The sequence below is a fragment of the Nicotiana tabacum genome, chromosome 14 (assembly GCF_000715075.1).
Source record: "Nicotiana tabacum cultivar K326 chromosome 14, ASM71507v2, whole genome shotgun sequence".
Lineage (NCBI taxonomy): Eukaryota > Viridiplantae > Streptophyta > Magnoliopsida > Solanales > Solanaceae > Nicotiana > Nicotiana tabacum.
Genome location: NC_134093.1, coordinates 80,107,675 through 80,179,763, shown reverse-complemented (window position 1 = coordinate 80,179,763; position 72,089 = coordinate 80,107,675). Strand labels below are relative to the sequence as shown.

Here is a 72,089-nt window from a genome sequence, read left to right as displayed (position 1 = left end):
ATCGATGGGCGTGTGTTGGATCCTTCAAAAATAGTGTATTTTTGGAAGATCCGACACGGATGCGGCAGCTATTTTGGAGAGTCTGCGCAACATAGTTTCTTCATGCATTTTAAAGAATGTTGATAGCTGTGTCTCCCACTTTCCCTAATCCTTACCACATAATACCAGCTAATTGTTTTAGATAGGATAAATGCTCCTTACCATGCTGTGGAGAATAGATTAGCATAGCTGACGTGCCTTACATCTTTCACTACTGCTATCTTAGAAAAATTGTAGATCTTATGCAGTGGTGCAAGAACCTCACAGATGAAATACATCCTAAGCCCTTCCCAGACTACATGCCAAAAAAGAGTGTGGGGTGATAGTGTGGTACTGTTTAGGGATCTATTTACCATTATAAATCCAATTTGACGACGGTTCTCTTAGCTACTAGTTCTAATTACTATCTATTTACACGCCATTCGGTATATGTTCAATTGTTCATTGTATTATTCAGGTTATGAGGTGGGATAAGTTTATTATTTTTTCTTAAATTTTTTTCCTCGTATAATGAGTTTGGGATATAACCTTTGCTTCATTTGTGGTGGTGGTTCTCTTTTTTCAGCTACCCTGCCTCATTTTTCCAGCTTTGAAGCTCTCCAGCTTGCGACAAGGTGATTCAAGTGTTATTTGACTTTCTGACCTCTCAATCATGCATATCAGCATGGGTTTTGTGTTGTAGCCTAATTAGTCATGAAATAAGAAAAGGTCTAATAGAGCTTCAATATCAAACCTAGGTCCTACTTTCACCCATTTAAGTGTGTTATTTTCTTTTGAGAATATATAGTGTTACTCTCTCCTGAGTCATAACTCATAACCATGTTTTACATTTCAAAGTCATAATAACCCTGTATTTTATTGGCTTTCTTGAGGCGTTCTTTTGTTTGTGAATTTGCTACCACTTGATCCCATGTACCTTTTCCTGATATTTCTTTTAAGGTTCTGGCATTGCACTATTCTAGTATTACACTGAGAATTTAAACTTTTTTGATAAGGTAAAGGTTTTATTAACTAAAAGTACCAAGATGGTAAAAATGAGTACATGAAAACAAATAGATACATTTTTTTTTTTTGATGACCGAGAAATCCGTCTGGGGCCGATCCTTTGGACCAACCGCAGCCTTCGAAACTCGGTGGATAATGGGCCCGCCCCTCTACCTTTCTCCACTTAAATACCAGGCTTTGCTTTGCATGGTGTGGGGGCTGAACCTGTGACCTAAGACACAAATCCACCACCCTTTGCCACTTGAGCTAGGCCCTGGGGGCACAAATAGATACATATGAGCAGCGTATTACATGTTCCGTCCTAACAACTCCAGAATCTCCATATATTGCTCCATATTTTCCAGTATACTACTCTTACACCAAAAGTACAGGTTTATGCAAACATTTGCTTTTTTATTCTAGAGGTGTCGTTCCTTTTGCCTTCAAAAATCTTGTTCCTTTCCCTCCATATGGTCCAAAATATGCACATAGGGATATTACTCCAGAGCTGCTGCTGACTCTCATCTATCCTTTGGCTCTTCCAACTTTCCAATAAGCTTCTAACACTGTTGGGCATCACCCATGAAACACCACAGATATCCAGAAAGAGGCCACACCACTGTTTAAAGTGAGAGTTTTAGCTTATTTTTTGAGACTGGGCGCGAAGTCTGCATTTGGTATGATCAGTCTTTAGGACGCATTTTTTACTGTCGCGCGGAGTCCATTAGTAGTCACTCCACTTTTATAACCACCACCACCACCACCACCAACAATATACCCAGTTTAATCCTTGTGTACGCAGACCTTACCCCTATCTTATGAAGATAGAGAGACTGTTTCAGATTAGACCCTTGGCTCATACCCTCGGCTCATAGAAAAAATGGTCACAACATTTAAAAAAAGAAATACAAAAGTGTAGAAGCCATAGAAAAAAGATGCATAGTAAAACAAGTAGTAATAGAAATCTAAGAATAAGAAAATACGATAATAATACTAATGCTACTGGTCTGGAAAAGATATGATCGACTACCTACTAGCTTTTTACTCTAATTCTCGACTACCTACTATCACGGGTGATGTCCTCGACAAGCTGAAGATGTGTCATGTTCTTCCTAATCACCTCTCCCCAATACTTCTTCGGCCTACCTCTACCTCTCATTATACCTACCATCGCCAACCTCTCACACCTGCTCACTGGGGTATCTGTGCATCTCCTTTTCACATGCCCGAACCATCTCAGCCTCGTCTCCCACATCTTATCCACCACGGATGCCACTCCAACCTTATCCCGTATATCTTCATTCCTAATCATATCTCTTCTAATATGCCTACACATCCATCTCAGCATCCCCATTTTCGCTACTTTTATCTTCTGGGCATGAGAGTTCTTGACCAGCCATCAATCCGTCCTATACAACACAGTCGATCTAACAACCACTCTGTAGAACTTGCCTTTTCTTGGTGGCACATTCTTATCACACAAGATACTGGATGCAGGCCTCCATTTTAGCCACCCGCTCCAATACGATGTGTGGCATCCTCGTCGATCTTCCCATTACCTTGAATTATCGACCCAAGTTACTTGATATTTTCTCTCTTGAGGATGACTTGTGTAACAAGCCTCACTTCCACGTCAGTCTCATAAGTCTCGTCATTGAACTTGCACTCCAAGTATTCGGTCTTAGCCCTACTTAACCTGAAATCTTTAGACTCCAAGGTTTGTCTCCAAACCTCCAGCCTATAGTTGACTCTGCTTCGCTACTCGTCAATCAATACTATGTCGTCCGCAAATAACATGCACCATGACATTTTCCCCCTAGATGTGTAGTGTTAGTTCATCCATCACCCAGGCAAATCACTTTCATAACCACCATGATTTTTTTTCTAACAAATTTATTAACATTTGGTTGTCTATTGTCATAAGATTATGCAATATAGCTGGCTCAACGACAATGCTATCAAAGGCGAAAAACGCAAGAAATCTCTAAGGTTCGTGGGGGCTTTAAGCAAAAAGCGCAAATAAAGCGTGGACTTTAATGAAAAAAGGGGCAAATGGAGAAAAAATACAAATATGTGTGTAGTCAAGACTAATAATTATAAGCATGAATAACAAACATATGGACAAAGAAATTGAAAAAACAAAATTTGTAACAAAGTGAAATATCAATTGTTTAGTGTCGCCTCCTCGGGATTACACTCATTAGCAAGGAAAATCATGCCTTAGTGACTTGATGACAACATTGAAGCGACCGCTAAGCGAGGCGAAGTGCTCAACATGTTATGCGCCTCGCTTCAGGGTTTAAGCGCGCCTTTGATTACACTGGTCAACTGTTAGGATTGCACCCACTGACTTCTCTCTATATTGAGCCGTCAAAGTGGTGTTAAAAGACATTTTACTTCTATTAATTGTGTTCTCCACTTACCTTTTCAATAGGTCCCTTCCAACAGATTTTGTTAGGTTGGATCAGGACATTTTATCACCTCTTGCTGGAAAGAAGAAACTGTACACATATGAGACCATGGACTTCTGGGAACAGATCAAGACTCCAGCGTATGGTTGTCGTTATCATTACTGGTTACTTTTCTTATGTGCGGAAATGTTGAACACCTTGACGATGTGTGTGTTTAACTTTTCAGGATGTCTTTAAAATGTTCTGCTTTGTATCTCGCGCAATTCCAGTATACCACTGCCCATCTACTTGCTAGCAGAGATGGCACCAAGAATGCCACAATTGTTGGGGATGTTTACATTCATCCATCAGCCAAAGTACACTCAACTGCAAAGGTAGTTCCATCTTCTGTTTTAAGGTCATTCTTGCACTAGGGCCTTTTCAGCAAAAAACAGTTTGTCAAAGAGTCAAACTACATTTTTGCCCTACCTTATGTTCAAATGTCACTTTTGTAGTTCAGTACTGGGTCAGAGACTTCAGAAATTTCTGATTCACTAACACTTATATGAGATGTTATGTGCGGAGCTAAGATACAATTTGTTAAAATTTAAGCGCGACATCGCAACATCTTCCCCTTAATCCTTATTTAAGTTAGCACTTCTATCTATACAAAGTAGATGTGTTGATTGACAATTATTTGATAAGAATAATGTATAGCTCTTGTGAATCTTTTACCATGGAGAATATTGAAGAACTATTTAACAAAAAATATTAAAATTCCTTTGCCCCAAGGGCATGGCCTACAACCTAAAGCCAAGATTCGAATTCAAGCAAAGTCGACACTAGGTCAATTCTTCTATCTGCCTTAGCCTTGGCAGGTAGAGCTACCCAATATATGTGCTGGTATGAGTGGGTTTTAGTTGAGATGGGTTTGGGCTGACTCATAACAAATCCTAAGTATTCAGTATGCTTTATGTAGAGGAAGTTTAATGGAGTATCTAGGTTACTAACCCTTGTAATCCCTGGAGTTGTAACCACAAATAATGGATCAGCTTGATCATTCTAGTACTTTCTAAAAAGCTTACGTTTTTGGTGGCTTCAGTTTGAACTCTCCAATATTACATAGCTAGTTGTTACTGCATGTCTGACTTGCTCTTTTCATCTTGGTTTATCTCAAATGAGACTGTTTACTTAAGGAGTTGTGGTTTGGAGATTGTTGAAGCTTGTTGTTTTTCTTTGTTTTCGCTGAATTCGTATGTCCCTGGACAAACAGATTGGTCCGAATGTTTCAATATCAGCAAATGTTCGAGTAGCTGCTGGTGCAAGACTTATCAGCTGCATCATTTTAGATGACGTAGAAATCAAGGTATCATGTAAAAAGAAATTAGCGATGCAGTGAAACAAAAATGTCAGATATAACTGGATATTTTCTTAACTTGCAGGAAAATGCAGTTGTCATGCATGCTATAGTGGGATGGAAATCATCCATTGGGAAATGGTCTCGTGTACAGGTAATTCAGAAAATTGGGGAAGAGTCTAGTATCCAGGTTATATCACTGGAACTAACTCATAGCTTTGACTTGTTCCCAAAGATCATTAGTTAGTTTTCGTCAACAATCTTTTCTCCATTATCTGCTAAGTGGTCCTTAAATACGCCTTTGTCACTTCCACAACATTCTCAATGCAAGACTTGCTGGACTATCAGAAAATCTCTCATTCTTTCTGGCGATCCAATCATTTTGTTGGTCAAATATGCAGATAACTATTTCAATAGGGTCAACCTCCTATTAGTGTATGTTACTATAACCACATGTTCTCTTTGTTTAGTGTCATCTCTTAGTGTGCATTTGTGCTATTGGAATTGCTAGGAAGATGCAGCTTCTTTATATTATTGCCTAAGCTGGCAACTTTTATAAGTCATTCCGGCTGTTGGTGCCCTACCATTGTGTATGATGAAAGAGTAGTAGTGGCTCTCCTATCTGATCCTTTCTGTTAAAGACATAATTACGTAAATAAAAGTATGCTCTATCTAACAAGTTAAGCATTTAGATGAGATGGTCACATACATCAACATGGTATCAAAGCAGCTAGAGGTGTCGTGAGTTAGTGTCTTACTGCCACCCATTATCTTAAAACAAGAAGGAAATTCCACGTGCTTAGCCAATGAAAAAGAATTAGACCCACATGTGGAGAGACATGTTAAAGATATATTTAAGTAAAAGTAAATTCAAAGGGGAAATAGCATTTTTAGTCCCTAAATTATTGCAATATTCTGGTTTTGGTCCCTGTGTTATTTGACTAAGCACATTAAATCTTTAATTAATATAACCGTGTAATTTTAGTCCTTTAGACTGACAGAAAGTTGAAGACTTAACAATAATTGTATTTAAAAATACAAAAAATTCAACATAAGAAAAAGAAGAGCAGATATGTGTTCAAAGTTGTTTTTTCCTTTCTTCAAATATTGAAAACAAGCTTCTACTTTTTGGAATTTTCAATATTGATTCGTTAGGCACATGTGGAGGAAATTAGTTTCTTCAACTTTTCATCTTCTTATGGGGGAGATTTTGAAGGAGCAATGTTTAATTAGTTGGAGGAAAATACTTCTATCACTCTCTATATGCTCTTCTTTTTTAAATTTAATTTTCTGTATTTTTAAATAAAATATTGTTAAGTCTTTAACTTTCTGTTAGTCTAAAGGACTAAAATCACACGGTTATATTAATTAAAAGTTTAATGTGCTTAGTCAAATAACACACGGACCAAAACCAGAATATTGCAATAATTTAGGGACTAAAAATGTTGTTTTCTAAACTTTTAGATGAGATGACCACACACTTAACACTATAAAAAGAAAAATCGGGGGACTTACTAAGACATAGCTGAATCTGTATGTCTGACCGAGTATTTTGTGCTGATTCAGGCTGAAGGAGACTACAATTCTAAACTTGGGATTACAATTCTAGGTACTAATTTGGCTTTAGCTATATTTGTAACACTTTCTCTTCTTGCTTTGCTAATTTGACATTATTTTGTCGTCATCGATGTTGCAGGCGAAGCTGTGACTGTTGAAGATGAAGTCGTCGTGATTAACAGCATCGTCCTTCCAAATAAGACACTTAATTTAAGTGTACAGGAAGAGATAATTCTATAAACTCTCGACATTTTGATTCCAAGAAGCTCTGTACCAGCGAGGATCGTCCAAGACACTTTTAGCTTATTCGTACTAACCTGTAATTTACATCTTGTTAATTGTTATGTCAATTCATGTGACTTAAAATAAACTCCATGAGTGTTTTCTTATTATATTGATTTTAGATTGCAGGCTGATTTTGTTTTCTAAAAGTTTACGTTCTTTTCTATTTTCAGTTATTCCGAGAAATGGCCAGCTCAATCCTACTCCGAGACCATCATTGTTGATTCTCAACTGCATGTGCTCAATGTCATCCATACTGCTCACCATTAGTCAGGCACGCAGCAAAACCATAAATGCTAAGAAAATTAGTTTTGGGCATAATTCTAACTAGTCATGAGGTGAGAAGAATAATACCAATGGCCTAACCAATGTTGGACAAACTTAATACCCCGGTCACACTCACACCTAACCAGATTTGGTACCTAATGCATAACTACTCTTACGGAAATAGATTTTGAATTTTTCTCAATCCTAAAAGTTTGCTCATTAGGTAAGAATTGAACAAGAGCATACAAGGAGGTGCTCGTTTCGGGGACAACTTGCAATAAATATGCTAGAAATAGTGCACATCCTTCTAGCTTGTTTCCTCAACTAACATAGGGCAAACTTAAATTAAACATGTTGGAAATAGTGTATATCGTGCTGTAGATACACATTCCATTATTAACTATGAATCATCTCACTAGTGATAAAATAAAAGTTTGAAATTAAAAGGTATCTAAATACGGGACATTATCATTCTTTCTAGAACAAACTAAAAAGATAAGTATAAGAGGACTAAAATAAGCTGCACTTTCAACATGCTAGGAATTGTATAAACCATTGAAGCTACAACATGATATTGGAGTTTCCCCGTTTTCCTTACAAATTTTTTATTTTATGCCTCACTCAATCAACACTAGTTTTGTGAGAGCTCTTTTTGTCTCACAGGTTAATGGGCCCAAAAGTGTAAGATTTGGGTCCACCAACTTGTGAGAAAAAAGATGCCTCACACACTAGTGTCAATTGTGTGAGGAGTCTGGAACCTAAGTAACTATTTTTTGGACTCAAGAGACCAAAATAGGTGTTTAAAAGAACTGCGTAGCATTTTATATATAGCACATATTTTATGTTAACAACCAGTTACCCCGTGCCCCGTTAACGTATAACGCATATAAAATATGCGCTATACTGCATATAATAATTGCCATGGTAATTAATAGTATAGCGCATGTAATACATGCGCTATATGGGCCTAAGGAATTTATAGTTGCTTACTTAAGGCCGAATATTCATTCTTGAAAAAATCATTCTTGCGTGAATTTGAATAAATTTGCCTTTGTTCTTCAGCATCCTTTATACATCTCTTCATCTTTATCAATATATACAAAGTTCTTTTTGAATCTTTCTACGATGTTTGATGATCGAAAAGTTAGGGTTGCATTATATTGGGGCGGTGAGGTTGTGGTGGAAAATAACTCGATGTACTATAGTTGTTTTCTACGGTGTACTGTTAAGTTGCCACTCACATTGGAGTACCACATATTAGTATCTCTGATTTGTAAAAGAATGAGTGTGAGTAAATGTTTGGTTAATCTTAAGGTAACCGGAAAGTATCCGTATTCGTTTACTCCACAAGGTGTGGCTTATTATGTTGAGTTTAACATCGATGACGATAAAACTTTGCAAGATTGTTTGAGGACTCTGGATTAACACATGGATGTTCCTGTGTTAAGCATGTTGGAAATACACGTAATGTCTGAAGACGTCAACAAGACTGATGTTCTGCAAATTACGACTAACACTCAACCATCTGGTGGTGTTTTGGAGTTGTTTTATCCGAATATGTACCGTGTGAAAGAGTGTGGCATGATCTAAACTTATCTCCACGGGTTAATGAGGAGCGATGACACAACTTCTCGCCAATACAACAGCATTGAGGATCACCAAGTTTACAGAATTCACAGGCCGAGTGGTAAATTACAACTTACCTTGTTGTAATATAACTATTTGTTTTATGTGTAATATATAGTTAACTCTTATTTCTTTCATAGGGGTTACCGGCCAAATATAAATTTTATAATTTATAAACCAACCAACAATGGGAATCTACCTACTTTTGGAGGGATAGATCATGCTGGTCCATCCTCGAGTCATCAACAATTTGATAATGTGTATTATGGGCTATCTATAAATTATAAATGGTATGTTTAAGCGTTGAAGTTGATATATTATGTTGAGATATACAAAATATTAATTATTTGATTGGTTTTGTAGGGAAAATGAGCAATATGACGGTCTTGTCCTAACTCAGTTGGGCGATGATGATGTTTTGAATCAGGATAGGGCAGATGCACATAGTGAGCAAGATGATAGTGACTATGACAATAACGTTGATGAGTCAGGCGATGAAGCACCCTTCTTAGATGAGAGCGATAAAGAGGAACCACATTTCATATATGAGAGTAACAATGAGCAACCAGATTGACGATGGAGCATGATGCCACCATTGAGCATTCTCCGTATATGCAGACTCCACCTACCGTTAGACCAGGAGTGTACGAGTCACGTGTGCCTTTTCATTCAAGGGAGATTCCCTACCTTGATCACTTGCCAAGTATGCCGGATGCGGATATCCTCACAAGGGATCTTGATGAAATTCGTACAATAATGTGGGATGAAAGTAGACTAACAAAGCTCTGCAAAATTATGCTTTTGAATGACAAGACTCGCCTCACTAGGGCGGTGCGAATTTACAGCATACAAAACTTCCGTGAGATCGAGGTTGCTTAGTAATCTAAACTAAAAAAAAAACATATAAGGTGATTTGTCGTAGATGGGATCAAGGTTATAAGTGTTACGACCCGACCGGTCTTTTTGAGTACTAGCCTTAATGTATGGGTTCCGAGACCTCTCATAGCTTCATTTCATGTTTATTGATTTGTGTGCGTGTTCCGTGTCGCTTTTCGGAAAGCTCTTACATAAAATTTTGAAGAAAATGTGAGTTTTGACTTAAAATGAAGTTTGGGTTGACTAGGTCAACATTTTGGTAAACGATTTCGGATCGATATTTTGATAATTCTGGTAGGTTTGTATAATATTTTTGTACTTGTACGCACGTTTGGTTGGGGTCTAGGGTGACCCGAGCATATTTCGGCACATTATGTGAAAAATTGTAAAAAATGAGTTTAAAGTTGAAATTCTTGAGTTTTGATGATCAATTATTTTTAGTTGATGTTATCTTGATGATTTGAGGTAGTGAGCAAGTTGTAGGATGTTATTACACTTGTGTTCATGTTTGGTTTGGATCCCTAGGGGCTCGGTTGAGTTTTAGATGTGTTAGGAAAGAGTTTGGAATAGCTGATGCATTGCTGTTGCTGGTGCTAACTTGCAGATCTCACAATTGCGAGATACTGCTCGCATCTGCAAATGGGGATTGGGAATGGGCACTTCGCAAATGCGAAGTTTTGGTTGCAAATGTAGACTGGGGGAGCTCCGCAAATGCGAAACACCTGTTGAATTTGCGACACTTGGGAAGGATAGTCAGCTTCTCAAATGCGAAGCTTTGATCGTATTTGCGCACGAGGGACAGTTGCAAATGCGAAGCTTTTTTCGCAATTGTAACTTCTGGGATCCTGTTGCACTGGTCTCTTTTGTGTTCAGTGTTTCGCCATTGACATCTGCATCTGGGTAAAATCGGGGAAAATCGAGACTTAACTCATTTTGTACCATTTCTCAACCTTAAGCTCTCTAGGAGGCGATTTTTGAAGAACTTTTTCTTTCCAAACTCATAAGTAGTTTTCAATCAATTTCAATTACTTTTCATGAGTTTTAACATCAAATCTATGAATTTCATGGTAAACATTAGGGGTTTTGAGTAGAATTTAGGAATTTTGCAAAATTGAGATTTAGAACTCAAATTGAGGTCGGATTTCGAAATAAATTACATATTTGGGTTTGGGGGTAAATGGGTAATCGGGTTTTGGTACGAATCTCGAATTTCGACCATGCGGGCTCGGGATTAACTTTTTTTGACCTTTTCAATTTAGTTAAATATTGAACCATTTCACTTGTGGGTACTTTCTAAAGCTTATTTTTGATTGTTTGAATGATATTTGGCTAGATTCGATTGGTTGGAGCCTTGTTCTAATGGAAAAGTTGTGGTTGATTGTTGATTGTGTTCCGGAATAAGGTAAGTGTCTTGCCTAGCTTTGTTGGGAGAATATTTCATACTAATTGATATTATTTGCTACATGCGGGGGTGATGCATATACGAGGTGACGAGCGTATATGCATGTGCCAGGGTTTCCATGCTCGGGAGGGGGAATTATATGTTTCTTTGTGCCTTTGTTAAACTTGATGATCCCTTAACTTATGCTTTATTTAATTCGATGACTAATAAACTCAATTATCCGCATTAGAAATCATGTTAGAATATATGACATCTTTAAAAGGAATTTAATGTGTTGTTTTAGAGATTTGTTTGCATACTTAACTTGATCGTAGTATCGGGAACCAATATCTATACCTGTCATTGTTATGTTACTTGAGCTTCTTTTTACGTAATAAGAAATGATGATTCGCTCCATGCTAAATTCCACTGAGGCAGATTTTGACCTATACAAGCACGATGAGTATTTTCGTGCGATTTGAAATGAGATTGGTTTGTTGTTTATTACCATGTGAAAAGAAAGAAAGTTGAAATTATAGCATGATTACTCGTTCGTTAAACACTTATATGCCCTTTTTCTTTGGTTTCTATAAATGTTTGTTATTTTATAAGATATCTTCCGTTTGAATTCCTTATGTAGTTACCTCTGTGTTTTCCCTTTGTCCTGTTGCTGTTATAGTTATATCTTTACCTTGTCTGTTACTATTACACCTACGCTTTTAATTGATTTACTTCTGCTACATGTCCTATTCGAATTCATGCCTTTACTTGTTATTAGCCATACATATTACATGCCTCTATTTGTCATGTGATTTACTTGTTAGATGCCTTAACCTGCTACATGTCTTCACTCACTACATCCTTTCAATTACTACATGTCTTCACTTACTATATGCTTTTACTTACCATATGCCTTCATTTATTAAATGCTTTTACTTGCTACATGATTTCATATATTGAATGCCTTCATTTGATTACTGTTCTTACTTGACAAACATCTTTACTCGATTCATGTCCTACTCTCTTTTGCTTAACCGGATTGGGTGACGTTTATATTGGTTGTGTGTTATGCTTTGTGGAAGCCTTATCATTATATACGGTGACCTAGGTTTTGATACTGGACTGCTCATCTTACTCTGTTTGAGTTGTATTACCTAGTTGAATACCGCGTGTTCGTTTTCTCCGTGTTACATTGTGAACTTATCTCGTGTTTGGTTGTTGTTGTGGTTCCATATGATATTACTGTATATTGGGATCGAATTGCACGCTCCAATAGTGGTTATTATATATATGGGATCGGGTTGCACGCCGTAACAATGTTTATTGATATTGGGATCGGGTTGCACGCCGCAATAATATTTATTATATATATGGGATCGGGTTGAGCGCCGAAATATAGAAGATGTATTATAGTTATTCTTGTCTTTTGATTTCTGTTATCGTATTGTGTTGCGAGACTGAGAAGTGGTGATATTCTGGGGCCATCTGTCGTTTATATTCTTGTTTCATTTATTACGTGATTATTTGTGTATCTTTCTCATATTGGTTTTTCTGCTTAGCATATGCACAGGTAAAAAAATAATAAGTGAGTATCTTTTAACTTAAAACCTCGCGACTACTTCATCGAGGTTAGCTAATATAGTTACTAAGTACATAGGTCGGTTGTACTCATATTACACTTCTACACCTTGTGTGCAGATCTTGGAGCCGCATAGCTGTGGAAGACGAAGCCTTGTATTGAAGACATACCTGTGATCCAGATTCAAACTACCTCTTGTCCATGGTAGTTTAGGATATCATCTCCGTTTATGTAAACTTTAAACGAATATCGTATTTATTGTTCATATCAGTTTCTAAATCTAAATCACAGTGGCTCGTGACACTAGTCCTTGAGAGGTTGTATACAATTCGGTCATTTTTATTTCTTGTTATTAATAATCTGTCGTTATGTTCCTTGTTCTATGTTTGGCTTACCTAACATTAGGGTCAGGTACCATCACGACTAGGGGTTTAGGGTCGTGACAAGTTGGTATCATAGCACTAGGTTCATATAATTCTACGAGTCATGAGCAAATGTCTAGTAGAGTCTTGCAGATCGGTATGATGACGTCCATACCTATCTTTAAGAGGCTACAGTGCATTTAGGAAACTTTCCTTCTTTCTTTCCTTATCGTGCGACCTTGTTTTAGCTTGAAAATTGCAACTTTGATTCTTCTTATTCGTCCGTATGTGATGTTGAGCACTATGTATCATTATGCGCCGAAGGCCCGTGATGTTGCGGATGGGCTGCGAAGGGTTGTGGATGTTTGATTACCATCGCGATGTGTTGTTGTAACGATCCAGCCGGTTGTTTCGTGTGTTGTATCCTCGTTCCTCTACTTATTGCTTCTTCTATGTTCATTTGTGGTTATGTAACTTGCCGGGGTGGTTGGTTCGGTTTCGGGGAAGTGTTGGTGTAAATTGGGACACTTAGTCCCATGGTTGAAAGCTTAAGTTGAAAGAGATGACCAGTGTTTGACTATTGTGTAAACGACTTCAGAATGGAGTTTTGATGGTTTCAATAGCTTCGTATGGTGATTTTGGATGTAGGCCTATCCGGAATGGAGTTTTGATGGTTTTAATAGTTTCATATGGTGATTTTTGATGTAGGCCTATGTCCGAATATTTATTTGGAGGACCTAAGTTAATTTGAGGCTTTCTGGCAAAAGTTGAAAGTTGAAGGTTTGGAAGGTTGATAGGTTTGACTGAGAGTTAACTTTATTGATGATGGATTCAGATTTTGGTTCCGAGAGTTGGAATAGGTCTGTTGTGTCATTTGGGACTAGTGTGCAAAATTGGAGGTCATTCGGAGTTGATTTGGTATGATTCGACATTAGTTTTAGAAGTTGAAAGTTCATTAGTTTATTAGGCTTAAATTGGGGTGCGATTTATGATTTTAATGTTGTTTGATATGATTTGAGGCTCCGACTAAGTTCATATCATATTTTAGGACCTGGTGGTATGTTCGGATGGGGTCCCCAGAGCCCCGGGTGTGAATCGGATAATTGGCGGAACATGTTTACACTTTGAAGAAATGCTGAAGTTTCAAGTACCGGTGTGATCGCACCTGCGAGATTATGGATGAAGGTGCGAAGTCGCAGAAGCGACGGATATATCGCAGAAGCGGGAAAAGCTAGGCAAGGCTATGGTCGCAGATGCAGAAGGGGAGCCGCATTTGCAGAAGCGCAGATGCGCTAGGTTGTCCGCAGATACAGAAGAGGCTGAGGGCTTCAGAGACCGCAGATGTGGAGGGTGTCCGCAAAAGCAAACTCGCAGATGCGGAATATTGTCCGCAAAAGCGTAAAGGTTGGAGGCTGTAAGGGATCGTAGATGCGACTTTTGGACCGCACCTGCAGAACCGCAGATGCAGTTAAGTGACCGCAGGTGCGACAATTGCTGGGCAGATGTTAAAAATGAGGGTTTGAGCCATTTTTCTTATTTTGGACTTGTGGAGCTCGGCTAAGGGCGAGGGTTTGAGCCATTTTTCTTATTTTGGACTTGCGGAGCTCGGCTAAGGGCGACTTTTGAGAGGGTTTTTGCTACAATTGAAGAGGTAAGTGAAGATTCATCACTTTTATTGATAAATATTAAATACCCATTGATTATTACACCTATTTATGTGAATTTGAATTGGAAATTGGGGATTTTAGACTATCTTGTTGGAGAGTAAGACTTGAGGATTTGGGGGTCGATTTGTGGATGGAATCAGATGAAATTAGTATGGTTGAACTCGTAATTGAATGGGTGTTCGGAATTTGTGAATTTTATCGGGTTTCGGGGTGTGGGCCTAGGGTTGACTTTTGGGTTGAATTTCTCATTTTGATTAAAAACTTTAGATTTATCATATGAGATTGTTTCCTACGGCTATTATTGAATGTATTAAGTTGTTTGTGACTAGATTCGAGTAGTTCAGAGGCCGATTCGCGAGGTAAGGACTTGTTGGAGTATTGAGTTGCGCGCTTGAGGTAAGTAACATTTCTAAACTTGGAATTGAGGGTATTTATCCCCGAAAAACATGTTATTTGTGATGTGTTGGGGCGACATATATGCTAGGTGACGTGCGTGTGGGCGTGCACCTGGTAATCATGTTCCGGTTTGACTATTGGACTATGTTTCTATCATGTCTTGTTTTATCCGTACCTTTCCTACTTGTTAGATTAATTGTGCCATGTTTCATGTTAGAAATCATATTTAGGCTATGTGGTTATTTGATTGAGACATGATGAGGCTATTTTTGTTATTTTGAGTTATTTGATTTAATTGTATTTTTACATTCGGTCATGATTCTTCATTGGCATGTCATATCTCAGTCTCTGTTCATCATTCAATGTTACATCGCGTGTTATCATTGTTGTTCCGTATGTGGAGTTGTTGGGTTGGGTGATACTAGGTTGTAAGGCCTTGAGACTTGAGAGATTGATGACTGAGGTGGGCCTTAAAGCCGTATTGAGATTGTTATTGTGAATCGGGCTGCACACCACAGCAGGCAATATTGGCTTTACTATTATAATTATTATTATGTGGATCGGGCTTCATGCCACAACATGCCTTATTGACTTTTGATTAGCACTTAGGCAGGATCCGCCTCTCTGAAGTCTGACATACTAGCAGTGAGCACAAGCACAATGATATATACACATGCTTTGGTGAGGAGCATTGATGCCAAGCATCCGTACAATGCTGAGTGATTGTGTGTGTGATAAGGTGGGCATTTGAGACAGACAGCTTGGGTATGTTGAGAGTGAGAGTATCTGGGGATACCACCATATAATCATTCATTTGACATGTATACTTGACATGTAGGCATAAAGATGTATTATTCCTCATGCTAGCTGTATATGACATGTTCTTATCAGTGTTGTGCCCTAATTGTTATACTTGAAAGCATATCTAAACTCCTGTAATATGGACGAGCAGATTTTGATAATTATTTTGAGTTAATTATTGCTATTGTCATCATTATATCCGTGTTGTTGTTTACATTGGTTTTGACTGTCTTCTTCTGAGCTGGTCACTATTTTCAGTTCAAGGTTAATTCCGTTACTTATTGAGTACATAGGGTCGGTTGTACTCATACTATACTCTACACTTCGTGTGTAGATTCAGGTACATTTAGCGATTGCTAGATCCTTCCTAGTGTCAGTGTTTGGAGACTTTGAGGTAGCTGCTATGACGTCGCATATCTTGACTCTCTTTCCTTTATTTTTCTTGTTACTGTTCTATTGTTCAGACATTTGTACTACGGATTTGGTTTATATTCTGATATTCAGTAGTGTTTATGTACTCGTTGAAATTAGATTTTGGGGATGATTATAGTAGTTTTGTTATTGTTTTTATCATAGAATTATGATATTTCCGTTATTAAGTTTATCAAACCATGTTTATTCAAATATTTAGCTATTATGAGACTGTTGGCTTGCCTGGCAAGTAGTGTTAGGCACCGTTGTAACTCCGATAGATGTTGGGTCGTGACAGTTGTCCAGGCTTTGATGTTGATATGTTGGTAGATCTACCAGTTGTTCATTTGTGGGATGAAGCAGATTCTTATATCTTGGCGATGGGTGTAGACTCGGGAGGATTAATTGGTTGCCTAGTTGTTGTGACCATGGTGGGGTCATGGGAAGATGTTGGATTTGAGTCTAGCCGGGGGGTTATCTCCTGTATGAAGATTCGAGGTCGTGTGTTTTGTATGAGACTTTTATTTAGTGGAATGCATATCTTATCATTTCGGAGCATTTGAGGAAGTCAATTTGACTGTCACAGGGTGAGTATGTACTTGGCAGGGTCTTTGGAGTATTTTATGACTAGTGTTGCATAAGTTTATGAAGTATACAACTGATTAACAGTGTGGGACCGGTGCAACTATGAAGGAATGGTACTGTGGATTTCTAATGATGTGATCTATAGCTTCGAGCCAAGTAGGGGAGTATGCTATCGATGATCGGATTGCAGGGTCAAGTGTTATATCAGTTTCTGGACTAAGAGACGCTCGTGGATTAGCTATGATTTGAGAAAGGTGTCGTCAAGAACGATTTCGTGTAAGGGATTTGCTGGGAACGTGATGTAATATGCCTTACGGGTATATATAGATCTTGGGGATGATTCAAGTTTGATGCTCATTGTGGATGTAGTATGCAAGGAAAAGGAATTGCTTGGTTACTTCTTTTGGTTATTTATGTGCTGGCGAAGTGCGGGTTATTCGGTGCGTATTGGTTGTGTAATAGAGATTAGAGCAAGGTGGATGACCATCGAAAAGGTTCTAAAAAGTTCAAGATTCATATGTGGCATTTTTGGATTTATGTATGGTTAGAGCTTGAGATCAGTAGTGGATGATGTCTGGATTTGCGGTACTTCTATATCAATAATGACTCGGCATGGCAAAATTAGAGTGATGCAAGAAACGACTTCGGATTCATAGAAGGACCCTTCAAAGCGAGTATTTTGGATTGAGTTACTGTTGGGTTTGGCAGTCTACGTGACTCGGCTGAGTAAGAGGAAATCGGTTCTGATGACTTGATTATGCATTAACTGGTTTTGAAGAATTCGTGATAGTTATGGCCACGACTCGGGGTTGATGTATTCTACGGGTATAGAAGGTGTGTTGCGTGTGGTGATGTCCTCCCGAATTGACTTAAATGGAATGTTCTTGGTTGATGAGGTATCCATCATGCTTGTGATTTAGAGTTGATTATGAGATTGACATAGTTTCACGAGTTAGCATGATAGTTGCGATGCGTCGTGTGGGATCGGAAGTTGCAAGTACAAGGTTGAGGTTTAGTTTCAAAAGGAAGGTATGGGTTCTACATGGTACAGACGATTTCAGATGTTCAAGAGAACGCTGACCCTATTTGGTAGCGCCTGAGGAGGATGTGCATTTTAGGAGACACATTGTGTTTTGACTTGCAGATGCTTGACTAGGTGTTGCGGTAATCGCCTGGTTTTGGGTTGTTGAGGTTCAGGTTTTGCTACGTGGCGCAAAAGATCTATGTGAGTATTTTTCGTAAGATGACAGAGTACGAGTGATGTGTTAGCCATTTGACTAGTGGATTTAGGATAGGATATGGAGATTCTGTTATTCTTGAGGTTTAGAGACTAGATGTTCGCGCAGGCAGACTATTCCTTGGTTACAGACTGTGAAGATATATTAATAATTGGATAGCTGATGGTATGTGTTATGGATAGGTTGCTATGAACTTTTGGAAGGTTATATACCTGTTTGGGGATGATAGGAATTGTCTTGGGGGCTATTTGTAAGTCTAATGAGAATATGTATTTTATATCAAATCGGGTTTGGTTATTCTTACACAATTGCTACTATGGGTATATCATCGGGCATAATGGATGTTATTCGTGTATTGGTCTATGTTATGTGTTTCTCTCTTATGCTACGATATGTTGTGAGGCTATTTGGTGATTAGCATACGTGTTGTAATTCCGTTTAGGCCTTGTGGCGATATATGAGCGAGATGGATCTTGTGATGTTGATTTGCCTATTTGCACCCTAGTTGTTCTTGCCTCTTTTTTGTATGGTGTTATGTCTATTAACTTCCCCACAGTTATATTTGTGCACTCTATTGTGTTTAATGTTGATGCACATGTGCTTAGTGAGCATGAGCACTATGGCTCGATGGGTATCCCTATGTGGATTGATATGTTTGAGATCGGGTTGCGTGCAACAACAGAGTTTGTGGTATGAGTTCATGAAAATTATGCTTTTGTTTTTATCAATTGTACCAATTGGATAGTCCTTTCACCTTGTTTCTTTCCCTTTTTGAATATATCTGAATTATTGCTTGTTTGGTGTACGAACCGCGTTATGTGAGGTTCCATTTGGCTTTTGGTGTGACTTGTTGGTTGGGATGCTTGTATTAGGTGAGACAAGGTTTTTGGACCTGAGTTTTGCACTATCATATTGGGATAAGGAATGTCCGGAAGATTAATACCACATTTTCGCTCAAAATTTGGCAATGGTCCTTGTCGGACAACGAAGCTTCTCAACTTGTTGATTTCATGGATGGTTACGAGTTTTTACATATTTCTTTTATCATTAGCAGCATTATGGGGGGTACTAAACGAGGTTTTATTTGATATGAAGTATGTTACTGGTATCAGGTTTGGTGATGAGCATCTTTTGTGTGGTCGAAAGTTATTGCTATAAGTACATAAGTTATGTGGCACATCGTGGGGTTTGACCTTAGCAGTGTATTGACAGCTTGATGCAGCTTGTTGTGATTGATACATTGTGTACATACAAATATCGGGTCTCATAGGAGATTCCGGTTGTTGGAATTTGGTTCCACGCCCAGTGGAGCTAAGGTCAAAGGAAGAAAATTTAGTCAGGGGAATGGCCATGGACTTAGGTGGACCGAGGTAGCATGGGATCACTCAGGGATATGGGTATGATGAGTTCATTCAGCTAAGTAACGGCTTTGGTACAACTCTTGGCGCGTTCGAGGATTAACACATGTTTAAGTGGGGGAGAATGTAACGACCCGACCGATCGTTTTGAGTACTAGACTTAATGTCTGGGTTCAGAGACCTCTCATAGCTTCATTTTACGTTTAATGATTTACATGCATGGTCCGTTTCGGTTTTCAAAAAGCTCTTACGTGAAATTTTGTAGAAAGAGTGAGTTTTGACTAAAAATGAGGTTTGGGTTGACCACCGTCAACATTTTTAGTGAACGACCTCGGGTCAGTAATTTGATGATTCTGATATGTTCGTATGATATTTTTGGACTTGTACACATGTTTGGTTGGGATCCGAGGTGACCAGAGCAAATTCCGACACATTATGTGAAAGATTGTGAAAATTGGGTTTTAAGTTGAAATTTTTGAGTTTTGATGATCAATTCATGTTATTTGATGTTATTTTGTTGATTTGAGATAGCGATCAAGTTTGTAGGATGTTATTGCACTTATGTGCATGTTCGATTTGGAACCCGAGGGGCTCGGGTGAGTTTCAGAAGTGTTATAGAAGAGTTTATAACAACTGATGCATAACTGTTGTTGATGCCAATTGCGAGTGACTGCTCGCATCTACAAAGGGGGATGGGGAATGGGGACTTCGCAAATGCGAAGTTTTGATAGCAAATGTGGACTGGGGGAGCTCCACAAATGCAAAACACCTGTCGCATTTGCAACTTCTAGGGTCTTGTTGCACTGGTCGCTTTTTCGATCAGTGTTTCGAAATTGCGGACATCGCAATTACGAAGAAGAGTTCGCAATTGCAATATATGCAGCTGAGTAAAAGAGGGAAAAATTGGGACTCACTCATTTTATACCATTTCTCAATCCTAAGCTCTCTAGAGGCGATTTTTGAAGAACCATTTCTTCCCAAACTCATTGGTAAACATCTTTAACTAGTTTTCAATCAATTTCAATTACTTTTCATGAGTTTTAAACATCAAATCTATGAATTTTATGGTAGAAATTAGGGGTGTTGGGGTATAATTTAGGTATTTTGCAAAATTGAGATTTAGATCTCAAATTGAGGTCGGATTTCGAAACGAATTACATATTCAGGCTCATGGGTGAATGGATAATCGTGTTTTGGTCCGAATCTCGGATTTCGACCACAAGGCCCGGGTTGACTTTTGTTGACCTTTTTAATTTAGTTAAAGAATGCACCTTTTCACTTGTGGGTAGTTTCTAAAGATTATTTTGGATTGTTTGAATGATATTTGGCTAGATTCGATTGGTTTGGAGGCTTGTTCTAATGGAAAAGCCATGGTTGATTATTGATTGTGTTTCGGAATAAGGTAAGTATCTTGCCTAGCTTTGTTGGGAAAATTTTTCCTACTAATTGATATTGTTTGCTACATGCGGGGGTGATGCACATACGAGGTGACGAACGTATGTGTATGTGCCAGAGTTTCCATGCTTAGGAGAGGGAATTATATATTTCTTTGCGCCTTTATTGAACTTGATGATCCCTTAACTTATGCTTCATTTAATTCGATGACTAATAAACTCAATTATCTGCGTTAGAAATCATGTTTGAATATATGACATCTTAAAAAGAATTTAATGTGTTGTTTTAGAGATTTGTTTGCATACTTAACTTGATCGTAGTATCGGGAACCAATATCTATACCTGTCATTGTTATGTTACTTGAGCTTCTTTTTACATAATAAGAAATGTTGATTGGGGCCTTAGGGATATGTTTGGCACGATGGGTATTTCTGTGCGGTTGATATAATATTGGCATGGTGAGTATTTTCGTGCGGCATGAAATGAGATTGGTTTGTTGGTTATTACCGTGCAGTAAGAAAGGAAGTTGGATTTTTGTTATGATTATTAATTCATTAAGCACTTACATGCTCTTTACTTTGGTTTCTATTAATGTTTGTTGTTTTCTATGATACATTCCATTTGAGTTCCTTATGTAGTTACCTATGTGTTTTCCCTTTGTCCTGCTACTGTTATAGTTATGTCTTTACCTTGTCTATTACTGTAACACCTACGCTTTTATTTGATTTACTTCTACTACATGTCTTATTTGAATTCATGCCTTTACTTGTTATTAGTCATACCTATTACATGCCTCTACCTGTCACGTGATTTGCTTGTTAGATGTCTTAACCTGCAACATGTCTTCACTCACTACACACTTTCACTTACTACATGTCTTCACTTACTATATGCTTTTACTTACCATATGCCTTTATTTATGAATGCCTTCATTTGATTCCTGTTCTTACTTGACAAACATCTTTACTCGATTCATGTCCTACTCTCTTTTGTTTAACTAGATTGGGTGACTTTTAGATTGGTTGTGTGTTATGCTTTGTGGAAGCCTTATCATTATATACGGTAGACTAGCTTTTGGTACTAGACTACTCATCTTATTTTATTTGAGTTGTATTACCTAGCAGAATACCGTGTGTTCGTTTTCTCCGTGTTATGTTGTTAACTTATCATGTGTTTGGTTGTTATTGTGGTTCCATATGATATTACTGAATATTTCGATTGGTTTTCATGCTACACAGTGGTTATTATATATATGGGATATAGTTGCACGCGGTAATGGTGTTTATTATATATTTAAGATCGGGTTATACGCCACAACAATGTTTATTGATATTGGGATCGAGTTGCACGCCGTAACAGTGTTTATTATATATATGGGATTGGGTTGCGTGCCGCAACGGAGAATATGCATTCTGGTTATTCTTGTCTTTTGATTTCTTTTATTGTATTGTAAGACTGAGAAGTGATGATATTCTGGGGCCCACTATCGTTTTATTCTTGTTTCATTTATTACGTGATTATCTGTTTATCTTTCTCGTATTGCTCTTTCTGCTTATCATCTACACATGAAAAAAAATAATAAGTGAGTATCTTAAAACTTAAAACCTCGTCGCTACTTCACCGAGGTTAGTTAAGATACTTACTAAGTACATGGGGTCGGTTTACTCATACTATACTTCTACACCTTGCGTGCTGATCTTGGAGTTGCATAGCTATGGAAGACGGAGCCTTGTATTTAAGACGTACCTGCGATCCAGATTCAAACTACCTCTTGTTCATGGTAGTTTGGGATTTCATTTCCGTTTATGTAAACTTCAAACATATATAATATTTATTCTTCATATCAATTTGTAAATCTAAATCATAGTGCCTCATGACTTGTACTACAAGTCCTTGGGAGGTTGTATCAAATTTGGTCATTTTTATTTCTTGTTATTAGTAATCTGTCATTTTAGTTACTTTGTTCTTTGTTTGGCTTACCTAGCATTAGGGTTAGGTGCCATCACGACTAGGTGGTTTTTGGGTTGTGACAAGTTGGTATCAGAGCACTAGACTCGTAGATTCTAATATATGGGTGGTAGGGAAATACATTGGCAAGCATACTTGTAACATGAACACATTCAATGAGAATCATTTTTACTTGAATGTTCATTTGATTTCCCCTGTCTTGATTCCATTCATTGAATCATACATAAGGTAAAAAGTGAAGGAGTGCATAACATCAGTTGCGCAGGTATATGGGTGTACCATTACCAAAGAAAATGTATTTCTCGGGCATAAACATGCGTTTGAGATTGTTTATGGCAACTGGGATAAGTCATTTGTGGCTCTACCGAGGTACATGGTTGCTTTATAACACTTTAATCCCGGGACAATTGTTGAATGGAAGCATGATCGGCGTCCTAACATTCCAAAAACATATTCAGATATGTGTTCTGGGCATTTAAATAATTCATTGATGGTTTTGTTCATTGTCGACCGATAATTTCCATAGACGACATACATGTGTATATGAAGTACAATATAAAGACGTTTCTTGCCGTTGGGGTAGATGATAATGGCCTAATATTTTCCCCTGCCTTTGATGTTTGTGCCAGTGAGAGTTAAGAGACTTGGATATAGTTTTCAGACCACTTGAAAGAGCACGTTGTGAGATAACGTTTAGGTATTTGTCTAATATATGACTGACACGCTAGGATTTTAAGTCTTGTTCGTACTTTGGATGAATGGAAGGATTCGCACGGCTACCACCGCTACTATGTTAGGAACTTGAAGGCCAACTTCTAGCGGGCTTATCCGAACAAGAGGTTTCGTGATCTAATATGGATGGCTACAACAGATCATCAAGAGAGGAACTTGATGCGGATGGAATTGATTAGGAAGGAAGACGAATGAGCTTATGTTTGATTGAGGGATCTTGAGATTGACAAATAGACTCTGCATAAGGATGGTGGCAGAAGATGGGGAATTTTAACTACAAATGTCTTAGAGTCTTTTAATGGGTTGTTAAAGTCAGCCCGTGGACTGCCAGTTACTGCCATTGTGCGGATGTCATTCAAGTAGCTGGCAGAGAGATTCGTTGATAGATTCTGCAGTGCATCTTCCTTGGTTGAAATAGGTGTTCAAATTATGCCAAAACTGATGCAATGGTTTGAGCGTTATAGGAAGCGGTCACAGTGGCATACATATTTGCAATATTGCAGTGACCGAACTATTTTTGAAGTTCGAACTAGTTTGCACCAGGGCCGCGGTAATAATACCCACACCATCAATGGGAGCCCGCGGTTATATTCATGTTGTAAATGGACGATTTGTCACATACTATGATCTCATGCCATGAAGTGCTTTCAACATACTCGATTTGCGGCGACATGGTATGTTGATAGAGAATATAGTGTGGCTGCATACGCAAGCACCTACAACGGACACTTTTAACCAGTGGGTTCTGAGTTTTATTGGTCGCCGAAATCATTTACAATGGTTTGTAACAGGTAATTTTTGTATCGCAGTGGAGTGCAAAAAAGAACGCGGATACGAAACCAAATGGATGTTGGGATACCGTATACGCACGTAAATATGGTCTTTGTTCCCAAATACGACATGATCATCGTAAATATTCCACAGTCGATTTGGGGTGAGGTGGCAATTCAGCTCATGGTGGCAGTTCATCCAACATTGACAGTTATCAGGCATATTATTAGTGTTTTTTGCAGTGTGTAGTAGGAACAAGTGTCTGTAATGGTGTGTTTGTAATATCAATGAAATAAAATTGTATTTTCAATAGTGTTAACTCTAATTGATACATTAGCATTAAGAATTCAATAGACTACATAACATATAGAATTAAAAAAATGAAACATTTTCATTCGTCATTATCGTCATTGTTGGGCACAAATTCATCATTATTGTCGTCGAGGTCTTCATTTTCATTTTCTTCGTCTTCTTAGTCAACATCTTATTTGTATTCGTCTGGACCTAGGGCATCATAATCTAGCCCTCAATTATCACATATTTCCCGCATTTCATCATTATCATCAATAAGACCACTTGCTTGGTTTCTACAAAAATATGGATTGCGAAGGCAGGCGGGGAATTAAGCCTTCGCGAATGCGAAGATTACCTCGCGAACGCGAAGGCCAATTGTCCAGTGCATCGTGAAAGCGTCAGGTGCTTCACGAATGCAAAGAACACCTGACGCACATGTATTAAAAGAGTTGAATGTAATGATTGAACCATTTTTCACCATTTTTTGAAGTTAGAGCTCGGCCTAGAGGCGAGTTTGAAGAGTTTTTTCATCCCCACCTCATTGGTTAGTAAATTTTAACTTATTTTCATAATCACCTGATTTTAACCTTTAATCTAGGATTTTTATTTTAGAAATTAGGAATTTGTGTAAAAACTAGGGATTTTGTACAATTGAGATTTAGACCTCAAATTGAGGTCTGATTTTGAAACAAATCACATAACCGAGCTCGGGGATGAATGGGTAATAGGGTTTTGGTCCGAATCTCGGATTTTAATCAAGTGGACACGAGGTTGACTTTTGTTGACTTTTTCCAAATTCATTAAAGGTTGAATCATTTTCACTTGTGGGTAGTTTCTAAAGCCTATTTAAAATTATTTGAACTATATTTGGATAGATTTTATTGGTTTGGAGGCTAATACTAATGGAAAAGCCGCAGTGTAATAATTTAGTTGTGGAGTGAGGTAAGTGTCGTGGTTAACTTTCACTTGATGGATTAATAGCCTGTTTGGCTAAGCTTCTCCCCAAGCCAGAAGTGTTTTTTTTTCAAAAAAAGTGCTTTTTTCCTCAATTTGAGGTGTTTGGCCAAGCTTTCTTTTGGGAAAAAAGTGCTTTTGGCTAGAAGCAGAAGCAGTTTTGGAGAAGCAAAAAAAAGTAGCTTCTCTCCATAAGCAGAAGCAGAAGCAGTTTTGGCTTTTCTTCCTACCAAAAATACCCTTTGTAAAATATTATATATACCAAAATAACCTTACTTAGTTTAAACTATTAAGTAATATAAAATGACTTTTGGGATGAACTTTCATATTTATTGAATGATTTTTTGATATATTTAAATTATCTTGAAAGAATAAAGTACTTTTCAATTTTATTTTTATATTTTACTTAAATAAAATAAAAAACTTAATTATTATCTTTAATAATAAATATTTGTAATTATTTATCTACTTATATAATATTAACTATTAAGCAAATCTCTTCATGTCCTTATTTGTAATTTGACACTTAAAAGCACTTTTCGAAAAGCTTGGCCAAATACAAATTATTGTTCAAAAGTGCTTTTCAAATTGATTAGCCAAACACAAACTGCTTTTCTCCTAAAGTACTTTTTCGAAAAGCACTTTTGAAAAAAGCACCTCTCAAAATAAGCTGATTTTTTCAGCTTGGCCAAACAGGCTATAAGACTTGTTGGTCTATTTTCTACATGAATTATGTGTTGGGACGATGTATATGTAAGGTGACGAGTATATATGTGTTGTCATTGGGTTAAAGCATGCCCCTGGAAATTGTTTTATTGTATTACGTTGTTTCATTGACTATGCTTTGCACGCCTTAATTGATTATTACTTCTTTAATTGTTCGCCTTCATATGTATTGTTTATTCTTGAAGTTGTTGGGATTTTGAAAGTTGAGTTGGGTTAACATAACAGTATGATTGAAGTGAAATTTGCTTTCCATCTTGCGTTGCTATTTTGGATTAGCGTTTTTGCATGCTAAGGAAGAGTGGAAAGCATATACTATTGGATTTTGTGCCTCATTTGCATATACTATTATTGATTTGAGAAATGGTGAGGATTAAAGCACGAAGGGTGATGTCGTGCACTTGACTTCTTATTATCATTTATCATAACATGTGAGGAAGAGAGTAAAAGCACGAAGGGTGATGTCGTGCCATTTTATATATCATATCATTATTATTTGGTGAGGATGAGAGTATAAGCACGAAAGGTGATGCCGTACCATTGTTGATTTCACTACTTTATTTGATTTTTTGATTGGTGATTCAATTGGGTGCATTTGTTGTTTATTTTGGAAGAAGGCTACGTGGTAATTTTGTACTTGTCATTCTTATCGCACTTCCCTTTCTACATATTCCTTGCCAGTTATTATTTTATATGCCCTACTTATTATTTTTGCTTCTTTATGAAAATATTTGTACAGGATTTTAGTGGGTGTCTTGTCATAGCCTCGTCACTACCTCGTCTGGGGTTAGGCTCAATACTTATGGAGTACATTAGATCGGTTGTACTCATGCTATACTTCTGCACTTCTTGTGTAGATACCGGTGTTTGTCCCAGTGGCGTGTAGCGAGACTGCTTGGATTAAGTTTCTTTTGGAGACTTGAGGTATAACTATACGGCATCTGTAGCCCCTGAAGTCCCCATCTTTATTCAGTTTTACTGTTTATTTAGTTTCAAACAGTTGTACTTTATTTCAAACCGTATATGTAGTATTCTAGCTGCTCATGTACTTCTAACTCCAGATTTCTGGGAGTAGTTAGCATCGCGTTATTTATATTAACACTGTGTTCATTTATGAATTATTTTATTGTTAATTATCATCAGCCTGTAATAATTGTTAAAACTGGTTAATTAATTTAATAACGTCGGCTTTCCTAGCATGTAGAGGTTAGGCCCCATCACGGTCCTGATGTTGGAAATTCCAGGCCGTGACAAGTTGGCATCGGAGCACTAGGTTGTATAGGTCTCATGAGTCATGAGCAAGCTTAGTAGAGTCTTGAGGATCGATACAGAAATGTTTGTACTTTTCTTCTAGAGACTATAGAGTTTTAGGAAAATTTTGCTTCTTTCCTTCTCTATCATGCGATTTTATTCTATCACTGAAGTTGACACGATGGTGAGGATGCGGACAGAAAACATGGAGGGTCAGGAGCAGGAGCCCCAGGTTGCTGCCACTACCAGGGGTAGAGGCCGGGGCCGAGTTCGAACTAGAGGCAGAGGTAGAGGCAGAGCTCAGCCTAGAGCACGTGCAACATCACCTATTGCGGAGCCTCAGATCGAGCAGGAGGAGGAGGTTCCTGTTCATACTGTGCCAGTTGGACCAGCTCAGGTCCTAGAGGGGTTTATTGGTACCCCGATACTTCAGGATGCTTTAGTATGCTTAGTGGGCCTTATGGAGAGCGTGGACTAGGACGATGCATTTTTGGTGGCACTAGCTATCTCTCAGGCTAGGGGAGGAGCCCAGACTCCCGCTACTTACACACCAGAGTAGATGGCTCATGGATATCAGACTCCAGTAGCTCCGCTAGTGGGAGTGGCTCAGCCTATTGTTGCCACACAGATATGGGAAAGGCCCACGATGTCTTCTGAGAGGCTGATGAGATTAGACAAGTTCACAAAGTTATTTCCTATTCACTTTGGTGGCACACCTTCTGAGGACCCATAAGACTTCATTGACTGTTGCCATGAGGTGTTGCGCAACATGGGTATTTTGGAGTACAATGGAGTCGACTTTGCAGTGTTTTAGATGACCGGTTCTGCCAAGAGGTGGTGACAGGATTATGAGCGGAGTAGACCAGCAGGTTCACGCCACACGCTTGGGATCAATTTTCACAGCTATTTTTGGAGAAGTTAATTCCTTTTACCCTGATAGAGGAGTATCGTAGGCATTTTGAGCGCCTCTAATAGGGTAGCATGACTGTTACTCAATATGATACAAGATTCATGGATTTAGCTCGCCATGCAATTATTTTGCTTCCTACTGAGAGAGAGGGAGAGAGAGAGAGAGAGAGAGAGAGAGAGAGAGAGAAAGAGAGAGAGTGAGTGTGAGGAGATTCATTAATGGTCTTCCTTTTGGTATTAGGATACAAATGGCCAAGGAGACCATGGATGATATTTCTTTTCAATGTGTAGTAGATATTGCTAGACGGATCGAGATGATTTGTGGTCAGGGTAGAGAGGCGGTATCTGAGAAGAGGCCTTTTCACTTTGGTGGTTTCAGTGGTTCCTATGGGTCTCTTCCTAAGAAGCTAGCCTATAGCGCACCTTCAGCTCCGGTCAGTGCACCTCTGATCCAATGTTATCAGGGTGGTTATTCAAGTTGACATGGTGAGTTCCAGGGTCAACAGTCACAGCAGCCGAGGACTTGTTATACTTGTGGAGATCTAAGGCACATCGCGAGGTTTTTCCCTAGGACATAGGGCAACATGCCACAACAGAGTTCTCGTGTCATGGTTCCGGCACTGGTTGCCCCATCGCTCACCCAGCCAACTAGAGATGGGGGGTCAGACTGCTAAAGGTGGAGGTAAGGCCATTAAAGGTAGAGGTCATCCAGGGAGAGGCCGTCCGAGAGGCGAAGGGCAGAGTGGTGGGGCTGAGCCCCATTTTTATGCATTCCCAGCTAGACTTGAGGTAGAGTCATATGATGTCATCATCATAGGTATTGTTCCGATTTGACATAAAGATGCCTCAGTTTTATTGATCCGGGCTCTACTTATTCATACATGTCATCCTATTTTGCTTTATATCTTGTTTTGCCACGTGATTCTTTGAGTGCTCATGTCTGTGTTTTAATACCTGTGGAAGATTCTATTGTGGTAGATCGTGTTTATCGCTCGTGTGTGGATTCTATTGGGAGCTATAAGACTAGGGCAGATCTTCTACTTCTTGATATGGTGGACTTTGATGTTATCTTGGTAATGGATTGGCTGTCACCTTACCTGTGGAACATTAGCCATGTTGGGGTTGCCTCGATTAGAGTGGAGAAGGACTCATGCCCATTTTACTAGAAGGGCTATTTCTTACACGAAAGCTCGGCGTATGGTCGAGAAGGGGTGTCTAGCATATTTTGCCTATATCTGTGATCCTAGTGCGGAGGTTCCTTCCATGGATTCAGTACTAGTAGTGCGCGAGTTTCCAGAGGTATTTGCTACAGATTTGCTAGGGATGCTACCCGACAGAGATATTGACTTCTGCATTGATCTGGTTCTAGGCACTCAGCTCATTACTACCACACCATACTGTAAGGCCCCAGTTGAGTTGAATAATTGAAGGAGCAGTTGCAAGATTTTCTTGAACATGGGTTCATTAGACCTAGTGTCTCGCCTTGGGGGTGCACCGATGTTGTTTGTGAAGAAGAAAGAAGGAACAATGAGTATGTGTATAAATTATTAGTAGTTAAACAAAGTCACAATCAAGAACATGTATCCTTTGCCGAGAATTGATGACTTATTTTATTAGCTTCAGGGTGCCAAAGTGTTTTCGAATATTGACTTGAGATTTGGCTACCTTTAGTTGAAGATTAGAGCATCGAATGTCCCTAAGATAGCTTTTTGGACTCCGTATGGTCACTATGAGTTCTTAGTGATGTCATTTGGTTTGACTACTGCCCAATAACATTTATGGATTTGATGAACCGGGTGATCAAGCCCTATTTGGATTCTTTTGTGATCATCTTCATTGATGATATTTTGGTTTAGTCCCACAGTCTAGAGGAGCATGAGAAGCATATTCGGGTCGTACTTCAAACCTTAAGGGATAGTCAGTTATATGCCACGTTTTCAAAATGTGAGTTCTAGTTGGACTTGGTTGCCTTTTTGGGCCATGTTGTATCTTTCGAGGGCATTAAAATGGATCCTAAGAAGATTGAGGCAGTTCAAACCTGGCCTAGACCTACTTCAGTACAAAGATTTGGATCTTCTTGGGATTGGTGGGTTATTATCGCTGGTTTGTGGAAGGGTTTTCTTCTATCTCAGCCCCATTGACCAAGTTTCCCCAGAAGGGTGTTCTTTTAAATGGTCTGGTGAATGTGAGTTGAGATTTCAGAAGCTCAAAACTGCTTTGATTACAGCTCCAGTATTGGTATTACATACAGGTTCGGGATCTTACACCATGTATTATGATGCATCGGATATTGGGCTTGGTGCGATATTGATGCAGGATGGTAGGGTGATCGCCTATGCATATCGGTTGTTGAAGGTTTATGAGAAGAATTATCATGTTCATGACTTAGAGTTGACAGACACTATTCGTGCACTGAAGATTTGGAGGCACTGTCTGTATGGCGTTCATTGTGAGGTCTATACCGACCATCGAAATCTCCAACACCTATTCAAGCAGAAAGACCTTAATTTGCGGCAGCAGAAATGGCTAGAGTTGCTTAAAGACTATGATATCACCTTATTATATCATCTGGGAAAGACCAATGTAGTGACCGATGCATTGAGTATGAAGGTGGAGAGTATGGGTAGTTTAGCATATTTACCGGTAGTTGAGAGGCCATTAGCCATAAATGTTTAGGCTTTGGCCAACTAGTTTGTGAGATTGGATATTTCGGAGCCCAGCCATGTTCTTACTTGTGTTGCCCAGTCATCATTGTTGGAGCGTATCAAAGCTCGCTAGTTTGATGATCCTCACTTGTTGTTGTTGAAGGATACGATGCAACGGGGTGGTGCTAAGGAGGTTGTGATCTGGGAGGATGATGTTATGCGGCTTTAGGTCCAGATTTGTATGCCAAATGTTGATGGGTTGAGTGAGTTGATCCTTCAGGAGGCGCATAGTTCACGCTATTCTATTCACCCAGGTGTCACGAAGATGTACCGTGACTTGAAACAACACTATTGGTGGTAGAGAATGAAGAAACATTATTTCTTAAGTATCCCGGTGTTTGAATTATCAAAGGTAAAGTATGAGCATAAAAAACCAGGTGGATTGACTCAGAGATTGGGGATACTATAGTGGAAGTGGGAGCGCATCACTGTGGATTTTGTGGTAGGCTTGCCATGGACCTCAAAGAAATATGACGCATTTTGGGTTATTATGGACCGGATGACAAAGTCCATGCACTTCATTTTGATGGCGACTTCCTATTCTTTAGAGCGGTTGGCTCAGGTTTACATTCAGGAGATTATCCGCCTGCACGGCGTGCCTATTTCCATCATTTCTGATCGAGGCATGTAGTTCACATCGCATTTATGGAGAGTCATGCAACGTGAGTTGGGCACGCGGGATGCACTAAGAACAGCGTTTCATTCTCAGACGGACAGATAGTCCGATCACACTATTTAAATCTTGGAGGACATGTTATGTGCTTGTGTTATGGATTTCAGAGGTTCATGGGACCATTTCTTACCTCTTGCAGAGTTGCCTACAACAACAATTAACAATTGAGAATTTAGATGGCTCCGTATGAGGCTTTATATGTGAGGTGATGTCGTTCGCCGAGTAGTTGGTTTGATACCAGAGAGGCTGGGTTATTGGGCACTAATTTGGTCTGTGATACTATGGAAAAGATTAAGGTGATTCGGGAACGACTTCGTACAACTCAGTCCAGATCGAAGAGTTATGCGGACCGGAAGGTTCAGGATGTAGCTTATATGGTGGGTGAGAAAGTTCTTCTCCAAGTGTCACCTATGAAGGGCGTGATGTTGTTTGGGAAGTAGGGCAAGCTGAGCCCCGGGTTTGGTGGGCTATTTGAGATCTTAGAGAGAGTTTGGTAGGTTGCATATAGGCTTGCACTTCCTCCTAGTCTATCAGGAGTACATTCGGTATTCCTTGTTTCCATACTTCGAAAGTACCATGAGGATATCTCCCATGTTTTGGACTTTAGCACGGTTTAGCTTGATGAGAATTTAGTCTATGAGGAGGAGCCAGTGGCTATTCTAGCCCGACATGTTCGAAAGTTGAGATCTAGGAGTTTTCCATCTATGAAAGTGCAATTGAGAGGTCATCCAATCGAGGAAGCTACATGGGAGCCCGAATCCAATATGCAAAGTAGATACACACACCTTTTTACCCGTCCATGTACTTTTCTATATCCGCTCGAGGAATAATGTTTCATTTAGAGGTGGAGAATGTGATGACCTGATAGGTCATTTTGAGTACTAGCCTTTATTTCTGTGTTTTGGGACCTCTATTAGATTCATTTAATATTTCTTGATTTGCATGCTCAGTCCGTGCTTTTTTCCAGAAAGTTTTTACGTAATAATTTGAAGAAAATATGATTTTTGGCTTTAAAAATAACTTGAGTTGACTTTGGTTAATATTTTATGTAAACTATCCCTAATAGGTATTTTGACAATTTCGGTAGGTCAACATTGTGATTTTGGACTTCGGCGTATGCCCGAAATTGAATTCGGAGATCCTTAGGTTGATTTGACTTATTTTGCCGAAAGTTAGCAATTTGAAAGTTTGGAAACTTCCTAGGTTTGACCATAGGTTGACTTTATGGCTATCGGGTTCGGATTTTGATTTTGAGACTTGGTATAGGTCTGCTTTACTACTTGAAACGTATATGCAAAATTTGGTGCAATTCAGAGTTGGTTTGATAAGATTCGGATGCTTGGTTGTGATTCTAGAGGTTCTTGAGTTTTCTTTTGAATTTCATATGTTTTGATGTCCGATTCGTGGTTCTATATGTTATTTTGGTATTTTGATTGCGTGAATGAGTTCGTATGATGCAATTACACTTGTGTGTATATTTGGTTTGGAGCCTGAGGGGCTCGGGTGAGTTTTAGATAGGTTTTAGATTATTTTGAACTTGTGCAATAGTTGTTTCTGGTGTCTGGTACGTTGTGCTTCGTGATCGCGAAGCTTATCTCACGATCGCGAAGGGGAAACTTGGGGCTGTCTATACTTCACGAACGCGAAGCGTTGAAGGGTTTACGCTTTGCGAACGTGACAAGATTCCCGCGAATGCGATTCATTGGGGTGACGTGGGGGAGGACATGCAGTTACTCTTCGCGAGCGCGGACCTTGGCTCGCGAATGCAAAGGCAGGTGGGTAATTAAGCCTTCGCGAACGCGAAGGTCAATTGTTGAGTGCATCGCGAACGCGTCATGTGCTTCGCGAACGCGAAGAACACCTGACGCCCAGGTATTAAAAGAGTTGAAAGTCGGGATTGAACCATTTTTCACCATTTTTTGAAGTTAGAGCTCGGTCTAGAGACGATTTTGAAGAGGTTTTTCATCCCCATTTTATTAGTTAGTAAATTTTAACTTGTTTTGTTATATTTCCATAATCATCCGCTAATTTTTACCTTTAATCTAGGATTTCTATGGTAGAAATTAGGGATTTGGGAAGAAATTAGGGATTTTATAAAATTGAGATTTAGACCTCAAATTGAAGTCAGATTTTGAAACAAATGACATAACCAAGCTCGGGGGTGAATGGGTAATCGAGTTTTGGTCCGAATCTCGGGTTTTGACCACGCGAGGCCGGGGTTGACATTTTCCAAACTCATTAAAGGTTGAATCATTTTCACTTGTGGGTAGTTTCTAAAGCCTATTTTGAATTGTTTGAACTATATTTGGCTAGATTTGATTGGTTCAGAGGCTAATACTAAAGGAAAAGATGTGGTTGAGAATTGATTTGGTTGTAGAGTGAGGTAAGTGTCATGGTTAACTTTGACTTGAGGGATTAGGACTTGTTGGTCTATTTGCTACGTGAATTATGTGTGGGGATGACGTATATGTAAGGTGACGATTATATATGCGTTGTTATAGGGTTAAAGCATGCAGGTGGAAAGTATTTTATTGTATTACGTTGTTTCATTGACTAAGCTTTCCATGCCTTAATTAGATTATTACTTCTTTAATTGTTCGCCTTTATATGTATCGTTTATTTTTGAAGTTGTTGAGATTTTGAAATTTTAGTTGGGTTAACATAACACTATGATTGAATTGAAATTTTCTTCCCACCTTGCGTTGCTACTTTGGATTAGTGTTGTTGCATAGTGAGGAAGAGTGAAAAGCATGAAGGGTATTGCCATGCCTCATTTGCATATTCTATTATTGATTTGAGAGATGGTGAGTATTAAAGCACGAAGGGTCATCTGGTGCACTTGATTTTTTATTATCATTTATCATACGATGTGAGGAAGAGAGTAAAAGCACGAAAGATAATGTCGTGCTATTTTATATATCATATCATTATTATATGGTGAGGGGTAAATCATTTGACCGCTCCAGATGAGCCAAGAAACGTAGGCTCACAAGGTTCTCCGAGGTATTTGGGAAAATAATGTCGTCAAATATCATCAACAGTAACAACCGAGGTTGTCGTTCAATACCCTCATCCAGTGTCTGATTCGTGATCTACTCGTGTAGCGTCTCAAGGTGCTGGCTCACAGGCAATAACCGTAATCGGCTAACTCCACTGATCGTAGACTCCTCAATCGGATGGAATCCAGTGAGCCTCTCCAGTAGCTGTATATAGTCAAGCCTCCTATACTTCCTAATCGCAGGCGGGTAGTGAACAACAAGATCGTCAACGGGCAGCCCAAATAAAACCTCTACGTCCTGTAACGTGATAATGGCCTCACCGATAGGCAAATGGAATATGTGTATCTCTGGCCTCCATAGCTCGATCAGATTTGTGATCAATGGACAGTTGAACGGTAACCGACCAACCTCGATGACTCGGTAAAAACCTGTTCGAGTGAGGCACGCGATTGTGCACTGATATAGTGGATGATCCCTAATAAGATCCCAAAAATCATCAATGCATCGCAAGTGTATGTTTTGGCTAAGCAACTCTCCATTCCATATACGTAATGACCTATGGGCCGCCTGGAGCGTAAGTAGCTCATGTGACACGAGTCCAGGATGAACAATCGGGTGATCCATAATGATGTATGTACATAGAATAATGTTAATTAAACATATGTTATCTTACTTTTTCATACGAAAGATTTATTTATTATTGCCGTTTGAGATTGTAAGGAGTATTATCTAATTGTATGAAGTATATTTTATCTATTATTTATTTAATTCATACCGATTTATACATTATTGTTTTAGATTAAACAACAAAAATTCCGCAGATTCTCCTTTGTATTGACAATTATTTAAATTTTTATTCGTCAGTCAAAAATACCTACAATATTTTTCTATAATTCTTGGAATATAATAATTTTTTATTAATTAATTTGATACAAATTATTAATTAGTATTTATTTAATTCATAACGATTTAACGTTATTTTTAGATTTAACGATAAAAATGCGGCAGAGTATCCTTTGCATTGACAACTATTCAAATTTTAATTCGTCAGTTATAGAACTCTACATTATTTTAATTATTGAACTTATCGGATATCTTCAAATAGTTAATTAATTAATGTCACGACCTAAAATCCGACTAGCCGTGATGGCACCTAATCTCACCCGCTAGGTAAACCAAATAACAACAATACGATTCAATTAATATTTAACTGACTCTAATACACTCCCCAAGGACTGGTAGTACAAATCATGAGCTTCTAAGATTTGAATTTACAAAGCTGGTGTGAAATAAAATACATTATTTGTTTGAAATATACATGAATAGATTACTAGTTCTAAAGCTACCAAGAACAAGAGGCAGCTGCGATTGGATCGCAGGTACATCTTCAATGCTAGCTTCCACCATGCACAACAATATCAGCATCCAAAATCTACATGTAGGTGCAGAAGTGTAGTATGAGTACAACCGACCCCATGTACTCAATAAGTAACAAACCTAACCTTAGGTTGAAAGTAGTGACGAGCTGGAACAAAGGTCAGGGTCCACACCAATATCCAGTAACATCTCATAACAATAAAATTAAGGCAATACAAAGAATAACTAAATAATAAAATGCTCAGTCGTTCACAGTTTCCGAATAAATAAATATTTTCTTTTCAAGTATAATAGTAAAACTCAATTCTTTTCACTGAAATCACCAAAATATGAGTAAGTCTGAAAACTTTGATTTTTCCCAAAACCTTTCTTTCAATAAATAAGATGTTTCATTTTTCTTTCCAGATAGCCAGTGTAAAACCAATGCATCATTATGCCCATATGTCAACATGTGTGAGAAGTCATGAATGACGTGATACGGTACAACATGAGGAAAATACATCTCTATGCCTGTATGTCATGTGTGCATGTCAATGCAATGTATCTCAGAGATAAACTCATGTACTCACACTCTCAGAGTACTCAATCTCACTTTCTCACACATTCCACTCATTATGCTCAATCACTCGGTACTGTATATGGCCAATCCGGCCCAGGGAAGATCCATCTCGGAATATACACATCAACTGATCATTAGGCACTCAGTACCAAGTAGGGCCAATCCAGCCCATGGAGAAGATCCATCTCCAGGTATATAATGCTTCGGACAAGATCCATGTCCAGGGAAGATCCATCCCTCAATATAAATGAATCGGACAAGATCCATGTCTAGGGAAGATCCATCCCTCAATATAAATCAACCGCGCTCACTGGGGGTGTATGCAGACTCCAGAGGGGCTCCTTCAGCCCAAGCGCTATAATCCGCACGGACAACTCACGTGCCATAGTATCAATATCAGAATTCGCACGGACAACTCACGTGCTATAGTATCAATACCCTCACAATCAGGCCCTCGGCCTCACTCAGTCATCAATCTCTCCAGTCTCTCTCTCACGGGTTCATAATTTCATGAAACTAGCCCGAAAATAATGTATGATGTATCAATAAATAACAACAGAAACTGAGATATAATATGTAATGAGTGAATATGACTGAGTATGACATTGCAATGTAAGAAAATAACTCAACAACAGTAATGACCTCAGTGGGTCCCAACAAAATAAGCATCTAGCCTAGACATGATTTCTAATACGAATCACAGCTCGATAACTCTAGTACGTAGAGATTTCATGATTATAGATAAGTTCAGGTAAGTACATAGTACCATATAAATAAAGGAGTCACAGTTCACACGGTGCATGCCCACACGCCCGTCACCTAGCATGTGCGTCACCTCAACACCAAATACATAACACGTATAATCAGGGTTTATACCTTCAACTCCAAGATTTGAAAAGTTACTTACCTCAACAAGACGAACCCAACGTCGAGTAAGCTAATCAATACTCAGGAAATTCCATTCCGCGCGTATCCACCTCTGAATACCTTTTTGTCTCCTCAATTCAATGCCAATGATCCAAAACTAAAATTCACACCTTAATGATACTACAACGATCTACTATACTAAGCAATTTCAATCTACAATAGCAGCACCCAATAGGACCAATATTAGTAACCAATTCCATAGTTTAGACTATTTAGACAATTTACCAAATACCTAGTGGGCATACATTTATACATTTCTTAACCATAGAATTAGTTCTTCCAACTACCATCATTTACCAACAATTCATCCCACCATCATTCTTTAACAACTTATAATCCTAACATCATACGTGTGACCAACCATTCTCACCCAACCAATAAAAATTTCATCAAATAATCACCTTTCAATTTCTACAATGGTTATGTATTTAAATTGGGAACTTATAGCTTCCAATCACCATACCATAAGTTTTAACACATATTTCATATATAAATAATCACCATAGATTAGTCAGAGATGGTAGACATACCTCTTATAGCGAAACTCTTGAGAATCCCAACTTGTAGTGTTCTTGACCAATTTGGAAATTTAAATAGAAATCTATGGATATTCAAGATTAATCCTTGTTAATACAAGTGTTTAGGAGTAGTAATCAACTCAAAATTACTCCAAAAATATTACCTTGGTTCATGGGAGGGAGGTGTTGGACGGATTCCCCTTGATATGCAAGCTCTAGCTCAAAGAAATAACTTAGCTCTATCTCTCTACTGGCCTTGGGGGGGGGGGGGAGGCTTGGGGTTATTTAATGAGTTCCTACGTGCGCGGCCGCGCACCTGAGGCAGAAACTCTCAAATATGCGCGGCCGCGCATATGACACATGGCTAGTCAAATGGCCATAACTTTCTGTACACATATCCAAATGACAAACGGTTTGATACGTTGGAAATTAGACTCAAAGAGCTTTAATTTGATAGGTTATACACCACATAACTGTTCATATCGTGAGAGTTATGCTTGTTTGAAATTAGATCTAGTGCGACTTCACTTGAAACTTTATCCCATCATATAATTTTCAACTTGACTTAGCCTTAGGGCTTTTTCTTAGACCATAAACCATTCTTAATGCACCTCATACATGTATTATCATGATCAATTGATATCATTCAAATTATCAGTCTTGTTCATACCTGAATTAATATAATTAGCACCCGCCAATCTTCTTAATGGTCTTAAAACACTTCGAAATTTTTCGGAGTGTTACAATTAATTAGATACAAAGTATTATTTATCATTTAATAAATTCATACATTTTTGTACGTTTGTTTTTCGAATTTCATGATAAAAAATTGACGGAGTATCTTCCGTATTGCCAACTATTCAATTTTTATTTAACAGTCAAAGAATCCTAAAGTATGTTATTGGTTTAACTTATATGGCGGGCAAAGTAGGAATCAAAATACTACTTTTCTGGCTGGCAAATAAATAAAGTAGTCAGCATTTAACAAATAATTAAACAATATTCAACAAAATAAATAAATAATAAAATTTTGTTAGCTAAATTTCAAATAATCGGCAAAATTGACAAATACCAACAAATATCCAAATTATACAAAAATTATCACTGTTCCTAATAATTTTACGGAATTAAAATAAAAACAAACCCAAAATCTATTATATAATTACTACAACTTACAAAAGAAAAAAAAGTTGCACAAAAGATCTGAAATAAAGTGCGCAATAGTTAATACACATGTAATACACATAATGTAAATAATTAATAGGGAGAAAAGTGTTAAGAAATATCTAATTTTTAAAAGTTTGAATGGCAATATGGACTACCATTTCTCGAAATTCGACCACCAACTTTATTCTAAGACCTTCAATCTTTGAAAAAATAAAATTCACACTTTTTTGTGGGACCTATGTGGGCTCAAATGGAGGAAAAGAAATTTAAAAATGGGGGAGGGAACCGTCGACGTGTGTGGGAAAGAAGGGGGTTTTATCTTTCGCTATACATGACCGGTTTCAAATTAAGGTATATACATGCGTTATACGCTAACGGGTAACTGGTGGTTAACGTATAACGCCCGTAAAATATATGCTATATATAAAATGGTACTTAATTTTTTTAGGGACTTATGTTGGTCCCTTGAGTCCAAAAATTTATTACTCAGGTTCCGGACTCTCGTGTGAGATACATAAAACCGAAACTAATTTATAATTTTTGGGAGCGGCTAATAATATACATTTCTCTTAAAAAATTCCTTTCTTACTTACTGCCACTCCTGTAAAAAGATTTATCCTTCCGTCTATATTTGACTAAGTACATAATATACCGAAATAAAAAAAGAAAATTATTTGAAATTTATTTTTTTAAATATATTAAAATATTTTTGTGGCTATAAAATATATTATCAAAAGCAAAAAGTAAAATTTAAAGTTAAAATTATTTGCAAATATTAATGTAGTATCACTATTTTTTAAACAGAGTGTCACATAAAAAAAGTGTCATTGAAGTGTCACATAAAAACGAAAAAGTGACACATAAAAACGAAGGAATACTAAGTAATAAAATATAACTCGGGTATGAAATTTCCTTCATGCATTGTATAAAAAACAAAAGAGATGGAAAAAAAACAGAAAAAAGAAAAACTCAAATTCGAGGTAAACATCAAGTATGAATAATTTGTTTTTCGGGGTAACGCTACCTCTTGGACTCGGATATAGATTTGCTGCACAAATAAGCTTACCGCATTAGACAGTTCCGTTCTCTCTCTGCAGATTCGAGTTGCGCTATTTTCTCTATCCCGTTGCTTGACTCTGAAACTTTCTATTACAGTTACAGGTAAAAAGCTTCCTCGTTATCCCATAATTTCATCAGATTATATTAAGATCTGTATATATTCGTCCTCAAAACCATAATTTTACTTTTGCTTTTTTTCCTCCTTTGATTTATTCTTTTTCGGGTCGACCCGGTTTGTGATCCAAGGAAAAATGCTAGATCTATCAAGCTTACGTTTGTATTTTTGTTTTTTATATTTTTGGACTCCGATTCTTCTGTGTGTAATTTGGGTTTCATCCATCCATGATTTGTTTTTTTTACCCATCTGAATTTTGTTAATTTTGGAGAGATTCTTGTGTGTTTTCGTGCTACTTGATTAATTGTAAGCTAAAAAGATGATATGTTTTCCCAATCAGCCTAAGCCTCAGTGGCCTGAGTTATTTGATATCTGTGCTAGTGGGAGGTATAGGTAAAGTTACTCAATGGAATAGTTGAGATGGGCGCAAGCTGGACCACACAACACCGTCATAAAAAGATCAATTTTTTCCCTAATATAGGAAGCTAAGAAAATATTTCCCGTTGGTCCAATAGTACACTAAAAGATAGTTATAGGAGATCCACAAATATATAAGATCATATTTATTTTTAACATTTGTTTTAGATTCAAAAATTTGTTTATGAATGTCTGGATGAGTTAAATATAATTTTTTGCTTGTTAGGCATTGTTCTCCTATGTGTGTTTTGAATATATGCACATCCTTTTTCTTTGGGTGCTTCTTTAGAACGATGTGATATCTTTTGAGCCCCCGGGGCTTTGGTCTAGTGGTAAGAGCACAACACGTGATGTGTAGGTTAGGTGCACCGCTCACGTCACAGGTTTGAACCTGCCACAAGGGTAGAGTGGTGGACCCATTATCCACAGGTTTCAAATTGCGCCATAGCCCTCAGAGATATCTTGGTTAGTAGAAAAAGAAAGTGTGATATCTTTTGTGGACAGTAGTCACTTTATGGAAAGGAGTTTTGGGGAAATCTATATTGTCCTTTATATGGAAGTAGCCTGATAACTTTAGTAGATATTTCACAGTTAAAATATATCTGGTAGTATTAGACTAGTTTAGGGTAGGGTATATGATTTTAGTCTTTTCATCTCAATGGATTACCTTTGCTGGAATTCTAAAAAAAAATGTTAGTCCGCATCGTGCGGACATTGAATCATTCATGGTACAAGTATGTGAATAAAGAAGCCAACTCGAAAATTTGGTACTGATAATAGGAATCCGGGTTGAGGTAGTCTTTCTAATTTTCACTAGGACAGTGTCACGTTGGGTTAATGGAGAGGATTTTGATTGACCTTAATATGGAACCTAGAGTGTTTAAGTTTAACCAATATGCTCACTATAAAGTTTTGATTTGCGATATGGAAAGCATTGAAAGTTATTCTTGCGAATCACTTATGATGTATATGAATAGTTTGTATAGTTGCTTGAATTGTGTGTATGATCAATTAAACTGACATTTAAAAAAATCAACTGACCAATAAATTATAGGAGCTGAGAGACATTGTGTAGCGGCAAAGGGAAGATGCCTGCAGAGAAGATTGAAACGGGTCACAATGACATAGTTCATGATGTTTCCATGGACTATTATGGGAAACGTGTGGCCACAGCATCATCTGATATGACCATAAAAATAGTTGGAGTCAGCAACAACTCAACTTCACAGCACCTTGCCACTCTGAGTGGCCATACTGGTCCTGTTTGGCAAGTTGCTTGGGCACACCCAAAATTTGGTTCAATCCTTGCTTCCTGCTCCTATGATGGAAAAGTTGTAATCTGGAAGGAAGGCAATCAAAATGAGTGGACACAAGCTCATGTTTTTAGCGACCATAAATCATCGGTTAACTCTATTTCATGGGCTCCTCATGAACTTGGGCTTTGCTTGGCTTGTGGTTCTTCTGATGGTAGTATCTCAGTTCACACTGCTAGGTCAGATGGTCTTTGGGACACTACAAAAATTGACCAAGCCCATCCAGTTGGGGTAACAGCAGTCTCGTGGGCGCCATCAATGACTCCTGGTGCGTTAGTTGGTTCAGGTGTTCTTGAACCTGTTCAGAAGCTGGCATCCGGTGGCTGTGATAACACCGTGAAGGTTTGGAAGTTATATAATGGTGTTTGGAAGATGGACTGCTTCCCTGCACTACAGATGCACACTAACTGGGTGCGGGATGTAGCCTGGGCACCGAACTTGGGACTTCCTAAATCGACAATTGCTAGTGCTTCAGAGGATGGTACAGTTGTCATATGGACTGTGGCGAAGGAGGGAGATCAGTGGGAGGGAAAGGTTCTTAAAGACTTCAAGACTCCTGTTTGGAGGGTTTCATGGTCTCTAACCGGAAACTTGTTGGCAGTGGCGGCTGGGGACAACAATGTTACATTGTGGAAAGAAGCAGTTGATGGGGAGTGGCAACAGGTCACTTCTGTCGACCAATAGAATCGAAGTAAAAATATTTACTAGCTCAAGTGAGAACTAGCCTTTTGGTTTAAGTTTTCTCTATTTGGTTTTACTTTATCCTTTTGTTTGTATTTGGTACATGTGATGATCAATCTGCTAAAGCTAAGGGAGTTGCAAAAAGTTAGTTATATACCTTATTTTTAGTTTTGGCCAGTGCTGGTATGTCCTATGTTATATTGCTTTCTGAATACGCTCCTAGAGGAATTTTTATTCCTCTGCCCCTTGTTGATTGAATTAGTCCGGACTTATATTTGCACTAAATCAGAATCTAGGTTTTATTTGCTGAATTTTCTTTTTCCCCCATGAATTTCACTTTTATTGCACATAAATGACATAATTATGAATGATGGCATTCTTTGATATTACTGTTTATTTATGAAAACCAAAAGTGCTTATAAGTCAAAATCAAGCATAAGCCATAAGTTGGTTACTCGGGCTTTTCATCTTAAGAGCACTTTTGGTTTGACTAATATTTTTATTATTTTATTTCTAATATTTTTTTTGTAATCCTTCAAATAATATTCTGAAAACAAAATCCTTAATTCCTCTTCATATCATTTTTGTTGGTCGTCAATTTACATGTTTTAAATTATTTTGAGGACGTTTCAATCATTTTAACGGAAACAATGTTTGTTAGATTTTTATTTAATCAAACGCATTATTAACATTCAGAGTTTTCAACTTGTAAGAAGTAACACGTGTGCTTACATCATTGTATCTTCTCTCTTCTACAACATTTGCTGTGGTTCCACTTGCAGACGCGTTTGTACCACAGAATCATCCGACTTTTACAGTTCAGTTATGGGTCCCCTAGAGCTGATACTTACCGGCATTTTGTATTTGTATCAAATCAAGTAATTTAATTTTAACATTAAAAATTTAATCCGAGAATATATATCATTTTGACTATGGATAAGTGACAATTATGTGTATGAAAGGCGTATATGTGTTGCATTTATTAAATTAGTGTATAGTGACGGAGACAGAATTTTCACCGAGCGAATTCAAAATATAAAAAAAATAAGCAAGTGAAGAGTTAAATGGATTCAACATCTAATATATACTATATACATTAAAGAAATTTCACCGCCAACCTCTTTCCCCTAATTTCGGCTCTGATTATTAACATCAGTGGTGAATAAATAAGTTATTTACCCACGAAGAGATTCATTTCTATATGATAATCTGGTTATATTCTTCAAGCTTCTTGTGAAAGTGACAAGGATTATATTAAGACACGTGATCAATAAGTTAGCATATTTTATGGAATTTTACGTAGCAAGAATTATAAAGAAACACGGAACTCGCACATGAAAATTTGGTACACAACCGTAGTCATGTGGACGGTCGAGGAATATTGTCGTTGATAAATTATCCACTCCAACCAATTAAACTTTGCCATTTATAAAGTTGTCCCTTTTGGAAATTGCAGTAGCAGTTTGATGAATTTGGTATCATTTTAAGAACCCAAAAAAGGAATTTTCTCAAAAGACGAATTTACTAGAACAGTAGTTGCTTAGATAATTCCAATTTGTTGTGCTTTTTAGAATTGAAACAAGAAAATGGGAGCATGTGGATCAAAAGCTAGAAGGTGCATTGGAATGAGTGATCTTCATAGGAAGAAACATCAAGGAGGGAGGAACTCTGTATCTCACAAGCTCAATAAGATTGAACCCTCTGCTTCTAAGAATATTTCTTGCTCCAGTTCTTTATCCAAAGGTATAATTCTTAGCTGATTTCTCTTCCTATCTGTCTAAGCTGCTTTAGGGGCTGAGTTATTTGGTACCGGTTGTCTAAATTTTGGTGGCAGAGTTATCTGATACTAGGTATCTAACTGGTGAGAGGTAGCAAGTACCTCATGGAATGTGGTGAGATGGATGAATTCCCTCCACATTTGTGAATTTGGATTAGTCGGAATATTTATACCCCCAAAAAGGTAGCAAATTCCCAGTAGAATAGTCGAGGCGGCTCAAGTTGGACTGACAAATTATTTTAAGAAAGGAAAACGATTAGCTGATTTCCTTCTCAAGCCATCATCTATATTGATTGTGATTCTGTTGTTGCACTAAAGCATTGTCTTTTTTTTTTTCTTAGCTTAAAGATGAGTTAATAACAATATAGGATTAGTTTTGATCATGAAACATTTGACTACTATGTTGAATTCTGCTTCTATTTGTTGACTACATGTTAGATTTCTTACTTTTTGCTTTTAATATATGCTTGCCTATTGAAATGTCTCGACTGTTTTGGTAAAATTATGAAGCTGGAACATAGACAAAAGCACAGTGTTCTTTTCATACTTTTGGATTATAGCTTCCCCTCGGCAAATTTTGTAGGACTGGCTAGATTGGAATATGACTCCAAGTGTTTTATTTGGCCTAAACAGGAAATGGAGAATTTGACCCAGAGGTGATGATTGAATCGGAAAGTAGCAATGATTTTCATAGCGCGCAAGATGGTAATTCATCTGAGTAAATAAACATTCTTAGTCGTTGTTTTAATGTCTTTCATGAATTTGACGCACATGATGTCTCCTTGTGTTACATCCCTCGTCATTTCTTTCACTTGTAAAAACATAGAAATTGATGGGCAGGATAAGTGATCAATGCTTTCTGTAACTTCAAAACTTGCAGTGTTTTCACAGAGTGGCAGTGGATCTTTTTCAACTGCGATTTCTCCAAGGTTTTATGATACTGTTTGTTGCAACAGTAATGCGGCTTTTGACTCTGCAGTAAAACATGAACAATCATTTGCAAATGCAGAACCAAATATTATCAGAGATGACTATGGTTTCACTCTTGACAAAGTGTCTAGCAGAAACATGGACAGAAATGCTGCGAGAGCTGAAGGAGTTAGGCTTGAAAAGAGAAAATCTGCAATCCCAAGCTCACCAGGCACCAGAAGGAAATCATCTCTAACCAAAATATTATCTTTTAAACGGAGAGAAGCCTATTCAAATTCTGCATCGTGTAAGTGTTTTTACCTTATATTTTTTGTTAATTCCCGGCCCTAGCCTGTAATTGATTACTTTTCTTTGCATATACGGCATTGAAGCTGAAGTTGCTTTATGAATAGTTTCAAGAAGGAAATTTTATCTTGAATTTTATGCTATAGTATATTAAGCCAGTTGACGTCAATATTACATTACGGATGTAATTAAAAGGCTAAAAAAGTTTGGACAAATGGAAAAGTAGATAGTACACTCTTATGTCATCTTGAATAGATCGATACTTAGTAATCTGCAGATAACAGTTGTTTCCTTGCTAAGCATATGTAATTCATAGGCTGCACCTGACACATTGACTATTTCTATCAATACCTATTATTAACATTTCTGCTTTTGCATCTTCAGTGTCGTCAAAGGCCTCTCTGCGAAGACTGGTCGCTGGTTCTCAAGTTCCATGCAGCCCGCGGCGGACTAAACTGCCCAACTCTTGGTCATCAATTGAGCCAAATACTTTCAGAGTTCGTGGTAAAAGATACATTAGGTAAGATAATACCACTATTTGATGAACCAGATTTGTTAAATGAGATTTTATAACACATAGTCCAACTCTACTGTATTTTTAACTCTAATCAAATTTCTTTGGTTACTTCTGTTCAAAAATATCAAGTTTAACCCCTCTAAATTGTTTGGCAGGGACAAGAAGAAAGAGTTTGCTCCAAACCATGCTGCATTTTATCCTTTTGGGGTTGATGTATTCTTATCACCACGTAAAATTGATCACATTGCACGTTTTGTGGAACTTCCAGCCGTTGATTCATCTGGAGTAGTTCCTCCAATCCTTGTAGTAAATCTTCAGGTGTGTCCTTACTTCTCTAACACTTTATATATATCATTATTCTTTTGTTGAACAACTTGTCAAACAATGTCCATTCCGGCGGCATATGCGGAAATTTACACAAGCGGAGTAGGTCTATAATTACAATTCGACTTGTAAAGTCAGTTTAGGTACGAAACTTTGTTGATTTTAAGGCGTTACTTCTTTTACCAAATTAATATACACTTAGTATTTTCAAGTGGTTGAGTTGGTAAACAGATCATCGAGCAAACTGCCTCATACATTTTGTTCCTGAATCAAAATATTAGACTGAATACTTATGCCAAGGTCAAGCTTTTAGAACAAGACAAGTGAAGATGCAGCAGAGAAGAAATGATTGACTGTTTTTCATTTCAGTTTTTTGGCACTAAATGGTTGATTGTTTTATCATCTCAGATACCATCGTACCCTCCCACAATCTTCCAAAATGAACACAACGGGGAAGGCATGAGTTTTGTTTTCTACTTCAAGCTCTCAGAAAATTACTCAAAAGAACTTCCAGTCCATTTTCAAGAGAATATCCAGGTACAGTCGTGCATTTCGCTTAAAAAATATACACTTAATGATTTTGGCAATTCTGAATAAATTCCCGACTAACTATTCTTTTGCTTGCTATCTGCATGACAGAGGTTAATTCGTGGTGAAATAGAGAAGATCAGAGGTTTTCCTGTAGATAAAAATGTAACCTTCCGGGACAGATTGAAATTCTTGGCACGAGTTGTAAACATAGAGGATCTTCAGTTAAGTGCAGCTGAGCAAAAGCTCATGAACGCTTACAATGAAAAGCCTGTGCTCTCACGTCCTCAACACGAATTTTATTTGGTAAAATTAAACTAAGAAACTTTTTTGCATAGAGCATTTGTTTCTTCCGATTTTGTTGTCTCCAAGCTCTCTGGATATATATGAAATATCTTAAACATTATCTTACGTTATACTCTAGGTCCATTCATACTCCTGCCGTTAACAGATAGTAAGTCTCATATTTGCCCTTGACCCAAACGGAGCTCCAATCTGAAGTATAGCGGAGGGTAATTTTAAATCATAGTCAAGACTAGAGAGATAAATTTGGATATTTTTCCCGAAATATGTTGACACGTGGAAATCACCAAGTCCATATTGGAGCTCCGTCAAGGACAAGGACAAGCAAATATGCGACGATTTTGTATAGAAGATGAGACCTTTTCCCTTTATTTTTTGGGGATTGAGCATGTATCCCTGACGTTCCTACTGAAATCTTTTGTCGTGGTTACTTGCAGGGAAAAAACTATTTTGAGATTGATTTTGACATTCATAGATTCAGTTATATTGCCAGAAAAGGATTGGAATCTTGTAAAGACAGATTAAAGAAGTTTGTCCTTGATTTTGGTCTGACAATTCAGGTAGCTGTTAGCAATCCCGAGGATGATTGAAGTTGCTCAACAAGACTTAAATCTAATATGCCGTGTAAATTTGGTGCAGGGAAACAAGGCAGAGGACTTGCCAGAAAATATGTTATGCTGTATTAGATTGAAAGAGATAGATTACACCAATTATCAGCAGCTAGGCTTCTGAATTAAGTACACGGCTCGACATGGTGAACCTATATGACAGGTCGAAAAAACTACTCATTACTCCAAAGGAACTTAAACTCTCTTTCCTTATGTTTGACTTAATTACAAAATAAGGTCTTAGTTTATTCTGTTAAGTGCATTGGTATAAATAAAACTCGAGTAAAAGAGAATTTTCTTCAGCACTTGGTCCTATGAATTTCTGAATTAAGTTGTGTTGGTCAAGTGGATTCAAGTCTCTTCACAGCCGGAGTAAGAAAGATTCAAGATGCACTTGGGGGTGTGTATGCTTTTACGTGTGATCTCTCTCGCTTTCTCTAGGCATATAGATGACTATGGTTTCACTCTTGTGAGTTTAAATCTTTTCTTCGGTTTGCTTTGCAGGGCATTTCATTCTTGAAACCTTTACTTTGGCTATAATAAGAAGGAAATAGAAAATCTCTTACGGTTACTATTAGAAGTTAGAGCATAAGCTGAGGAACTCGAAACAGGCTCCTAGCAATAGGGGTAAAGGGAATTGGCAAAGCAAAAGAGTCCTCTTAACATTTATTCCAACTCGCGAAATTGTAACACCATGTATATCAATAGTCAATAATCAAGGTATACATCTAAAAGTGGAGGAAAATCCATTAGCATTTGCTTGTCGCGAGCCAAGATGGTGTCCACGAACGAATCCACAGCAGAGGAACAAGTGGCTTCTTCAACAGATTGGTTTTCCTCAACTTCAGTCACTTCCCCACAAGTAGGATTGTCCTTGTGAACTGAATTTGACAGATCCTTTGACAAATATATCCCAGCTTGGAGTTGGTATTCCTGTTTTTGTTCTGTATCTGTGGATGTACACAGATCTCCAAATACAAACTCGTTCCAAGTAGATGTTGACGAAGAAGATGCCGTGGTATGAACCTGATAGGATTAATTTTACGTATAGTCACTCAACTTTCTCTACTATAACAGTTAAGTACCACTATAATAGTAAAGTCACCAAAGTATTTTTGTCATATTAAAGTAATTGATCTTAACCCATTATAACTGGAAAGATACTAAATTTTATCCACTATAACGACAAAACATATCCATCAATGTGACTTTACTATTATTGTGGGCAAAGTTTTGTGGATTTACGATTATAGTGTATAAAGATTAGTTACTTTTTACTGTTTTAGAGGGTTTTTTTCAATGATCATACGTGAAATTAACTTGAACCTGAGATTGCACGGAAGCGTAAGAAGACGATGAGCTGAATACTGTTGGGTTAAAATAAGTTGCTGATGAAATCAAGGGGGAGACTTCACTAAAACTGTGTGTTTGAAGAGTCTCCTCATGGATGACTTGATACTGAGCCTTAGGATCCCATGTGTATTTTTGAGTGGAGTAGTTTTCTCGTAATGAGAATGGAAGTTGCTTTGATATTTCAGTAGTATTGTTGGGCAAACAGATATGATTTCTTGCATTTTGAATTGGGAGACCACTGATTTTTCCATACTCAGCAAAGACTTGAGCAAATGGTTTATGTGTTACAGGGTCAATTCCCATGTTCACAAGCTTTTTCTTCAGTTTTGTGTTCCAATAATTTTTGACATCATTGTCTGTTCTCCCAGGTAATTGCTTTGCTATTAAAGACCACCTGATAAATACAAACCACAAGTTGTTAGTGATCAAGCTTTCCCCATAGAAATATTTTCCTAAAAATATTTTTAGATGTTTGGTTGTAATAACATTTTCCACCAAAAGAGGGACAATGACTTCCCTCACTTTTGCGTGAAAGTCATCATTTTCCTTCATAATTATATGAACTCTTAACTTCATATTAGTTCTTAAACCAACACTGACATTATTATTAATTCTTAATACTTCATTAGAATCGCTATCCAGTTTGCTAATAATATTATCAATCTTAAATAAATATTTTTTTCGTAATATGTTTCTCTCTTCAATCAAACACTGAAAATATTTTCCACAAAATAAGTCCTTTTTCGAAACAATTTTCTGTAGAATAACTTCTGTCAACCAAACACACCAAATTATTTACTTGCGAACCAAGGAAGATTATGATTTTAAAAAAAAACAAAAAAAAAAAACTAACCTGCTACCAATGGTTTTGTGAAGCTCAATGATGCACTCTTCTTCTTGAGGTGTGAAGTTGTCATGCTTAAGATCAGGACGTAGATAATTGGTCCATCTGAGCCTACAGCTTTTTCCACACCTATTCAGACCTTCAAATTCATCCAATAAATTTTGTACCAATTATCATTTTTGAGTAGATATATATGATCGACAAATAGAGATAAATTCGGAGTGTCCAAGTATGACTTCGAAATTTAGTATTTTGTTGAAATTTTCGTTATATTCACATACATATTTATATATTTCCGTGTAAAAATACTGATTTAGTAATGGAATATTTATTACATTGATCAAACCTGCTTTCTGAGGGACCAAGGTCCAGTTGCCAATTCCATGACTGGCTACATAAGCAAGAATTTTTGCATCTTCCTCAGCAGTCCAAGGGCCTCTTTTCACATTTGCTTTATCACAACAAGGAGGCCTTCCCATTATCAGACGATAAACAAAATCAAGATTTGCAAGTACCAAAGAGAGACAGAGAAAGCTGAAGGATAATAATAATAATAATAAGAGAGACAAAGAAGAAGAATAATAACAATGATAATAGAGAGATTGTTTGATATAATGGTAATGCAATTTTCATTAGCACTGAAAGCACGTTTGGAGAGGGGGGAGAGTATTAAACTAAAAAAAGGCATGAAATGCATGTAATTTGGCTCCCTTTTAGCAACATTTGCATGATTCTGCTCAAGAAAACTTTTTGACGTGACTTCCAAAATAATGCATGCTCTCTCTCTCTCACAGTCGACCCAAGAGAATAATAATGGAGTTTAAGTTATATTACCTAACAAGTGTCTATATTTTGTACAAAATATCAATGCAATATGATCAGTCACGTTATCTAGGTTAGACTTGATTCTAAAAGTTACCTGATGTTGTAACTTGTAAGTCAATTTGATATGATAATGTAAGAGTTTTTTATGATATTAATGCATAGAACATAAATTCATAATAATTGAACTTTTTTGGTTTAGCTGATTCCCTTTGGCCAGAAATCACATTGAAGCAATAACTCTTCGCCGATCCATATTCAAATCCGAATCTGTTATAACTAGAGCCACAATACAAATTGAGTCAGCATGACATTTTCTTCAAGAGTTTTTTACATTTTGGCTTAGCATGATTTTCTTTTCATCCAAAATACTACTATACAAGGCAGTGAAGCGGAGTTGTAAAATAATTAATAAGAAAAAGAAAATGTCAAATTGTGTTACTCGCTTTAGTGATCCCAAGTAGGATTCAACTTGCTCTCAATGATTTTTTCTTTGATAACATAAATAATATTATTAACCGAAGGGGAGAACTCCATATATAGTTAGTTGTATATAAAAAAGAAAAAGAGAACCTACACCAAATTTTTATGATTTTCCTACAAAAAAACTCAATCATCTATACATATAGGCACCTTGTAAGTATACCAAAAAGAAACATAGGTGATCTTCCTCTTCCTTCAATTTTCCGCTGTTAAAATCACTTCCCTCGTTGCCAGCCACACAAAGAAATACACACCTTCTTTGGGAATCCATACAGAATGGCTTGAAAAGGTAACTTCTTCTCTCTTTAGTAATTTCTCGTAATATGACTTGATAAGGAATAAGCCATTCCTGCTCTCTTGCTATCTCCATACATCGGGTAAAGCTTGTGATGTGTTCTGCTTGTACAGAAGCTCAACCATAGACTTAGATTTAATATTCCTTGTAATTTTGTGCAGGGAAACAAGACGGAGACTTTGCCAGAAAATATGTTATCCTGTATTAGATTGAAAGAGATAGACTACACCAATTATCACCAGCTAGGCTTCTAAATTAAGCGCACAAAAAGTACGCGACTCAACATGGCGAACCTATATGGCATGTTGAAACTACTCCATTACTCCATAGGAACTTGGCCTCTCTTTCCTTATGTTTGACTTGGTTACAAACTAAGGTTATAATTGGCTCCAGTTGGCAATTCTTTTTGGGTCATAGTTCATTCTAGTTAAGCGCATATAAATAAAACTTCAAAAAGTGAATAAAAGAGAATCGTTCTGCACTAGGAATTAAGTTGTGTTGGTATTGATTGGCTTAATTATTAGGAAAAATTTAATTCTGATCGAGAAAGATTTAATTCTGATTGAGATTTGATTTTATTCCGATTGATTGTAATTTGTTTTTCTTCCTAAAATAATCATAGGACCTAGTGTATAAATACATTTGCTTAGGGATGTAAGAAATATATAGAAATACAAGAAGCCTGTTCTTCTTCTCAAAAATCTACATAGTATCAAAGCCATTGCTATATTTTTGAGGTGGGTTATCTCGCTCGCAGTACTAGGATTCCGTTTTTATCAAAGAGGTCGAGTTTTCTCTCTCTTGGTGGCTGTCCGCAACACAAACTCCTTTCGATTCCGTGGAGACAGGTTTTGTTTCCGGCGAGGAAGATTATTTTTGAGCAATTTTCTTCAGATTTCCTTCTGATTGAGCAGAAAATATGGAGACATTGAAGAAGACGACTTTTGTAGAAATCTTATCTTCTGATGAAATTCAGCTTCTCCGTCACCTCCTAGCCAAACTTGACTCCACTAATGTTACCACATCCAATTACGTGCAATCAGATACTGCCTTTACTGCTCACCTTAATTCTTGGATTGTTGATTCTTGTGCAAATAGATACATGACAGGCTCTTCTAAAGGCATTTAAAATTATTCTCTATGTCTCAAAGGAGATAATGTTAAAAAAGCAAATGGTTCTTTAACACCTATATCTCTTAAATATGTTCTATTATTTGTACTCCTAATATTAAACTATCATCCGTGATCCATGTCCCTGAGTTTCATGTCAATCTTTTATCTGTTAGTGCCATCACCAAAATTCTAAAATGTAAAATCGAGTTCTTTCCCGATCATTGTATTTTTCAGAATCTTCAAACAAGGAAAAAGATTGATAGTGGTAGATTGCATGATGACTTGTATATATTAGATGAATTCAAAACTCTGGTCAAGTCTATCTTGGGGAAAGTAAGGATGTCAACCAATAAATAATATAACGGCATAGACGGTTAAGACACCCATCATTCTTTATTTTGAAGAAGTTATATCTCGATTTGTTTTCAAGGAATCAATTTGAATCTTTGTTCTGTGGTGCGTGTGAATATGCCAAGCATACCATAAACTCTTATCATGTGAGTGATAATAGAAGCACAACTCCATTTATGACTATTCATTATGATGTATGAGGTCCTACTCAAACTGTTTCTTTGTCTAGTAGTCAATAGTTTGTTACTATCATTGGTTGTTGCACTAGAATGACTTGGGTATAATTGTTTATTTCATAAGATGATTTGTACTCAGTTTGATGCCAAAATAAAAATCTTGAGAACTGACAATGGCATCGAATATATGGATAAAAGATTTGGTGCTTATTTGGAGTCCAATGGGATAGTCCATCAGACTAGTTGTTCTTACACTAGTGCACAAAATGGGGTCTCTGAAAGAAAAAATAGGCATTTGTTAGAAGTAGCAAGATCTCTTATGTTCACCATGCATCTACCAATACCTTATTGGGGAGATGCTATTCTAGGGGCTGCCTATCTTATCAACAGAATGCCACTTAAAACCCTCAATTTTCAAAGTCCTCTGGAAGCTTTAAAGGGTAAGAATGAATATACAGTTCTTCTAGAGGTGTTTGGGTGTATTTTCTTTGTCCACACCAGAAATTCAGGAAAACTTAATTCTAGAGCTATAAAGTGTGTTTTCATTGGGTATTATCCAATACCGAAATGTTACAAATGTTATCATCCTCCCTTTAGGAGATCCTTTGTTAGCATAGATGTTACTTTTCGAGAATCTGAGCCTTATTTCAGTATTACCTCATCACCTCTTCAGGAGGAGAGCATTAAGGAGGAAGATGCGATTCTACCTAGTTCCATTAATGTAACTCTTGATGACATTGTCACAAGGGAAAGCGAAATTAGAGAAAGAATTTAGGGGGAGACTATTGGGCGTTTGGATAAGCCTGATTTGAAAACTTACTCAAGAAAATATAGAGTAGAAATAGATCATGAAATCTACCGAAGCTGAACCTTCTTCTACCAGTGAGTTATCTACATTTTCTAATGAGTTAGATGAACCTATTTCTCAAAGAAAAGGAGTCAGATCTTGCACCACCAAACACCTTTTATCTAATTTTGTCTCCTATAATTCTTTGTATCCTTCCTATAGAGCCTTTTCCTTGTCTATTTCTTCTGTGTCTATTCCCCAGAATTGGAGGAAAGATTTTGCGGATCCTAAATAGAAGCAAGCTATGATTGAAGAAATGAAGGACTTGTCAAGAAATGAGACTTAAGAACTTGTTACTTCACCATCAGACAAGAAGTTAGTTGGATGCAAATGGGTTTTCACTGTGAAGCACAAAGCTGATGGCTCTATTGAAAGATTCAAAGCAAGATTAGTGGCTAAAAGATTCACTCAGACTTATGGAGTAGATTATCAAGAGACACTTGCCCTTGTTGCTAAGATGAACACTATTAGGATTCTTTTGTCTTGTGCAACTAATCTCGATTGGGACTTGAAATAGTTTGATGTGAAGAATGCATTTCTACATGGAGACTTAGAAGCAGAGGTGTATATGGAGATTCCTCCAAGATTTGATACTGCACAAATTCAAGGAAAGGTATGCAGATTGAAGAGAGCCTTGTATGGACTGAAGCAATCCCCCAGAGCTTGGTTTGACACATTCTGCAAAGCAATGATCTCCTTTGGTTACCAAGAAAGCAATGTTGATCACACCCTCTTCACAAGACATCATACAGGTAAACTCACTCTTCTCATAGTTTATGATGATGATATAGTAATGACAGGAGATGACAAAGAGGAGATGGCCCGATTGAAAAAGTTGTTGGCACATGAATTTGAGATCAAGGATCTTGGAAAATTGCAGTACTTCTTGGGAATTGAGGTTGGTAGAACAAAAAGAGGGATCATTATTTCTCAGAGGAAGTATATTCTGGATCTCTTGAAAGAAACTGGTATGACAGATTGCAGACCTGCAAAATCACCCGTTGAAAGCAATCACAAGTTACAAAACGGAGTTGGAGAGTCAGTTGATAAAGAGAGATATCAGAGGTTGGTTGGAAGACTCATTTATCTCTCCCACACTAGACCATACATAGCCTATTCAGTTATCCTGATGAGTTAGTTCATGCATGATCCCCGAGATCCTCATATGGAAGCTGTCTTTCACATTTTGTGGTATCTGAAGTCTTCTTCGAGGAAAGGTCTACTTTTCTCTAAACATGATCACCTCAAAATAGAAGCCTTTACGGAAGCGAATTGGTCTGGATCTCTGGATGACAGAAGATCTACATCCGATTATTGTACACCGGATCTTCCTCGTATGTCAAATTCTCATCAAGTTGTACCGTGTTGAAGTTTAAAACATGTGACCTGTCCTCATGATACTTTGAAGCATGGAAACGTGTATATCGGATGTACCCATGCTAGTCTGAGGAAAATCAAGCCTGTAAGCAACCTCTCCAACTCTCTCCAAGATCTTAAACGGGCCAATAACCTCGGGCTCAACTTGACCTTCTTCCCAAACCACGTCACGCCCTTCATAGGCGTCACTCGGAGAAGAACCTTCTCACCCACCATGTAAGCCACATCTCGAACCTTCCGATCTGCAAAACTCTTCTGTATGGACTGAGCTATACGAAGTCTCTCCTAAATCACCTTAACCTTGTTTGTAGCATCACAGACCAAATCAATACCTAACAATCTTGCCTCTCCGAGCTCAAACCAACCGATCGGCGAACGACATCGCCTCCCATATAAGGCCTCGTACGGAGCCATCTGGATACTTGACTGATAACTATTTTTGTAGGCAAACTCCACCAGAGGTAAGAACTGGTCCCACTGACCCTTGAAATCCATAGAGAATGCGTGCAATATATCCTCCAAAATCTGAATAGTGCACTCGGACTATCCGTCTGTGTGAGAATGAAACGCGGTACTCAGCTCGACCCACTTGCCCAACTCACGCTACACGACTCTCCAAAAATGTGATGTGAATTGCGTGCCTTGGTTAGAAATGATAAAAATGGGCATGCCGTGTAGCCGGATAATTTCCCGGATGTAAATATGAGCCAACCTCTCTGAAGAATAGGAAGCCATCATAAGAATAAAGTGTGCAGACTTAGTCAACCAGTCCATAATAACCCAAACTGCATCATATTTTCTCAAGGTCCGTGGTAAGATAGTGCCTCCAAATCTTCAGCGCGTGAACAATGGCTACCAACTCTAAGTCATGCACAGGGTAATTCTTCTCATGAACCTTCAACTGTCGAGACATGTAGGAAATCACCCTACCGTCCTACATCAGTACCGCACCAAGACCAATACACGATGCATCACAATACATGGTGTAAGATCCCAAACTTATAGGCAACACCAATGTTGGGGCTGTAGTCAATGCAGTCTTGAGCTTCTGAAAGCTTACCTCACACTCATCGGACCATCTGAAAAGAGCACCCTTCTAGGTCAACTTAGTCAGTGGGGCTGAGATAGATGAAAACCCCTCTACAAGCCGGCGATAATAACCTGCCAAACCCAAGAAGCTTCGAATCTCTGTGGCTGAAGTAGGTCTAGGCTAGTTCTAAACTGCCTCAATATTATTAAGATCCACCTTAATGCCCTCAGAAGATACAACATGGCCTAAAAAGGTTACCGAATCCAATTAGAGCTCAAACTTTGAAAACTTGGCATATAACTGATGATCCCTCAAAGTCTGACGTACGATCCCCAGATGCTGCTCATGCTCCTCTCGACTGCGGGAGTAAACCAAAGTATCATTAATGAAGAAAATCATAAAGGAATCCTAATAGGGCTTGCACACCTGGTTCATCAAATCCATAAAGGCTGCTAGGGCATTAGTCAAGCCAAAGGACATTATCATAAACTCATGGTGACCATACCGAGTCCAAAAAGCTGTCTTAGGGACATCCGATGCCCTAATCTTCACCTGATGGTAGCCAGACCTCAAGTAAATCTTGGAAAACACCTTTTCACCCTAAAGCTGGTCAAATAAGTCATCAATCATCGGCAGCGGATACTTGTTCTTGATAGTGACCTTGTTCAGCTGCCTGTAGTCAATACGCATCCTCATAAAGCCTTCTTTCTTCTTCATAAACAACACTGTTTAACTCCAAGGCAAGACACTAGGTCTAATGAATTCCTTATCAAGCAAATCCTGAATCTGTTCCTTCAATTCCTTCAAATCAACTTGGGCCATAAGGTATGGTGGAATAGAAATGGGTTGAGTGCCTAGAACCAAGTCAATGCATAAGTTGATATCTCTATCGGGTGGCATCCCTGAAAAATCTATAGGAAACACCTCTGGGAACTCACGCACAACCAAAACCGAATCCATGGAAGGAACCTCCGCACTTGGGTCACGGATATAGGCTAAATACGCCAGACATCCCTTCTTGACTATACACCGAGCCTTCACATATGAAATGACCCTGCTAGTGGAATGGCCAGGAGTCCCTCTCCACTCCAATCGAGGCAACCCTGATATGGCTAATCTCACAGTCTTGGCATGATAATCAAAGATAGCGTGACAAGGTGACAACCAATCCATGTCCAAGATTACATCAAAATCTACCATATCAAGTAATAGAAGTTCAACCCTAGTCTCATAGCTCCTGATAGTGACCAAAAAAGCACGATATACTCGGCCTACCACAATAGAATCCCCAACAGGCATAGACACAAAAACAAGAGCACTCAAAGAATCACGATACATATTTAAATATGAAGCAAAATAGGATGACACATATGAATAGGTGGAACCTATATCAAATAAAACTGATGCATACCTATGGAAAACTCGGACCATACTTGTGATGACCTCATTAGGCGACTCTGCCTCAGGACTCATTGGGAATGCATAAAAATGGGGCTGAGCCCCACCACCCCGACCTCCGTCTCTCGGACGGCCTCTAACTGGCTGGCCTCCATTTCTAACGGCCTGAACACCACCTCGGGCTGCCTGACCCCTGCCTCTAGCTGGCTGAGTATGTGGTAGAGCAATCGATTCAAAAATCATGGCACGAGTACCATGCTGTGGCCTGCTGCTCCTTAATCTAGGACAATACCTCCCGATATGACCTGCATCACCGCACTCAAAGCAAACCTGTGGGCGGAGTTTGAGATGATACCTAATGACCTAAATGACCACCATAGTAACTTTGTAGCGGTGGTGCACTAATAGGAGCTGAAGGTGCACTAAATACTGGCTACTCGGAACGAGACCCATATGCACCGTGACCACCTGAAAAACCATGAGACACCTACAGTGCTGACTAAACCGGCCTGGTAGGATGGCCTCTGCCAAATTAACCCTTGCCTCCAGACGAGACATCACTAAAACCACCAAAATGACGAGGCCTCTTCTCAGATGCTACCTTTCTACCCTGGCCACGAATCCTCTCAATTCGCCTAACAATCTCTACAACCCGTGTAAAGGAAATATCATCCTCAGTCTCTCTAGCCATCTATAGTCTGATCACATAAGTAAGGCCATCTATAAACCTCATCACCCTATCCCTCTCAGTAGGGATCAAGATCACACCATGGCATGATAGATCCATAAATCTGGTCTCGTACTAGGTAATAGTCATGTTACCCTGCTGGAGGCGCTCAAACTGGCTGTGTAGATCCTCTCTTTGAGTGAAAGGGATGAACTTCTCTAAGAATAACTGTTAGAACTGATCCTAAGTGAGTGGAGGTGAACCTACTGGTCTGCCCCAAACATACTCCTACCACCACCTCTTGGCGGAGCCATGCATCTGAAATACTACGAAATCGACTCCATTGGACTCCACTATACCATGTTGCACAATACCTCATGGCAACGGTCTAAGAAATCCCGAGGGTCCTCAGAAAGTGTACCGCCAAAATGAATAGGAAATAGCATGGTGAATTTGTCCAACCTCTTCAGTCCCTCTGATGACATCACGGGACCTACCGCGAACTATGTAGCAATGACAGGCTGAACTGCTTCAACTGCTGGAAATACCGGAGTCTGATATCCATGAGACACCTGCTCTGGAGTATGACTAGTGGGAGTTTGGGCTCCTCCCCCAAATTGAGAGACGACTCTTGCTATCAAAAATACATCGACATGAGCCACGCTCTCCATAAGGCCCACCAAGCAGACTAGAGCATTTTGAAGTACGGAGGTGGCAATGAACCCCTCTGGGACCTGAGCTGATCCAATTGGCACAACGGGAATATAGACCTCCTCCTCCTGCTCGATCTGAGGCTCTCCAATAGGTGTTGCTGTACGTGCTCTAGGCTGAGCTCTACCTCAGCCTCTACCCCTAGTAGTGGTTGCAACGTGGGGCTCTGGCTCCTGATTAGCTATGGATGTTGTACGTGTCCTCACCATCTGTGAGAGAATAATAATAGAATGATTCAAACTCAAAGGTGGAATAAAATCGCACGATAGAGAAAGAAAGAAGTGAAATTTACCTAAAACATTATAGCCTCTAGAAGATAAGTACAGATGTCTCTGTACCGATCTTCCAGACTCTACTAATCTTGCTCATGACTAGTGACATCTAGGCAACCTAGTACTCTGATACCAACTTGTCACGACCCGAAATCCCAACACGGGGCCGTGATGATGCCTAACATTCACTTGCTAGGTAAGCCAACATTACCAATTTTAACAATTTAAAAGCAGAATAAACTAATCCTAGAAATCCGGAGTCACAAGTACATGAGCATCTAGAATACTACAAACATGATCTAAAATAAAACACAACTGTCTGATACTAGATAAATAGTAAATCGAGATAGAAAGGGACTTCAGGGGCTGCAAATTCCGTGTAGCTCTACCTCAAGTCTCCTGAAGAAGTCGGATCCATGCAATCTCCCTTTTGCGCCTCTAGGACCAACACCTGGATTTGCACAAGAAATGCAGAAGTGTAGTATGAGTACAACCGACCCCATGTACTCTGTAAGTGTCAAGCCTAACCTCGACGAAGTGATGACGAGGCTATGACAAGACACTCACTATAAACCTGTACGAATAATATTAAAAGACAACAAATATATATAGAGAAAGCAAGTAAACTCATCAAAATGGAACCCGAAGGTCAACTGACAGAGGGCCTGAGAATAACAATAATTCATAATCTCATATCACAATTCAGGAATAGACCGCCACAACTATAACAGATACCACATGTCATACTCCATTGCGGCGTTCAACCCGATCCCAATATTTATCAGAATATTTGTAGCAGTGCGCAACCCGATCTCAATATCATATTAACATCTATTGCAGCGTGCAACCCATTTCCATTATCAATTCATTTCAATACTGTTGTGCCTCGCAACCCATTCCCATTATCCACTCATTAACATGAACAACTCAACACAACTATGTTCCATAATCTCAGCACAAAAAGAAATAAAGCATATAGAACATCAAGGAACTACCGGTACAAACAAAGAATAACCAATACCTTATATTCACAAACCTCGAGAAGTCATCAATTCAAGAATAGCTAAAGGACTCCCACAATTGGACACAATATAATGAAGTGCACAAGTAAGGTAAATGAAATAAGGAAAGTAAATGCATGAATGAATGAAGATAGACAATTAATATAGGTAGGAACATATAACAGGTAAGCATGTTTTGATTGAAGAATGAATAAACTGAAACATGTAGCAATTAATTGATAGGTAACAAGTAAGGCGTGAATAACAAGTCAGGACATGTAGCAAATCAAAGCATGTCAAGAAGGATACATAGAATAAATAAAGATATAAAGATAAATAGCCCAACCTGCATGCTTTAACCCATGACAGTGTATATACACTCGTCACCTTGCATATACGCCGTCCCCACACATAATTCACGTAACAAATAGACCAACAAGTCCTAATTCCCTCAAGTCAAAGTTAAACACGACACTTACCTCTTTCCGCAATCAAATCAATAACCAACCACAACTTTTCCTTTCGCACAAACCTCCAAACCAACTGAATCTAGCCAATTATCGTTCAAACAATTCAAAATAAGTTTTAGAAACTACCCACGAATGAAAAAGGTTCAATCCTTAGTTAAATTGAAAAAAGTCAATAAAAGTCAATCCCGGGCCCGCTTGGTAAATATCTGAGATTCAGACCAAATCCCGATTACCCATTCACCCCCGAGCCGGTTATGTGATTTATTTCAAAATCTGACCTCAATTTGAGATTTGAATCCCAATTTTACAAAATTCCTAAATTCTACAAAAAAGCCCCTAATTTCTACTATGAAATTCTTAGATTTGATGTTAAAAACTCATGAAAAATAATTGAAATTGATTGAAAACTAGTTAAAGATGCTTACTAATGAATTTGAGAAGAAAAAGCTCTTCCAATATCGCCTCTAGAGAGTTTAGGATTGAAAAATGGTATATAATGAGCTAAGACCCGATTTTTCCCTCTTTTACCCAGTTGTATGTATCGCAATCGCGAACTCTTGTTCGCGATTGCGACAATCACAAATGCAAAATACTGATCACAAGTGCGAACGTGCCCCCAACCTGTATAATTCGCAAATGCGCCAAAAACATCACATTGTTAGGCCCCCTTCCATCGCAAATGCGGTCAAAAGTTTGCATTTGCGAACCTGCCTAATTCTAGTTCCCAGTCGTAAAAGCGACCAAACCATCGCAAAAGCAATCCGGGGATGTCCGCAATTGCAAACATTTCTTCACAAATGCGAAGACTACCCTTCCTAGCCCACTATCACAGATGCGATCCATTGACCGCAAAAGCGAGCTCGCAAATGCGAGCCAGACCTTGCAAATGCGAGATTTGCATACGACACCAACAACAGGTCTTGCACCAGCAATTCCAATTTCAACCAAAACTCGTCCGAAACTCACCCGATCCCCCCGAGCTCCAAACTAAACATGCACACATGTGTAATAACATTATACAAACTCGCTCGCTAACTCAAATCATCAAAATAATATCAATTAACAAGAACCAATTGTCAAAACTCAAGATTTCAACTTGAAAACTCCATTTTTCACAATTTTTCACATAATGCGCCGAAATGCGCTTGGGTCACCAGGGACCCCAACAAAACATGCGTACAAGTCCAAAAATATCATACGAACCTACTGGAATCGTCAAAACGTCAATCTGAAGTCGTTTAACAAAAATATTGACCGTGGTCAACTCTAGCCTCATTTTAAGTCAAAATCATATTTGTTTTCAAAATTTTACGTATAAACTTTTCAAAAAGTGACACGGACCACGCACGCAAATAAAAAAATATCAAATGAAGTTATGAGAGATCTCAGAACACAGAAATTAAGGCTAGTACTCAAAACGACCTATTAGGTCATCACACAATTACCCCGCGAGTTCTATCCTTTCTCATCTCCTTTCTATCTTATGTTACTATTTGCCTATTATATTTACTATTGCCTTAGTTCCATGTTTTAGCTTTCAATCAAAGGAATTAGTTCCATATTGTTGAGCATTTAACAATAAAATATCTTCTTGTTACCACTAGTCTTAGGATATGCACTATTGTCACGACCCCAATTTTTCACCTTAGGATATCGTGATGACACCTAGTCACTAAGACTAGGTAAGTCTAACATTTAATAATAACTTAACACAAATTAACAATAGGAATACTAAAGCTAGACTGATAAACTCATATAAGCTTCCAAATAAGATCACAACCACTAGGAATGGCAATAGGGTGGGGCGGGGCAGGTTGGAGCTTAATCCGCAAAATTTTAACCCGCCACGCCCCGCATAGCAGTTTTTTCTATTTTCAACCCGCTCCGCCCGGCAATTATTTTTCATTTTTTTATTTTTGCTAAAAAAACACAAGTTTAATATTTCACTTTTTCAGTTTCTTAAATCCCTCATATGGATCCAAATATTATATTTCTAAAATTGCGAATGCCGAGCAGGTATACCTTGAAGTCTCCGGATGATAGCTACAAATCAACACTAACGTCCAGCACGGACAAACATACCTGGATCTACACAAAAAGATGTGCAGAAGCATAGTATGAGTACACCACAACGGTACCCAGTAAGTATCAAGCCTAACTTCGGTAGAGTAGTGACGAGGCTAGGTCAAGACACCTACTAGGACATAATAAACTAAATGAAAACATAATAACGAGAAGTAAAGGAAGGTAAAGAAACAAATGATACACATAGACTAAAGGAAGAATTGTTAGCATGGAGATAACATAGAGGAAGCAGTTAAACAAACCACAATAGTCAAATACGGACAAAACCGATAAGACAAGGGAGAATAAAAGCAACAAGGAGCGTTTCATCAACAACTCTTTTCAACCTGAGATGCACAACAAAAATCACAACCGAAGTACCGCCTCGTACATAATAAGAATCACAACCGAGGTACCGCCTCGTATTCACATTGCATAATTTCAATCACAATCTTTCCTTATATCACCGCGTGAGCCTTACATTTAGTTTTAAATTTATTTTTTCTGAAATAGCTACTCGCGTTTTAACCCACCTTATCACACCATGTGGCTTCAAGTAGTTCTCCTACTAGCAATATGCATATCAAGATCACCTTATCTCACCGTAGGCGTATCAACCCCAAGTCTTATATCACCGCATGCATATCCATATCACAACATAATCACAACTCGCACCACAAGTGCCCATATACCACAACTTGCCAATAATCAACAATATCAACGTTTCCACATTAATAAGCCATGGCTCAACCACAATGTGTGCAAGAATATCAACATCAATGATAACAATGGAATATCAACAATAACAATGAATGTGAATTGCTCAACAAGATAGACATCTCAACAATTAACAATGTCGCCTCAATGTGATAACGACTTTCACAAATTCAATACCAAAATTCAACAAGAAGATATTTCATGAAATAACAACTTCAATTATCAACAATTAAGGATGTAGCAAGGCAATAAGGAAAGCAATTACTTCAACTAAAACATAAGATTAAAGTATCAAGTAAGATATAGAATAAGTGTTAACAAAGTCAAATAAGGCATGCAAGGATAGACTAACACAAGTAAGAGTAGATTGACAATGAGAATTAAAACATGATGTGACAATTCAATTAAAGGCATGGAAAGAGTCTAAATAACTTAAACCAGTCAAATACCACATATAACCCGTATACCCACTCGTCATCTTGTGTACACGGATTTTACATAACACAATTTGCACAAACAAACCAATTCCTGAGGGGTAGTTTTCCCCATACAAAGTTAGGCAAGATACTGATCTCAACTAGGCTAACTCAACCCTCAGAAATAGCCTTTCCCCTAAAATTAAGTTTTCCAAAGCCTCAAATTTAGGGCTTGTTCCGACCTGCTAGAGATTGATTAAAAAGGCAGGCCCAGCCGGCCCTCTTCCCCCTAATCGCCTATCTACTCATGTTCGTATCTCGATCGATTTCGCCTCTGCACGACTCAAATCTAACTAAATATGACTTAATATCATCAAACAATGCAAGGGGAAAAATTTATAATAGATAAAGCTATGATCTTTACACTTTTTCCAAAGGGTCAACAAAAGTCAACACGGGGCCCGCATGGTCAAAACTTGGGTCCAAGGGTAGATTCCGACTACCCATAACTCCACGAGTTCATATATGTAATTAGTTTAAAAATATGAGTACAAATCGACTCTCAAAACTCAAATTTTTATTTTTCAAAAACTTGATAAAGTTTCACAAATTTTCACTTTGATTCATATGATTTTGATGTTAAATCTAAGATATATTGAAATAAATTTGGAAATTGATTAGAATCACTTACCGAATATTTGTAGATGAAAATCCCCTCTCCAAATCGCCTTCTACCGAGTCTAGGGTTCTAAAATGTGAGAAATAAGGTGAAATATCGACTTCCCAGCCTTTATGACCAGTTGTAGATGTCGCATTTGCGACACAGGGTTCATATTTGTGAATCTGACAGCCTCAACAAAAGTCGCAATTGTGACAAAGGCTTCGTAATTGCGAAGCTGGCCATTATCGTAAATGCGACCAAATGATCGCAATTGCGAACTAGCCCTCAGGCCTGTTGACTTCGCAAATGCGAAGGGGAAGTCGCATTTGCGACATCTGACCAACCCCTGTCACCTTTGCAATTGCGAGGCTGGTGTTTGTAATTGCGATAACTGAGCACCAACACACCAACAATTCCATTTTCAATTCAAACCATTCTTAATCATGTCCAAAACTCATCCGAACCCTCGGGGATCAAAATCAAACATCCACACAAGTCAAAGAACATCATACAAACTCGCTTGTGCGATCAAAGCACAAAAATAACATCTAGAACTACGAGTCGGACACCAAAATGCATTAATTTCAAAGTAAATTTCAAGAACTTCTAGAATTGCAACTAAGCGTCCGAATCCTATCAATTCAACTACAAATGATACAAAATTGTGCAGATAAGATCTAAATAGAATGACAGACCTATTCCAAGTCCCAAAATCAAATTCCGAACTGGATAGCTAAAAGTGAACCTACGGTCAAATGTTTCAACTTCAAATTGCCAACTTTCGGTAAAACAACACATATCAACTGACGGACTTCCGAATTTGATTCTGGGGCATATGCCCAAGTCTAAAATTATGATACGAACCTATCAGAGCCATCAAAACACCGTTCCGGGGTTATTTTCGCAAAAGTCAAAGTTTGGTCAACATTTCTAACTTAAGCTTCTAAGACAAGAATCAAAGGGTCTAAATTAACTCAAAATCTTCCCGGAACAAAACCAATCAACCTCGTAAGTCATAAAACCATAAACACACACGTGTGAAGCATCAAAAAGGGAAATTGTGATGACTCAATAGGTCATTTTGAGTATTAACCCTTAATTCTTTATTTTGAGACCTTTGTTAGCTTCGTTTGATGTTTCTTGGTTTGTATGTGTGATCCGTGTCACTGTTTAAAAAGCTTTTACGTGAAAAATTGAAGAAAATATGATTTTTTACTTTTAAAAACAACTTGAGTTGACCACGGTCAATATTTTGTGAAAATGATCTTGGATCGGTGTTTTGACGATTCTAGTAGGTCTGTATCATAATTTTGGAGTTGGGCATATGACCGGTATTGAAATTGGAGGTCCCTAAATTGATTTAACTCATTTTGCCGAAAACTAGTATTTTGAAAGTTTGAAAATTTCTTAAGTTTGACTGTAAGTTGACTTCATAGCTAACGATTCGCATTTTGATGTTGAAACTTGGAATAGGTCTGTATCACTATTTGAATCTTGTCTGCAAAATTTGGTGCAGTTCGGAATTTATTTGACATGATTCGGACGCTTAGATGTTATTTTAGTGTTCTTGAGTTTTACTTTGAAATTTCATTCATTTTGAGGATTGGTTTGTAGATTTAGATGTTATTTTGGTGATTTGATTGTGTGAACAATTTCATATGATATTATTACATTTGTGTGCATGTTTGGTTTCGAGCCAGAGGGGCTCGGGTGAGTTTCAGACATGTTTCAGATGAGTTTAGTGAGTGTGAAGATAGCTGGTGCACTTCTGTTACTGGTGTTCTGTTGCAGATATTGCATTTGCGAGGTCTGGCTCGCAATTGCGAGCATCGATTTTGCAAACAATAACTCGCATTTGTGAGCATGGGCTGGACTGGGTAATCTCGCATTTGCGAAGAACATGTTCGCATTTATGAACTATCAGAGGTCGTATTAGCGATCGTAGAGTCGAATTTGCGACTCAGTGTGCTCTTGAGTCTGCTTCGCATTTGCGAAGTTTCTGACCACATTTGCGATGGTGGTATCTTCGCAATTGCGATCTTTTTGTCGTATTTGTGACTTCTGTTCTTTTACGACAGGGTTCGCATTTGTGACCCCTGTCTCACATTTGCAATATTCGCAATTGCGAACATGACGTCGCAATTGCGACACCTGCGACTGGGTAAAAGAGGGGATAAGCGGAACTTAGCTCATTTCACACAATTTCTCAACCCTACACATTCTAGAGGCGGTTTTCCAAGAGGCATTTTTTCCCAAATTCATTGGTAAGTGATTTTAATCCATTTCCTTTCAATTACCCATTACTTTTGATGAGATTTCAAAATCAAAATTTAGGATTTCCATGATAGAAATTAGGGATTTGGGTGGAATTAGAGATTTTTGTAAAATTGAGATTTAGACCTGAAATTGAGGTCGAATTTCGAAACAAATCACATAATCGGGATCGGGGGTGAATTGATAATTGGTTTTTGGTCCGAACCTCGGGTTTTGACCAAGAGAAATCGGGATTGACTTTTGTTGACTTTTTAAAAAATGATCAAAATTGAACCTCCTTCATTTATGGGTAATTTCTAAAACTTATTTTGAATAATTTTGGTCTATAATTTTCTAGATTTGGTTCGTTTGGAGTCTTGTTCAAAAGGCAAGGCTGTGGTTGATTGATTGCTTGAATTGCGGAGTAAGGTAAGTGTTGGATCTAACCTTGATTTGTGGGAATTAGGGAACCCTGAAGTACCGTTATGTGAATTATGTGGGAAATGGCATATATGCGAGATGACGAGTGTACATACGCCGTCATGACACTTGCTTCCATATATTTGCTACTTCATGATATATCTTGTTTCATGCCTTACTTGCTACATGCTTTATTGACTTCTATGCCAAAATTGTTACTTGTCATTTAGTTATTCTTGTATTAAATTGTCCATACCTTCCATGATTTCATGCTTGTTTGCTTCTTGTTGATGACGTCCAAATTCACTACTAAAAAGTAAATGGACACGGGCGCATGCAATATAATTTACCCAACTATGAGTCGGGGTCGAATCCCACAGAGAACAATATGTAAGAGAATAGGCGCGTAAGAGAATTATCACTTGTTATGCTAAGCCAAACACTTAAAAGGTGAATATGAAAATATTATAGCTAAATACAGAAATATAAACTAACCTAGAAAGCAAGTAAAATGATCAATGGCTACAAGCATGGATGCATTGGGAATTACACTCAAGTAACGAACCAATGTATTTCACGATTTTACAAATATGAGCGAGTTTATGTTAATTAGCCTCGGGTAATAATTCTATATTAGCTTCTTTCGAAGACTAACAAGACTTCCTAATTGAATTATCCCTAAAACAATTAAGAGATTAAGCACACCTGACTATGGCTACAAGTAGTTCAATCCTATCCCTAGGTAGAATCTATAAAGTGAGGGTTAAAGCCTCAAGTTCTTGTTAATTAATCTTATCCAACCCCAAATTATATTTCCCAAAATTAATTCGAAGTGAATGGGCGAGTCCTAGGGTTAGCTAATCCCTTTGGAAACACTAAAGAACAAGAATAATTGAAGAAACAATAACTCACTTCATAATAAATAAGAATCGGTCAATACATAAGCACAACAAGATATTTAATCCACACTTTAAATATGAATATTCCCATAAAAAATATTCAAGTGTTGGAAAAATTCTACACACTTAGATATTCAATACAAAGCAAGGAAATGAAGAATTGAACATAAATGGGTAAGAAATTCTCAACCAAAAGCTCCAAATCTTCAAGACCCAAGTGTGTGTGCAAGAACCCTAGCTCCAAAACTTGTGTTCTCTAGTCAAGAGATTGCAAATAAGCCAAAAGATCCATTTCCAATAAGCTAGGTCATGTATTTGTGGGTTTGGAATGGAAAAAATATGAATTGCCAAATTTGCCCAGGTCTAAAGCCCATTGGCCGCACCTGCGGAAGAATCATCGCAGGTGCGGTTCTGCATATGTGGATATCAGCTCGCAGAAGCGACATTTGGTGGAAAATATTTACTCCGCATAAGCGGACTTCATGCACAGAAGCGCAATCATAGATGCCGACATAAGGCGCAGAAGCGCTATCACAGAAGTGATTTTTCAGTCGCAGGTGCGATTTCTGCCTCGCATGCCTTCTTTTTGCAGATGCAAATCTTTTCTCGCAGATGCGAGACTGCACATGCGCACCTTTTCTCGCAGATGTGAGACCACTGGAAATATTTGCACTTATTTGATGTTTTTTTGCACAAATCCACTTCATTTATTCTTAATTCTCTTCAAGACTTCATTTACCTGAAAATCTAGCAATACACACCATAAACAACCTCATATTATAATCGAAGGACACAAAATCTAAAGAAAAGGGACTAAAATAAATGGTTAAATCACCACTCATCAACACCCCCAACTTAATGCTTTTGCTTGTTCTCAAGCAAATCAAAACCAAAAATTCAACGAGGCTCTACAATTCAAAGCACATTTAGCATCAATATCATTTCCAAATCACATTCTCCAATTAAGCATAACACTTATGGATTTGGGTGGTATTAATAATTAGGCTCAAGCATGTGTATCTCAACCAAATAACTCCCTCATTTAAAACAATCTGAAGAATGCAATGGAGTTTCAAAATAATTAAGTGTCAACAACCAAGCCTTAAGAAGTGACTCAAAAGCACTAGTCTACTACATATGCTCAATTTACTCAATTCAGAATATATCAATCTCACCAATCCATCATAATCCATGTTCCCTCACAAGAAAGAAAGTCCCACAATCACCATATTTACAATAACAACACAAGGGACAAATGCACAAGGACACTCACTCTCAACAAAGAATTTCAAGTGTTACAAAATATCATGCCATAAGCTTGCCCTTATTTTATTTCGCCGCCTATTCAAGAACATTCTGTTGGAGATCCCATTAGGACTTTTCAAGCTTGTAATGTAGGCTTAGGGAGGGGTAGGATAAGCATTTGGGATACAAGTGACAACACCCTCCTTGAACACTACTCACATTTGTCTTTATTTTTGCACTTTGCTTCTATTTAAACCACATATTCCTTATTGACATCTAGTTACCAACATAGAACCACCTTAAAGTACCTCTCTAAATTTCTCAAGACTCCATTTTATATATATATATATATATATATATATATATATATATATATATATATATATATATATATACACACACACACACACACACACACACTGTGTGTGTGTGTGTGTGTGTGTGTGTGTGTGTGTGTTCTTTTCCTTTTCTATTGGAGCTTGAGTATCTTCATATAAACAACTTTGAGGTATATGCTTCTACACACAATATACATCTTCACCATTTTCGAATTAACACCAACACCCCCAACTTAGGCTTTTAGCCTCATTCTTAACATTCAAGGAGGGACGAGTTAAAAAAAGGAAATTATTTCACAAAAAGGGTAAAGGTTTGTAATGAGGTAGACAAAGAAAAGGTTAAAGGCTCAAATGGGGTTAGCTAGTGATAGTATTTGTGCAATGGTAGGATCAAAAGGCTAAAGAGGCTTTTTCAAAGCTCACAAAGAATTCCTAAGTTCATCCCTCCAACCAAACATAATTAACATTAGCATTGAAAGACCAATCGGGCAAGTTCTAGATGATAAAAGTAAACACAAGAATTATTTTTAACAAAAACTAACACACATGGCACATGAACTAATCAAGTCGGATCAATTTCATTTCTTAATAAGATCAATTAGAGCAATATCATGCCAACTAGTGGACAAAGAGTCACCAAATAAGCCAAAAAATTATCACAAAAATTATTCTTCCCCATGCAACTTACTTTTTCAATTTACAACCAAAATTCGGAGGGGTATTCTTAATTCACACTTCGCATACAAGAGACTAATTTTATTAGTACCAAACAATCCAAAAGTCTCCACATAACAAACACAAGACAAATTCCCTTAAGAAAGTCGTTACACCATCCATCATAGGGAAAAGTCACCCGGTTCAACACAAAAATATTCCTCGGGAAAGAAGCGTAGCATAAAGAAAACCCAAGGAAATTTATTGAAAAGTATATTACTACTAAAGAGATAAAAATTACATAAACTAAAAGCTACTAAAGAAAATGAAATAAACACTAAAGGAATGAAAATAAAATAACTAAAAACTACTAAAGAAAATAGAATAACAAAAGCAACTAATACTAAAGGAATACAAATAACATAAACTAAAAACTACTAATGAAAATTAATAAATAAATAAAAATAAAATAGAATAACAAATGCGACTAATCCTAAAGGAACCAAAATTACATAAACTAAAAACTACTAAAGAAAATAAATAAATAAAGAAAAATAAAATAAAATAACATAAGCGACTAATCCACAATTATACCACCAATCACAAACTACGCCCTCCAAAGGCACATGATAAGCAATAGTAGAAAAAACCTGGCAAGGGCACACAATATTCATACAAAAGCATAAGCCCGACAAGGGCAAAAGTTAAGCATCAATGTACAAATAAAGCATATTCCCTAAAGCCACCCCAACTAAAAACACTGCAGTGTCCTCACTGCACAATATCAAGATAAAATAAGAGTAGTCTTAGGGTCTCTCTGAGGTTTGCATCAGACTAGTAGACTGTGGGAAAAAGCTAATCACTGCCGTGTAGAGATCTCGGTCTCATCATCATTGGTAGCATCAGTATTAGCATCAACAACACTCGACAGGAAGAAATACTCTTCACTATCATCTTTGTCCTCGACTGGTATCTTCTTGTTCGGCTGCCCCCATTTGAAGATGGCCTTGATGCTTCTCCACATCTTTATCATGAACTTGCTCTTCTTCTTATTTTTCTCTTTCTTCTTGTGGAAGTCTGCCTGAAGATCTATATGTGCCTTGGCCATGTTGCCATAGGCTGCCTCGAGCCTGCTAACAGAAGCTACCAACTTCTCATGCGACTCTGCTTGCTTCTTCTAGTTCTCCAAGTAGGTCTTTATTTCTTCCCTGGTAAAATACTCTAGCATAGGCTGGGAGTGTGAGGGCCCACTAGGGAGCTGTGACACTAAGTCACGG

The 72,089-nt window shown here is 37.9% G+C and overlaps 4 protein-coding genes across 14 annotated transcripts in view; 3 read left to right on the top strand and 1 right to left on the bottom strand.

Moving 5' to 3' along the window:
- Positions 1-12,721, top strand: part of LOC107767406 (uncharacterized) — a 15,599-nt gene extending 2,878 nt beyond the window's left edge. For 3 of the 5 annotated variants that reach the window (XM_075229704.1, XM_075229703.1, XM_075229706.1), the window contains 7 exons: positions 605-653; positions 3,458-3,574; positions 3,661-3,808; positions 4,687-4,779; positions 4,856-4,924; positions 6,337-6,379; positions 6,467-6,758. In XM_075229704.1, coding sequence (XP_075085805.1) covers positions 605-653; positions 3,458-3,574; positions 3,661-3,808; positions 4,687-4,779; positions 4,856-4,924; positions 6,337-6,379; positions 6,467-6,567 — 620 coding nt within the window. In that variant the 3' untranslated portion in view covers positions 6,568-6,758. Of the gene's footprint in view, positions 1-604; positions 654-3,457; positions 3,575-3,660; positions 3,809-4,686; positions 4,780-4,855; positions 4,925-6,336; positions 6,380-6,466; positions 6,759-6,782; positions 7,754-12,457 lie in introns of those variants that run through there. The other 2 variants (XR_012698723.1, XM_016586412.2) reach the window with 2 other exon arrangements.
- Positions 12,722-39,992: 27,271 nt separating this feature from the next.
- Positions 39,993-42,974, top strand: LOC107767407 (protein transport protein SEC13 homolog B-like). Its single transcript, XM_016586414.2, has 2 exons — positions 39,993-40,239; positions 41,724-42,974. The coding sequence occupies exon 2, from the start codon at positions 41,758-41,760 to the stop codon at positions 42,664-42,666; it is 909 nt and encodes a 302-aa protein (XP_016441900.2). The 5' UTR covers positions 39,993-40,239; positions 41,724-41,757; the 3' UTR covers positions 42,667-42,974.
- Positions 42,975-44,084: 1,110 nt separating this feature from the next.
- Positions 44,085-49,717, top strand: LOC107767408 (uncharacterized). 7 transcript variants are annotated; one of them, XR_012698720.1, is made up of 11 exons: positions 44,085-44,406; positions 45,074-45,145; positions 45,321-45,656; positions 46,040-46,175; positions 46,328-46,490; positions 46,905-47,033; positions 47,136-47,330; positions 47,765-47,887; positions 47,967-48,335; positions 48,440-48,953; positions 49,222-49,541. XR_012698720.1 is itself a non-coding variant. In XM_016586416.2 (10 exons), exons 1-9 carry the CDS (start codon positions 44,250-44,252, stop codon positions 48,057-48,059), a joined length of 1,404 nt encoding a protein of 467 aa, XP_016441902.1. In that variant the 5' UTR covers positions 44,085-44,249; the 3' UTR covers positions 48,060-48,098; positions 48,440-49,717. The 7 variants fall into 7 exon arrangements, 4 of the variants coding, with proteins under 4 accessions (XP_016441902.1, XP_016441903.1, XP_016441901.1 ...); XR_012698722.1 differs by lacking the exon at positions 49,222-49,541 and having other exon boundaries at positions 47,136-47,248; positions 48,440-48,981; XR_012698719.1 differs by lacking the exon at positions 49,222-49,541 and having other exon boundaries at positions 48,440-48,981.
- Positions 49,232-50,611, bottom strand: LOC107767410 (transcription factor MYB35). Its single transcript, XM_016586419.2, has 3 exons — positions 50,479-50,611; positions 50,142-50,271; positions 49,232-49,682 (listed from the first exon to the last, which is right to left on the bottom strand). The coding sequence occupies exons 1-3, from the start codon at positions 50,609-50,611 to the stop codon at positions 49,232-49,234; spliced, it is 714 nt and encodes a 237-aa protein (XP_016441905.2).
- Positions 50,612-72,089: the final 21,478 nt, after the last annotated feature.

Bases quoted from the DNA above. Each gene is read 5' to 3' on its own strand.
- LOC107767407 (XM_016586414.2), top strand. From the start codon at position 41,758: ATGCCTGCAGAGAAGATTGAAACGGGTCACAATGACATAGTTCATGAT.
- LOC107767408 (XM_016586416.2), top strand. From the start codon at position 44,250: ATGGGAGCATGTGGATCAAAAGCTAGAAGGTGCATTGGAATGAGTGAT. The intron at 44,407-45,073 runs GTATAATTCTTA...TGGCCTAAACAG, and splicing joins CTCCAGTTCTTTATCCAAAG to GAAATGGAGAATTTGACCCA. The intron at 46,176-46,327 runs GTAAGATAATAC...ATTGTTTGGCAG, and splicing joins CGTGGTAAAAGATACATTAG to GGACAAGAAGAAAGAGTTTG.
- LOC107767410 (XM_016586419.2), bottom strand. From the start codon at position 50,611: ATGGGAAGGCCTCCTTGTTGTGATAAAGCAAATGTGAAAAGAGGCCCT. The intron at 50,272-50,478 runs GTTTGATCAATG...ATGAATTTGAAG, and splicing joins CTTGGTCCCTCAGAAAGCAG to GTCTGAATAGGTGTGGAAAA. The intron at 49,683-50,141 runs GTTAGTTTTTTT...TGTATTTATCAG, and splicing joins CACAAAACCATTGGTAGCAG to GTGGTCTTTAATAGCAAAGC.